Below are 69981 nucleotides of genomic sequence, written 5' to 3'. Positions count from 1 at the left end.
ACTAGGAAACCTCTAAACCACTTTACGTAATATAAAAGTAACAGTGTTAACATCTCTACTTCACCAAATGTGCTGCTCTATACTTCCCTGGGGCCTTTCAGAATTAAAGAGAGGATTCCTGGGACTTCCCTGGTGGCGCAGTGGTTAAGAATCCGCCTGCCAATGCAGGGGACACGGGTTCGATCCCTAGTCCGGGAAGATCCCACATGCTGCAGAGTAACTAAGCCCGTGAGCCACAACTACTGAGCCTGCGCTCTAGAGCCCGTGAGCTGCAACTACTGAGCCCGCATGCTGCAACTACTGAAGCCCGTGCGCCTAGAGCCCGTGCTCCGCAACGAGAGAAGCCACTGCAATGAGAAGCCCGAGCACTGCAACTAGAGAAAGCCCGTGCGCAGCAACAAAGACCTAATGCAGCCCAAAATAAATAAATAAAGGTGTCTACTCTTTAAAAAAAAAAGAAAGAAAGAAAGAAAGAAAGGATTTCTGACTTTATATCCTCTATTCTACATTTATCAAACTACTGTAGAGCTACACTTCAGCTGAGAGGGAGGGAGGGAGGAAGAGAATATGGTGGGGGGAAGAGGGTGGTTTTAAAGTTATTGTGAAGGGAAAATCATGATCATCAAATTGACCCTGGCAATCCATAAGAGGAACAATAGATTGTAGTGGCCCAACAAAGCGTTTCCCCTCCATCACTAGAGCAGACTGCTGTTTCTTCAGCTGTGTACGACATGAAGAAGTTCTCATGAAAGCAGGGCCCATGTTGTACAAAAGGCACTTAGCTACAACTGGCACAAGAAGATGCTCACACAGTGAGACACACGGGAACGAGACCAGCTAAGAGACTACCGGTTCTCATCTGCCAGCTCCAGCTCTTTCTAGGCAACTCCCTTGAATGGAATGGAAGACTACTAACCTCCACTGCCCATCTGGTTAAATGTTCATAAGAGGAGTGAGTGTATGCAGCCACTCCAACGTATGCAAATTTAAAATGTAAAGGGCTTACTTTGCTGGCACTCCATTTCTGGTTTACTGTCAGGGCAGCCTGTGGGATGCTGGGTGAGAGGAAAGATCTGGCAGCCAAGGGCTACTCTTTGAGGCCCTGCAATCCTGGCCAAGGCAGGAGGAAGTCACCTGTCACAACACAAGCATCCTGAGGATTCCAGTGGGTTTTCCACAGTTCCACCCCTCTAAGATCTATGAGGAAATCACACACTGCAGAAGCAAAGGAGGTGGGAAGCTGCTGTCACCAAGTGTTGAAAGCAGTGACCACAAAAAACTAAGTTCAGCCCTTACAGGAACTCAAAGGCTTCACAGCTGTTTCCTGGCAACCAGGGGCACAGATTAATCAAGAGGTTTGTTCTAAACCTAAGGAAGGCCTCAGGGCCCCTGACCACACCTGAAAGACTTCTCAGGGTTAGAAAGCAGAGAGGCCTGTACACTCATTTTAGTTTAACCCAAATATGATCTTTCTGCTCCCTCCCTTAGCACTCTGCACTCTTCTTACTGCCTGGGAGCAATGGTCAGATCTTGTCATTCCTCTCTTTTTAAGACTCTCATTCATTCATTCAACAAACATTTACCGAACGTTTACTTCAGACCAGGTACTTGTTCAATGGCTTTCTTCCACACTGAATAAAATCCAAACTCATCTCTCTCTCCAACTCATCTCTTTAACAAGCCTCCCTTGCACACGGAGGCCTTTAGCTTGTTCTTTCAACATGCCAAGCTCAGTCCTGCCACAGGGCCTTTCCACTCAGCCTCCCCGTCCCCTGCCTGTGACGCACACTGTTGGCTCCTTCCATCATTTGTCTCAGTTCAAATACCCCCCCTTGGAGAAGCCTTCCTTGACCACCTCTCCAGATACTACATCACACAATTTCCTTCATAGCGTTTACTGTTATCTGAAATCTTAATTATTTACTCCTTTAATGGGCTTCTGACTTGAATAGAAGCTCCTCAAGGACAGGGGCTATGTCCATCTTGTTCACTATTCACAATGGGACACAGCAAATTCTTAATAAATACCTGCTGAATAAACAGACAAAGGAGTTCTGGGAAGCCCCTTTTTTATTTATTTATTTATTTGCAGTACGCGGGCCTCTCACTGTTGTGGCGTCTCCCGTTGCGGAGCACAGGCTCCGGACGCGCAGGCCCAGTGGCCATGGCTCACGGGCCCAGCCGCTCCGCGGCATACGGGATCCTCCCAGACCGGGACACGAACCCGTGCCCCCTGCATCGGCAGGCAGACTCTCAACCACTGCACCACCAGGGAAGCCCCTGGGAAGCCCATTTTAAGGCACCTCAAAACCTCTTCCATGTTATCTAAACCATGCCAAGTGCTCTTGTATGCCACTAGACAGCAGCTGACGATGGTTTATCTGACCACCACAGCATTTATGAAGCACTCTTCAACTGGCAGGGCTTCAAGAAGTTAGAATTAAGGAGCTGTTAAACCGGATTACAGGTAGCCAATCTCAAGTGATTGCCAAGGGGCTGAGCTGCAAAGCCATCACAACGCTGGCTGCTGCAGGCACAGTGTACCCCCAGTTCAGAGCAACCTGGCAGGGGTGTTAGTCTCATGAGACGTTTCCCACAGCAGTCTGGCCTGACTCAGCCTCTCTCTTCTGAGAATGTCTGTAGCAGTCTCTTTGTAAATGAACTGACTCAGCACTGTTCCAACTGAAACCAAACCTAGGAAAAAGATGTGTGGTTTCCTCATCCTCCAGGAAGACCCCACTGCTTTAAGTGTAAAAGGCAGCTTGGGGTAGGTGACCTAAGTCAGATCCCCTACTTCCAATTCCTTCTATTCCCACTCTAACAATCAAACAAAGATGGCCCCTTGGGATACTAGAGGAGTAACATCCTGGAAAGACAGACTCCCCTCACCCTGCTCGCTTTGGGTCACCAACCCTCTCCTAACAGTGCTGCTGCGGCCTTAAACAGCTGGAGGATTTCAGTACCCAGGCAGGTGGGCCTGTTCATTTCCTCCATCAGCCGTCACCCACTGTCACCTCTTCTGGGAGGACTTCACTGGCCAATTTCACTGCCAGGCACCTCAGGGGACACCCTCCTCACCAAAAGGGGGACACTCTGTTACTCCCAAATTCTGCACTTTCAGAGTCCGACTCTCTTGCCTCATCAGCCCCTCTGCGGGACCTTCCCCACGCAATCATCACCCTGCCTCTTCCAGAAGGCCACCTGAGTCCATCCCCTGATGCCCAGCTGTGAGTGTTAGCTCTGAAACAGACCCTTCAGGATTTGATCCTCTGGTGCATCTCAGGAACACTGAGCAGTGAATCCAGTCTCAAAATCCAGTCTCAAAATCAATGCTCCTTCCCTTTACCTACCAGGGCCTGGAAGAACTCCCCCTGGCCCACAGCGCAGCCCCCTCCTTCCCTCTTGTACCTCAGCTTTCTTCTCCAGTCACCCAAAACTTCCCATTTTATTTGTTCCTCTCCCCATAACCCATCCAGCCACTGGGGAACTGCTGAGCTGCACTCCCATATGTTACCAACACCCGAAAGAGTGGGAGAGAGACAGTCTCCATAAAACAGACACTCCTAGGGTACGCTTTCCTCACCCAACAAAGGAGATTTTTCTTCTCTAAAGAGAACATCTCTGAAACCTGACCTTTTCCCACTCTCACCCACTGCATGGGGCTCCCTTCCCCAGACAGACACCTCCAGGGCTCCCAACTCATCTGTTCTTCACCCAATGTCGCAAGCTTCCACTAACCGCCCTGCTCGGAGCTTGCCTCCTAAAACCTAACATCTACCTCCAAAACTAGGGGCCTGGTAACGATGGGGTCATTTCACTTTCAGCTGCTCCAACCAAATCCCTCTGGAATCTGAAAAATCCCTTTCCTCTTCTCACGTATCCTATGGAGATGCCCTTCATCCCCCCCAAAGTAGCCACCCCAAGACTCCCCCTTTCTAATCAACATAAAAATTTCCTCAGCTAACCCAATCCCCCAAACGAACACTGGAGCCCTGCCCTTTACCAATGGGGGATCCTCTCAGTCACCCCTCAGGATGCTGTTTTCTTCCCTCATCCATCCTGAGGGGCTTCTCCGAAGTCCCCGCCAAAAGGACATCCCAAGGCTCCTCCCCCCACCCGGACACCCAGCACCCAAATAAAGGACTTCCATCCATTTTGGGGCGCCTCCTCGTTCTCAAGGGGACCCCTCGATCTCCCCTAAAGAGCCGCCAGCCCCGATCTCCTCGGCAGTGCCTCTGGGCTCGCCCCTCACCCGCTCTGGCCGCTCCGCTGCGCCGCGAGACCCGGCCCTTCCTCTCAGCAGGGCCCTCACGCCGCCCGGGGGAGCCTCTGGGCCTCGCCGCGCCGCCCACAGGCCCCACAGGCCCCTCAGGCCCCCGCCCGTGCTTCCGGCCACCGCCTGCTCCTCCTCCCCACTCAGGCCGCCTGGGTCGCCGCCACGGTGCCCAGGGGACAGAGGCATCGCAGAGGCCCTGGCCCCGCAGCAAGGGCCTTCGCGGGTCCCCGGCCCCCGGCCCGAGCCCATGCCCCCTCGGCCGGCCGGGTCCGGCGCCCCCGCTCACCCGAGCCCGTGGTGGCTGCCATCTTGCGTCGCTGTCGCTCAAAGGCCGGCCCCTTCTTCACCCCCCACCCGTTCTCCGGGCTCTTCTGCGCATGCGTGTGCGCACACGCAGACGCCTCCGCTGACGCCCGCTCCGCGGACTGCGCGACCAGTTGCCGGGAAGGTATTTTTTCCTGCCCTTTTAGAGAGAGGAAATGTTTGCGTGCGTGAGGGCCCAGCAACCTGCAAGGCCCTCCAGGCTCTGGTGCGAGGGAGGTATTGAGGTGCTTGGTGGGGAGGGCAAGGGGGATCAGACTTGGAAGGGTGTGACTGTGAAAGAAAAAGAAAAGAAAGCTTTTAAAAAGCGCCTATTGTCACAACCTATAATGGAATATAATCTGCAAAAAAACCCCCACCAAAACCCAAAAACCTGAATCACTATGCTGTACACCTGAAACTAACACAATATTGTAAGTCAACTATACTTCAATAAATATAAATAAATAAATAGATGCAAGTTTATAATATTTTTAAAAATCACCTATTTTGGGCTTCCGTGGTGGCGCAGTGGTTGAGAATCCGCCTGCCGATGCAAGGGACACGGGTTCGTGCCCCGGTCTGGAAGATCCCACATGCCGCGGAGCGGCTGGGCCCGTGAGCCATGGCCGCTGAGCCTGCGCGTCCGGAGCCTGTGCTCCGCAACAGGAGAGGCCACAATAGTGAGAGGCCCGCTACTGCAAAAATAAATAAATAAAAAGAATAAAAAGCACCTATTTTGCCTGGGGCATTTTCCTATCTAGTTGGATCCTCACAACAACATCTCTACCAGGTCGGGCTTAAAGTGAAACATGAAGGCGAGAGGGGTTAAGCCATTTATCTAAACTCAGCTGTTAAATGACTGAGTCAGAATTTGAACCCACGCCAGATGTCTTGCTTCCATGATCGATGCTCCCAGGCCAGAAGGGGCTTGTAGAAGGGCAGCTAAATGATTTGGGGCATTAAGGTGGCAGGGAAAGCATTCACTCATTCATTCATTCGTTCACTCTTTCACTCAATCCATTCATTCCATCGAACAAATATTTACTAAGCATCTACTATGTGCCAGATGCTGTCATAGGTGCTGGGGATGGATATACATCCCTGAAGAAGCAAGCTCCTGCTCTCATGGGCTTAGATTTTAGTCGGAGATAGGAAGCAAATAAACAAATAGGGAAAAACATAACTATAATAGGATAGAGAGTAAACCAGAGAAGAAGTGGTCAGGGAGGGCCTCCTATGGAAGTCATATTTCAACAGCGACCTGAATGATGAGAAGGAGGTAGAAGGAATGGCATGTGCAAAGGCCCTGGAAACATATACTTGCAAATGTTAAATCCAAGAAGTGACTCCTCTATGACAAATGGTCTGAGAAGCTCTTATATGGATATGGAAACAGGCTGAGAGAGGTGAAAGGATTGCCTCAAGGCAACACAGCTGAACACTGGCTGAGAAATGACCAGGACTTTCAATACAGAGGAACAAGGAAGCTGGAAGCCTTCACCCAGTGCATCCAATTCATCACCTTGTTCTGACAGAATGCCTCCTAAGCATCTCTCTACTCCATCCACTTGTCTCCCACTTGGATGATCCCAGCAGCCTCCATTCTTGCCCCCATGTTCCATTCACCTAAACCTTTCAGTAGCTCCCCATTCCCATGGGATAAAATACAGACTCTACAAATTGAGTGACCAAAGAATTATCATCCAACAAGACAATCAGCAGATTGAAAGGGGGCCTAGTATGACCTTACTGGGACAACAACCAGGAATCTCCAGGGCAAACCAGGATGGTTAACCACCCTACCCACAATGCCCTGCACCTAGGCCAGGACTAGGATGGAGTCAGTGAGGGGTCTAGGGCGCCAAATTTAAGGAGGCTTTCACTCTCCGATCCAGGCTCTGCACTTGCACCACCCTTCAAATGCGAGCCTCCCTAAAATCTGCACCCTGGGTGCCTCACTTTCCCCCTACCCTGGCACTGCCTGCACCTCTGAGACTTGCTGTACCTCTCCAGTTACACTGGCCCTTTTCAAGGCCTCTGGAACACATGTCCTCTCCCTCCTCACGGCCATTGCCTGTGCTGTTCCCAGTCATTGCCCGCTCAGGGAAACTTTCCTTGATTTCTCCCACCAAATTCAGCCATAATTGACGCTCCAAGTGCCACGTGCATCTTCTTCCCAGCACTGGCCACATGGAATCATCTTGACATTATTCCGTGTATCACGTGATTCAAGTTTACCTTGAAGAGCACAGAAGATATTTGCCCTGGACTTTGGGTCACTGTAAAAAGTCATACAGCAAGTGGGAAGCATTTGGGCTCCTAAGGTGGACTCACCTCTGGCGTGAAATTTTCTGGGTTCGAGTCCTCCTTCACCACTCACTTTGCTGTGTGACTTGAGGCAAGGGACTTGAGCCTCTCCTGGCATCGATTTCCCCTTCTGAAAAGGGGGATGACGGTATCAACCTCATAGGGTTGCTGTGGGGATAAAATGCGTTGATAAACGCTTTGGCACCGAGAGAGAAGGGGACACTAGAAGAGCTGACATTTACCAAGCTGTCATATCCACCTTTTAATCCTCACAACTCTGTGCCACAACTCCTAGGAATATCCCCAATTTAGAGGTGAGAAAACAGACTCAGAGATAACAGGTGGAGAAGTGACGATTAAAACACAAGCCTCTTGTCCATGATGCTCATAAATGTTTACTTGCGTAGATTCTTTGGTTCCCGTGGGGAATTTCTGTCAAGCAAATTGACGATAAAGCGAATTTCTACACAGAGCGCCTCGCAGGAAGACTAGATTAAGCACGGCAGCCCGAGGCATGCTGGTAATTATAGTCCAGCGGGGTCGCGGAGCCTGCTGGGAGTTGTAGTCCTCCCCGTACTAAAGCGCTCTCGGAGAGGCTCCGCCCCCTCCCCGGCGGTCGCCGCCAGTCCCCAGAGCGGGATTCTTCTGGCCCCTGCGCCCCAGTCCCTCTCTGCCCTTGAGCTGGTAGCTTCAGCTGTCGCGGATGTGAGTCCTGTTTTATCGGATTCGTGGGAAGATTAAAATGGCTAATAGAACTAAAGAATTTAGAAAATGGCTTGACAGAGCGAGTGCTATATATTAGCTGCTGCCATTATTACTACAATATTATTATTATTATTTCCTCAATGACCCTTGCAAAGTAGCTGTTGTTATCTCCACATTTGTCGGATGTGGAAACTGAGACTCGGTGGAGTAAGATGGCCTTCCTAGGGTCACACAAGAAAGGAGTAAATTCAGGTTTGTAATCCAGTTCTTTTAACTCTGGGGCACTTGATGTTTCCTGTGTGGTGAGGGAGCTGAAGCCTGGAAAGTTTGAAGCAAAACGTAGGCGGGTTTGCATTTTTACAAAGTGCAGCCTGGCTGCCTCAAGGAAATTGAATTGGGCGGCAGCAAGACTGGAGGTGAGGGGTCCAGAGAGGAGGTGTGTTGGACACTGCCGACTGCCAGTCCAGTCATGACCTTCCGTGCTCACAGAAGCCTGATTTTGCTTAGGAGGCTGAACTTCCAGGTGTGAATCCAAGCCAATCACAGGCACTGCCATTTCCTTTTGCCAGTGGTTGGTCCAGGAGTGTGCCTGTGATCTAGTTCTTTCTGGTCAGTGGAGTTGGGGAGGAGGTGTTTGGAAAGTTTCCCTCTTCTGAAAATAGCTGGGGAGAAAGCCTTTTTTGTCCCCTTTCCTCCTTCCTATATATGAGGTTATGATGGTTGGAGCTGTGGCAATCATATAGATACCATGAGGCACAAGCCTGAGGCTGAAAAGCCAACACAACAAAGAGGACAGCACAGAAAGATGGCAAGAGCTAGATAGGACCTGGATGATGTAGTTGAGCAGTTGAACAAATCCCAGGGCTGCCTACCTATAAGCTTCTTAAGACGTGATAATAAATGTCATTACTGCTTAAACTGCTCTTAAAAGTAAGTTGTTATCTACAGCCAAGGAAGCTGGCACAGTGTTCCAGGAAAGAGATATATGGACTTGGACTGTTCCACAGCATTCACTCAAGAACACTGTTCTCGGGCTTCCCTGGTGGCGCAGTGGTTGGGAGTCCGCCTGCCAGTGCAGGGGACACGGGTTCGGGCCCTGGTCCGGGAGGATTCCACGTGCCGCGGGGCGGCTGAGCCCGTGAGCCACGACTACTGAGCCTACACGCCACAACTGCTGAAGCCCGCGTGCCTGGAGCCTGTGCTCCGCAGCGGGAGAAGCCACCGCAATGAGAAGCCCGCGTGCAGCAACAAAGACCCAATGCAGCCAAAAATAAATAAATAAATTTATAAAAAAAAAAAAAAAAAAAAAAAAAGAACACTGTTCTCAACAGGTGGGAAAACATCCGGGGAGTTCTGGAATCTCTGAGATGTGAAAGGCATGAATAGCTTGAAAAAGTATATTGAAAATGTAAAAAATGCAATATACTTTACAGGACCTACAATATCATTTTTTAGAGCAATACTTCTCAAACTCTAATGTGCAGGTAAATCACTAGCAGTTTTGTTTAAATGCAGATTCTGATTCTGTAGGGGTGAGCGGTGCTTGAGATCCTGCATTTCCCACAGCCTCCTAGGGGATGCCGATGCCGAGGCACAGACCACACTTTGAGTAGCGAGGTTGTGGATAACATTATAAAGTTTTATGTTTATATTTCCAATTCATAGTTAAGAAAAAACCCCAAATTCATGCTATAGTTTTTATAATACAAACTACAGAAAGTAAAGCTGAGGAACCATTGACGGGAAGGGTCATGGGCACCCAGAAGACAGAGAATCCCTGGGGAGGGTCTGTGGTGGATGGGATGTGCGACACATTTGTTCGTGGCATTTCATGGCACATACATGGAGTTATGCCCCCCTGGGGTGTGTCTGAAGTATAGCATTAAGATATTTAATGTTTGATGTAGTTGCTAAAATACACAACCAAAAAGGGACAGGAGTGGGTAGGTAGGGGGTAATGGTACAATTAATTTATTCCTATATTGATGGACATCTGGGTCATTTCCATTGGCTTCTTCCTATACAATTTATTTCTATAATGTCTGAATTTTGTATCATCTGTTTTGTGGTCAATGAAAAAGGAGTAAAAACCAGGGGTCTGGGATGGGGGGAAAACCAAAAGGATGTTTCCTTAATTTACAAAGAGCCCTTGCAACTCATTAAGAAAAAGAGATCCCAAAGGAAAGATGATAATCATAGCAAACGTGTATGGAGCATTTAGTATGTTCCAGGAACATAGTGTTTTGCATATATCAATTCATTTAATCTTCACAATGACCCTATGAGTTAGGTTCCCATCTCACGGATGAGGAAACTGAGACACAGAAAGATTAAGTAACTTGCCCAAAGTCATGCTTTTAAGTGGCAGAGCTGGGATTTGAACCCTAAGCTCTTAACCATTACTGTCCTGCCTCCCCCCAAAAATCAGAAAAGAACATGTGCAGAGAAAGGAAATGTGATAAGATACCCAATCTCACTCAACATATTGTATTTCAGTGATTCTAAGATGCAAATTTTTATATTCAAACATCTCTGAAATCAGGATGGATGGTACAATCAATGATATCTCAGATTCAATGAAATACAGTAAGAGAAATGCAAATTAAAACCACCTATCAGATTGGCAAAGAACAAAACACTCGATAACACTCTTTGTTGGCAAGGGTGTGAGGCAACTGGCACTCTCAAAAGTTCTGAGAGTTTAAATGGGCATGGCCTTGGTGGAAGGCAATTTTGGCATGAGCTATCAAAATGCAGCACACAGACATCCCTGACCTAGCAATTCGATCCCCAGAAATTGACCCCTCAGGTCTACTGGCCCTTATGAGCAGACTTAAGTTCTCTGATGCACACAACAGCAGTTTGTATTACCCCAAAATGAAAATTATCTCAAAATTCAACGAGCGATGAGTTAAAAAAGAAAGGTCCATCCTGAAGTTGGAATGTTATACAGCTGTATAAAGGAATAAGAAGCATTGATATATACTATCCCCAAAACATATTAAATGAAAAAAGGCAAGGTGCAGAACTGTGTATATAATATTCTACCTATTGTGTGAAAAGAGGGGGGACAGACATGACTCTGTGCCTGTGTAAGCGACTTGCAAGGGTCTTATCAAAATGATGGGCTCTGGGGAAGAGAAATGAGGGCTTGGGGGAACATGAATGGGGAGCACTCTAGACCTGGAGTTGGTAAATTTTTTTCTGTAAAGGGCCAGATAGTAAATATTTTAGGTTTTGTGGGTCGTTTGGTCTCTTGACTCTGCTGCTGTATTGAAAAAGCAGCCATAGACAATATGCAAATGAATAGCTGTGTGTCAGTAAAACTTTACAATTGACACTGAATTTGAATGTCGTGTGTTAGGAAATATTCTTTATTCCCCCCACTATTAAAAAGAAAATGCTAATGGGGGACAGCAGAAAAACAGGTGGGACAGATCTGGTCTACTGGCCAGTCAGCTGACCCCTGTATTGTTTATTATTCCTTACCTTATGCATGCATTACCTATTACAAAATCATGTTTAAAAGGTTAGCTTGAAATTTTTAGATTTATCAAAAGGGGGTGGGGTTAACGTTGGGAGCAGGCGCCCTGCCCAGACCCCCTCTAAGGACAAGTCAGCAAAGGGGGGGCGATGCGTGACGTTTCCCAGTGGAGCTAGAAACCCATGTATTTGCTCTGCACTGCCACCTGCCCCGCTCCACCACCAGATAGCAGCACAAATCCACCCAAAATCAGGCCGTCCCTGCACCAGCTGGTAAGTTACAGGCAGAAATTGGCCTATATACCTGTTCTATTTTGCCCACCGTATGTATAAAGAATGGAGTCAGCATTTAAAAAATACGGATTTTCTGGCTCTTTACTCAACTGATATGAGTAGCAGCTGCCCTCTGGGGCCTGATGTCTCCAGGGCATCTCAGTCCTCAGTGTTAGCTGCTGTTTCTCACCCTGATGTGTTGTTGCTTTCTCATAGGAGACACGTTTCTCACTGGCCACCTGCCTCCTCACCTCCCTCCCTCCACGGGGGCTCCGGGTGCGTGTGAAAGCTGCTAGAGCTCAGCGTTAGATCAGGGCTCAGATTCCAGCCCTGCTACCTACCATCTGTGTGACGTTTGGTATGTTATTTGACCTCTGTGCCTGTTCCCTCATTTGGAAAAAATGGGGCTAGGTGTACTCACCTCTCAGAGCTGCAGGGACTGCTTGAGGGGACCCACGCACGGAGCTCTCCGCATCTGGCCTGTAGTAAGTGTTCAGTAGGTGTTCGCATTTCCTGCTCCCCGGCCCTCAATAGGGACTTTTTGGAATCTTCCCATCTCACAAATGACCCCAACTTTCCCAGACCTGACCCAAAACATGTCCCTCTGGTTTTGAAAAGTATTTCTCCAGTCCTTGGGATTCAGGAGCAGCAAGATGGTCTGAGTGTGAGGGCTGGCTCTGCCTCACTAGCTGTGTGGTCTTGGACAAGTCACTTCACCTCTCTGGACTCACGCTGTTTGTTCTTGCTGGCTTCTGGGGGAACTAAAACATTGGTAGGGCCTAGAAATATACCCCCAGCAGAGCCTGGGAATAGGAAAGCAACCCCTGCAGCCCCAAGGCTGCTTACCTGGTGCTGATTTTGGCTGTCTGCCCCACCCACTGCACCTTAAGTTTTCTTTTGGGAACCATCCCTCCCTCCTCTCATCCTGTGACTTGGGAAGTGTTGATCCCACTTCTGCAACTTCAGGTGGATATTTCAGCCCTGGCCAATCAGAACACTTCACTACCACCACAAAGAGTTGGTTCAGGGACAGGCACGTGACCCAATCCAGGCCAATAAGAGCCTGCCCTGGGGCTTTTGCTGCAGCTGCTGGGAAGGGAGACTTTTTCTACTGAGGAGTTGAGCTGGTCCAATGTCAAGTCTCAACTCAGAGAAAAACAGAGCTAGACAGAGAGACTAAGTTCTGATGAATCATGTGAGCCCCTGAGTCCTGCCAAACCTTGTCAGAAACACCTCTGACCTTTTCAGTTATATGAGTTAATAAAATTACTTTAGCTATTAATTTTTGCTTAAGTTATGGTTTCTGTCACTTAGAGTTGAAGAATTCTAATACCCCTTCCTTTTGTGGTCCCCTCAGACAGTTAAAAATCAAGTCTAGTGGCGAGCAAACTTTAAAATGAAGTTATGGGTCACATTAAAAAAACTTTATCTGTGACTGCTCTAAAGAGTCTTTTATCATTTCTCTGTCCCCAACAAGATTTTGTTTTTCCTGGTTACTATTACAGCAACTATCTAGCCCAGACTAGATATTGATTGTAAATCTGTTGTGTTCACTACTGAATCCCAGTGCCTGGCACATAGGAAATGCCTCATATTTGTTCAATGAATAAATGAACAAGATACTTGTTTAAAATGTCCAGTCTCCCGACTTGCCTGTGAGGTTCCATACAACTAGTTCCTATTTTTCAAACCTCATCTTCCACTTTCCCCTTGCTCACTCCCATCCAGCCACACTCTCTTAAAAACCCCAGGTTTGTTCCTGCCTCAGGGCCTTTGCACTTCTCCAGCCAGGAAGGCTTTCCCTCCAGTTCTTTCCCCATTTGGTTCTATCTCCTCCTCCAGGTCTCAGCTCAGATGTCATCTCCTCAGAGAGGCCCTCCCTGACCACCCTGCCAAAGCAGCCTCACCCTGCCTTTCTGATGTAATCCCGAGATGTTTGATTTTCTTTACAGATCACCGTCTGAATGTCCATGTGTGTTTATTTAAGTTTATTGTCTCTCTCCCCAGGAGGTCAGCTCCATCGGGGTAAATCCTTGTTTGTTTGTTCACTTCCATGCCCCGGTGTCCAGGCCAGAGCCTGGCACACATTAGGTGCCGACAAACATTTGCCAAAGGAATTCACCCATAAGGATCAGCCTTTGTTACTCTATCACCATGATTTTCTGCATGAAGACCATTCCTCACCAAATCACGGGTCCCTTCCAAAAGTGTTTGGAGCAGATGTCGACATTGATTCACTGTCTTAGATGACAAAGACCTCATCCTTAGCCCAGCGTTGTGAGGGAAGCTGGGAATAGGGTAGGGGTGGGGCCTCACCCTCCAGGCTCCTTACTTCCCTTCCCCCAGGCAACCAGGAAATACGAGGCAGCGAGGTTAAGTAGACTCTTGCTGCTTTGTTATAAATATATTATGTACATCCAAAACATGACATTAAAATATTACTCCGTGTTACAGAAAAGATATTAAGGCTTTCTATTATTTACATTAAACAAGCAAGCACCGTTAAAAAAAAAAATAACTGAAACAAAAAAGCCCCACTCTTCCTTCTCTGACATACCCCCGGCCAGAGGGGACACTGTGTCCCCTTCCAAATGACAAAGACCCTTTGCAGGGGCTGTGCCCTTTGAAGACATCCTCTGATTAGACACATCAGCTCTGGCTGAAATCACATTGGCAGATGGGGGAGGGGTGGGGAAGAAGGGGGATCCAGACTTGATCAGGAAATTCCAGCCTCGTCTGGCCAGCTGCCCCCAGACCCTTGCTGCACTTTGCCATCCTTGGGTGGACAAGCTAGGCTGAAGGTGGTGACTGGGGCTGTCTATCCACCCAGGCCTTGGGGGTCAGTCTGCAGGTCCATGGCAGGGTAATGCTCCAGGGACAGTTAGGTGTGCCTGGGGGCTCCTAGACCACTGAGGGCAAAGAGGAACAGACGACTCAGTGCCCCAATACCAGCCACACTGAAGGGCTGCCCAGTGGGGCAAGGGGTGGTGGGAGTGTGGGGAGTTGGTGAACTTCTCCTCAACCCAAGGGATGGCTGGCAGGGTGGGGCTCTTTTTTTTTCTTTTTTTTTGCAGAGTCAGGTTTGGCAGACAGAGCAGTTCAGGTGGCTGGGGAGGGGTCAAGGAAAGAAAACGAAAAAAAGGAAATGAAAAAAATCAGTGGCTCAAGTATTCTGTGTCACAAGGGGTGGGCTGGGGGTGCCCGGGCCCAGCCCAGGAGGTGTCCTCTCCACCTGGATGGCCCAGCGCAAGGAGGCTGGAATTTGGCAGATGGCTTCGGTTTGGGGGAGCTGGGTAAGGTTGGCAACGAGGTGGTGGCCCGGAGGAGTTATTTGACCTTCTGTGCCCATTTCATGTCGTCTGCCCGAGGCTTCTCGCCTGTCAGGCCCTGGATAATGTCCTCTAGGCGTCTCCAGAAGCCCATCTTCTCGAGAGGGTAGTTGAGCCAGCCTGCAGTGGAAACAGGGCAGGGGGGTGTGCGGAGGGGTTGAATGGGAGAGCAGCAGTGAGAGGACGTAGAGAGAGAGCTGGCCCTGCCTCGGGCAGGGGAGGAACAGAGTTAAGTCTGCAGGAGGCAGGGGACAAGGACTGACCGAGGAATTTTGGGACAGGGGCTTCCCACCAATGGGTTTAGAGGCTGCTCAGATATGCCTTCATCCCCTCATTCACCTTCTTATTGAGTGCTTACTATATGCCAGGCATGGAGGCAATGTTTCTTATCATTTGGCTCTAATGCTACCTCTTCCAGGAAGCCTTCCCTGACTACCGCTTAGCAGTGCTCCTGTCCTGTCACGTCACCCTTTCTTATTTCTTTACAGCTTTTATGATAACCTGTAACCAATCTCATTAATTTGTCACCTCCCTGTTTTGTGTTGGTTTTTATCCCCAACTCCCAACTAGAATGTCAGCTCCAAAGAGTAGAACCTCATGTTGTTTCACTGTTGTCCCACTGCCTAGGATGATGCCTGGCATATGGTAGGTGCTCAATGAACAGTGCTCATAATCTTATTTAATCTGTATTACAGTCTACCACCTGAACCTTGAAGTACATACTATTATTAGTCCCACTTTCCACATGAGAAGACTGAGTCTTGGGGACTTCCCTGGTGGCGCAGTGGTTAGGAATCCGCCTGCCAATGCACGGGACACAGGTTCGAGCCCTGGTCTGGGAAGATGAACATGCCGTGGAGCAACTAAGCCCGTGCGCCACAACTACTGAGCCTGCACTCTAGAGCCCACGAGCCACAACTACTGAAGCCCGCGCACCTACAGCCTGTGCTCCGCAACAAGAGAAGCCTGCGCACCACAACAGAGTAACCCCCCGCTTGCCCGCAACTAGAGAAAGCCCACACGAAGCAACGAAGACCCAACACGGCCAAAATTAAAATTAATTAATTAATTTAAAAAAAAAAAAAGAAGACTGAGCCTTGGAGGAGAGTTTCCCAATTAGTATATGGCCAAACCAAGACTGATCCCAGTTCTGGTTGAGCAGTTAAATGATCTCCACAACAGCCTAAATTCTAACCCCTCCAACTGCTCCTAGAAAGCATGACTTTAGGGTGTACAAAAAATGTTTTTTTGTGGCTCTCAGTTCTGCTTCCAGAAAGGCAAAAATCCCCAAGAAACAAAAACAAAACAAAACCCCCCCAAAACCAAACCAAACACCCCAACCCCTGCCCCCAAACCAGTAGCTTACTGAGTACCTACTATGTGCCAAGCACTTTGCATCTGCCACCTTACCACTCACACCCCAGCCCTGGGAGCTGGTATGCGAAGGAGGTAGCTGTAGCCCCATCTTGTGAATGAGAAAAACGATAACCAGGGAGGCTTGTGAGCCTCCGCAAGTCACATGTGGAGGAGCTGAAGGCTACGCCCAAGTTGGTCTGACTTAACAGCACGTGTGGTATACTTAACCTTAAAAAGATACCCAGCTGCCCCTGGAAAACCTGGTCGCCTCACCTCATCTCACCTCTTTGGCACTGGCCCATTAACTACCAACAGCATGTGGGCCTCCTTACTACTCCTGGGTCACCTGTTCCTGCCGCAGGGCCTCTGTGTACTTGCTGTTCCCTCTGCCTGGACTGATCTGTCCCTATCTATCTGCAGGGAACCCCCCTTTTCCCAGATTTCCGATCTCCTTTATCAACAGCTACGCCCCCTTCCCCCATGACTCTCTGCCCTTCATCCTGCTTTGTTTGCCCTCACAGCATTTCTCACACCTGGACTCTGCCATCTCTCCGACCCTTCTACCCCTCACGTCTCTCACTGAAGCCACACTAGCCGCCTTGCTGCTCCTCAAACAAACCAGGCATGTGGTTCCTGCCTCCAAGGCCCTTCACCTACTGCTCCTGCTGCCTGGAGAGCTCTTCCTCCAGATCTGCATGACTTTCTTCCTCAGTTCAAATGTCACCTTCTCAGCGAGGCCTTCCCTGACCACCCTATTTAAAGGGTGAAGCTCCCCATTTCCCTCTCCTACCCTCCGCATTATTTTCCTCCATAGCAGTTAGGACAATCAGATATAGCACTTGTTTTTTAGTGCTTGGAATGTCCCCTCTTAGAATGTGAATGCTATAAAGGTAGGGATTTTTGCCTGTTTTGTTCAGTGCTATGGCACATAGTAGGTGCTCAATAAATATCTGCTGGATGGATGGGTGGTTGGAATCACAACTCCATGAAGGGGGTATGTGTGTGTGTGTGTCTGTCTTGTTTACTGCTGTGTCCTTGGCACCTAGAAGAGTGCCTGGCACGTAGTAGATGCTCAAGAAACGTGTGTTCTGAGAGAATGTTCCTGCAGGACTGCACCACCTCCCACTGTGACCTGTGCCCCTTGATCCTAAGGATGGAGCTGCAGTCAGAGTGGGGGCAGCCCATTCCACGCTACCCTATAGCCGCACCTGTGGTGATGCAGAAGTAGGTCTCGTGGGGTGAGACGTGGTGGATGCGATGGTGTTTACGAGGCAGGATGACATGCCAGTCCTGCAGGAGGACGACCCAGCGCGGCAGCCCAAAGTACGTGTGTGACCACTTGTGGATCTGGTTGGTGAAGGTACCGAAGATGATCAGGCAGAAGACGAAGCATTCCCAGGGGTACAGCTGCTCCAGGACTTCTGCAGCGTGGGTAGAGGGGGGGGTGACCATAGGCCCCATACAGCTGTCCACAGGGTGGGGGCCCACTGCCAGCCTGGCCCAGCTCCCTTCCCAGGATAGCACCCAGGCCTCTTTCCAACCTCCCAAGTGGACTTGGGCAAGCTCAGACTCCCCTCTGGGCCTCAGTCTCCTCTTCTGCTCAGTGGGCAGAATGGAATAAGCATAGGTAATAGTTAAGAATGTGGGCTCTGGAATGAGGCAGAGCTGGGTGCAGATCCCTACTCTGACATTTCTTTTTCTTTTTCGGTCATGCCACGCAGCTTGTGGGATCTTAGTTCCCCGACCAGGGATTGAACCTGGGCCCTCGGCAGTGAAAGCGCGGAGTCCTAACCCCTGGACCACCAGGGAATTCCCCCCTGCTCTGACATTTCTTAACTGTATGAACTTGGGTCAACGACTCTACCTCTTTGAGTCTCAAGCTCCTCAACAACGAAATGAGAGTAAGTCTTTGTCCAGATTCCCTAGAAGCAGAGCCTGAGACAAGGATTCATGTGCCCATGAGTTATCTGACTGGTGGGGGTGGGGGGGGCGGGAAATCCTCTCTTCTGGAAAAACATCTGAGGGAGTGAGGAAAGCAGGACAGGGCAGGGGAAGAGTTAAGCAAAGATGGGGTGGGGGGAGTCTTGTCTCAGCCTGATCCTGGTGGGGGTGGGGGTCTGAAATGTTAATGACTCCATAGAGTTGGTCCCACTCAGAGGCCAGGGGGCTCGCTTTTGCAGGCTTTTTTTTTTTGTCACTGGCTTCAGGCTTATCCCAAGGGAAGAGGCGGGACCTGCCCTGGCAGTTCTCAGAAGGGGCAGCTGGATGCTCACAGCAGCTGGGGGACGGGTGTCCCCACTGGGGAAGAGGAGGTGGGCGGGGCAGCACCCCCAACACCACAGACATTCATCACATCTCCCCGCAGCGGGGCTGCTCTAAAGACCAGCACCGTGTCACACTGTTAGGACAGGATCTGGCACGGGGAAGGACTCATCCCCCACCTGACAGACGAGGTCGCTGAGCTTCAGAGAGGTGAAGTGACTTGCTTTGGCACAAGCTTCCTCCCCCAGATAGTAGTCAGGGCAGAGGTCTGAACTCAGGACTGGGTTGGCAGGCTACATATGCTCTTTCCACTAAGCCCAGACAGCAAAACCAGAAGCCCTCAGGGCCAGGGAGGTAATTCAAATGAGCAAGGCAGGCCAGGCATTGGACAGCAGGGAGTAGTGGGGACTGTGGCAAAGTGGAAAGCGTGCATCTCTGTCTAAGGGGGTGCCCCTGTGGCTCAGCTCTGGCCCAGTACAGCCAAGTGGGAACAAAGACCCAGGGTGGCCAGATCGGATTGTTCAAGAGGAGCTGGAAACACAGATCTTTATGTCAAATATCCCAATTTTACATGAGGGAAACTAAAAATTTTTCTAATACAGTGAGCGGCAAACACACACACAAGCTACAGGAGACTCATGGGAGGGGTGCGTGTGTGCCTGTCCCCAATGGCTCCCTGAAGGCCCACCAGGGGGCACTCTTACCTGGGCTCTGGGTGCGGAACTTGTAGGCCATGTTTAACAGCGGTAGCAGCGTCACCAGGCAGTTGTCCCCATTGGTCTCAATGAAGTCGTGCCGCGTAATGGCTGTCGGGTCAATGTGATGCTCCCGGAATGGCCGGATGAAAGCCTGGGTGGGGTAGGGGGGGGGGAGAGGGGATCCATCCGACCAGTCAGCCTATGGTGGTCAGCCACTCTCCCCGACTTCCTGCACACACTCCGCGCCGGCTCACCTCCTTGCCTTTGAGATGCTGTCCCACCACGTCACTGCTGCAGATCCCACCCAGCCTTCAGGGTCTGGGTCTAACAGCTTTAGTGCAAGATGGGTCGAAATGACCTGGTGGGGACCTTGGGCTGGTACTGCCCCCCTGTGGGCCTCAGTCTCCTGACCTGGGCTATGCGGGGGTTTGGAGACAATCTCCACCCTCCTTTCCTACCCTAAGACAATTGAGGAGGCCCCTCCCAGTGACAGGCAGGACCCTTTCTTTCCGACGTCCAGGCCCCTCCTTCTGGTAACAGCCTCCCCTTCTTTTAGTACCAGTTGTTCCAATGGGCTGACTCCTCCGCCCCTAGTTAAGAGTAAGCACGGGACCCTGGCCTGGCCAATCAGAGCACCCCATCCCTCTGGGCACCGTGACTGGATGAAGGATGGGTGTGTGATCCAAGCTGGGCCAATGGGAATGAGCCATGGGACTCTGGCTGAAACTATGGGAAAGGGGAGTTCTTCTACTGGGGGCACTGAGCTGGGAGGATGGAAGTCTAGGCAGCTGTGAGCCATCCTGGCCACCTTTCCCCACCTTCTCGTGTAGGGGAAAGCCTACACGAGAGTGGAGCCAGCAGAGACAGACATGGAGAGGGACTGAGTCCAAAGAATATGGTCTGTCCGTCTCACTGGACCCAGCCATGCCCTAATTTGGCTCTACTTCTAAAATTTTCATTACATAAGTCAGTACCTTTCTTTGGTTAAGTTTGTACCAGATTTTCTACCACAATCAAAAAAGTCAGACTGACTCAAGATAAAGTTCAATGGAAACAGTGAGGTGTGGCAGGGAAGGCAAAGGAGAATAAGATGTGGCGTGGTCCCCAAACTCAAGGGGTTCCGGTGAGGTGGACATGTATCAAAGCTCTCTGTCCCACGCCTGATGCTTCCAGAAAACCCCAGGGGATTCTTGTTCTAGTCTTGGAGGAGGGGCATGGGGGTCAGGCTGGAACCACAGTTCCCATCTTTCAGATAGGGAAACAGGCTCAGAGAGGAAAGGGGACTCACCCAAGGTCAGACAGCCCGACCTCCTCCTGGAGGACATGGGCTGGGCTTCGGGGCTGGGTCAACATACGCACCTTCCCCACGATGGGCAGCTCCACGGAGCCCCAGGTGTCGGCTCCCCAGTGCACCACGCCAGACAAGAAGTCAGCAATGAGAGCCCCTGCAACTGTGGACAAGAAGAGCATGAGCTGGGGGGGTGGGGGGGCGGTGGACAAGAGGGAGATCCCTGCCCACTCCCCACCCCAAATCAGGAAGTCACTCACTTGCTCGCTCACTCATTCACTCATTTGTTGGGGCAGAAGGTGTCCCTTCTCTGCTTGGGACACTTTGTTCCCTGTGAATGGAGTCTCAGGAATAACATTCCTGGCCTCAATCTGTCCCTTTACTTGCTCTTCCCCAGGGAGATGTGGGGCCTCATTTGCTTGGTGAGTCTGGAGAGAGTAAACCGGGCATGCTCATATCAGCCCAACCTTTCCCTATTAGGAGCCAACTGTCCCTTTCTCTCTGACCCCCAATCGCCCCATGTAGGGAAGCCCACTCTGCCCCAGTGCTGCTGGTAACCGGATGAAAATGTCCTTCTGGGGTTTGGTGTCGGGAAGTACCTTAGGTCCACGTGGAAGCCACGTTCCCCGCAACCTAATTTTTATCAACAGTAAGTGTGATAATTTGACCTCCAGCAGCCTTTTCCTTGTCTTCGTTCTGAATTTGTTCAGAACTGGAGTGAAGTCCCCTCAGAGACCCCCAAACCATTCGCTCACTTGAGGGTTCAGTATAATACAGAGGTTACGTGCTGTTACATCTGGACTCACATTCCAGCTGTCACTCACTAGCTGTGTGACACTGGGCATGTTACTCAACCTCTCTGTGCCCCAGTTTCCTCTAGATGGATACGAATGATGATGATTAAAAAAACCACAGCAGCTACCATTTATTGAGCGCTTTCTCAGTGCCAGACACAAGTGCTTTACATGCTTGATCTTAACGAATTCTCACAATCTGTTAGAAGTTGGTACCATTTTTACTCTTACTTTATAGGGGCGGAAACTGAGGCTTGGAGAACAGAAATAACTAGACTGAGGTCGCATAGATGGCAAGTGGCAGAGCTGGGCTCTTAACCTGCCTTGGGGTCCAAATATAACACAGAAGGATGCACCACGATACTGTCCACATGCGGAAACCGAGGTGGAGTGGCCAGCAAGCTGCCCAAGGTAACACACCAGTGCCACCCCCATCACGCTCCCCTCCCTCTGTGTCTCAGCCCTACTGGCATGTTCCCCTTCCCTTACACCCCCCTACATGCCTCTGGGTCTCTGCATTTGCTCTTCACTCTGCTGGAACATTCTTTCCCAAGAGGTAACACAGCTCACTCCCTCACTTCCTTTAGATCTTTGCCTCAAAGGTCTTCCAGGGACACCTGATCTAAAATTGTAACCATTCCCATCTTCCAGCATTTCCTAGCACCTATCTTCTTTTCCGAGCACCTATCACCTTGGACTTCATTTCTGTTTGTTTACTGTCTCCCCTACAAGAATATCAGCTCCACAAAGACAGGGATTTTAGTCTTGCGTTTACATTGGCTACATTCCAATTCCTCGCACATAATATGGTTCAGTAAATAAACATTTGTTGAATGAATCAATGTAAAGCATTAAGTACAGTGTGGGGCACATAGTGAGCCCTCAATACATATTATTATTGTTGTTATTCAGTCATTCAGTCTATCAAGCGACATTCTGTGAGGACCTACTGTGTGCCAAGCTCTAGAGCCAGAGGTGCATCAGACATTGAGCTCATGTCGTTGGGACAGAGATATGGGGGTGGGGGTGGGGGGAGGAAGTTGTAAACAAATACACAAAACAAATGCACTTTTAAGTGCTGGTAAATGCAGCCCACTGGGTCACGTGACTTCAGGCAACCCCTCCTCCCCTCCCAGACTGTTTCTCGGTGTGAACTGGTTGTCCAAGGGCCAGCTGGGCCATTTAAAGGTTATTCGAATTCTGCTAGGTCCCATAGCCCCTTGGTGACAGGGGACCAGGGCCCTGAGGTACTATGAAGGCTGAGAAAATCCCCTAGATGCCTCCCTGGAGAGCAGGACTCATGAGCGAGGGAGCAAGAGTGAGTGTGTGGGTCACTGTGGACGTGCAGCTCTGGTGTGTGGGCCCGAGTCATGGGTGGCTGTGAATGAAGGCTTTCCAGAGGCCCTGAAGCATCCACCCCACATATGCCAAACATGGGAGGGATGGCGGGGGGCAGGGGAGATACAGCTGCATACATTGCAAGTTCCTGGTGACAAGTGGGCCGCCAGGTGGAGACATACAGCACCTCCTGGCATGCAGAAGCCAAAGGACAGGGCGGGGAAGGGGGTGACACTGCATGGGTGGCTGGGCTGGGGAGAGGGGAGGGCTTGGCAGGGCTCAAAGGCCAGTGCACACAAGGCCCTGCCCAGGGCTAGGGAGTCATGCTCCTTAGTGACGGTGCTGGGAGGGTGGACCTGGGCTGGGGAAGGGGCTGGGGAATCTGGTGAAGCCTAGGGCGTTTGCACTTGCTGTTCCTCTACCTGGCACCCCACCCTCTCCCTGAAGATCCCCGAGTGGCTGGCTCCGCTTCAGCCTTCTAGCTCAGAGCAAACATCATCAACCCCCTGGCGAAGCCCTCCTCCCAGGCAGGTGCTCTCGGTCACATCTCCCTGCTTTACTTCTTTCACAGCACTTGTCACCATCTGAGGTGACAGCCTCATTTATTTTCCCCACTTCTCTGATGAGGAAAGGGGTTCAGGGAGGTTGAAGCATCACCCCTGGTCCCATGGCTTGGAAGTGGCAGCCATGGGATGGGAAGAGGTGAGTCTACCAGCCTCCAAAACCAGCATGCTTTCACGCCCTTAATCTGTACCTCAGTAGGTCCAGGGGCATTAATAGAGCTCCTACTGCAAGCTACACAGGATGCTGTGGACACACTGCCTTGCGTCTACCAGGAGGGACTAGAGGCACTGTGGCCAAGAGCTAAGGGGGAGCTAGATCAAGGGTCGGGGGCCTCATCTCTTGCTACCATATTGCTGTATGACCCTGGGCAAGCCCTTTGCCCCCTCTGGGCCTCAGCATCTTCACTTGCACAGCGAAGGGTCAGCTAAGGTGCCTCTTGAGCCCCTGTCCCAACAGCTTGGACTAATCCTGCCCCTAAATGCTGCCTTCAGGAGAACGCAGCCCCCCAGCAGTCCCCCTAGTGCCTCCCCACCCCTGTTCCATGAAACCACCGATCCGCTTCCCATAATTATACTTTGGTTTGGCCAATTCTAGAACTTTATACAAATTGATTCTTATGGTATGTGCTTTTTTGGGTCTAGCTTCCTTCACTAGCATAATGCTTCTAGAGTCATCCATGTGGTTGTGTGTATCAGGAGTTCATCCTTTTTACTGCTGAGTAGCATTCCACCATCTGGATGTACCACAGTACATTTATCTGTTTTGCTCTTGGACGACTAGGTTGTTTCCAGGTTGGGGCTGGTATGACTCAGGCTCCTGTGAACATGCATTCACAAGACTGTGTGAAGATCTATGCCCTCATCTTCTTAGGGTAAAGATGTCAGCTACCTATCTATCTATCCATCCATCCATCCATTTATTTATTTATTTACCTTTACTGGACATTTATTGAGCATTTATAGTTACCAGGCTCTGTGCCAGAACCTTAAACGTTTTATCTCTCTTAATCCCTAAACTGTACCAAGGCCAGTCCTAAGCTGGTTATACATCTCATCTCCTTAATCGTCCTAAGCATTTAATCCTTACACATGATAACAACGATAATAAAAACAATATTAGAAAAACGTTTTGTGATCACGGTTAACATTGGGGTGCTTCCTGTGTGCTGGGTGCTTTGTCAAAGGTGTTAAAAAGTGCATCATCAGGTGTATAACTCCCCACAGATTAAATATGGGCTGTACACAGTGACTTCTCTCCAAGGGGAATACAGTACAGAAGCGGGGCGGGGGTGCGGGGGGAAGAGAGTAACTTTACAGTGGAGAAACCTGACAAATACCACTTGGGCCAGGTGGTCAAGGTCAACATCATGGGGATAAGTCATGCTGACGGTACATACCCTTGCTACGAGGTGATGAAAATGGCACTTGACCTCTGAGCGCTTCCTCCCCAAGACACATAACCCACTAAGAAAAACACCAGACGAGTTCCAGCAGATGGGCATCCTACGAGCACTCCTCCAAACTGTTCAGATCACTGAAAACAGGGAAAACCTGAGAAACTCTCACAGCTAAGGAGCCTCAAGAGACGTGACAACTAAACGTGATGTGGAATCCTGCATGGGATCCTGGAACAGAAAAAGGACATTAGCTAAAAACTAAGGACATCTGAATAAACTATGGACTTTAGTTCATAATAATGTATCCATATTGGTGTATTAACTGTAACAAACGTATGATAGTAAGATAAGATGTTAATAATAAGGGAAATTGGGGGCAGGGCATATATGGGAACTCGATGTACTATCTGTTCATCTTCCGTAAATCTAAAGCTGTCCTAAAAAATAAAGTCCATTTAAAAAAACGTGTATTGGGACTTCCCCGGCGGTCCAGTGGTTAGGACTGCGTGCCCCCGCTGCAGGGAGCACGTGTTTGATCCCTGGTCGGGGAACTAGGATCCCGCGTGCCACTAGATGTGGCAAAAAAACAAAAAAACGTGTATTATCTCACATCACGTCCATTGTGATAGGCCCCACCACACCCCACGTGCCAGAGGAGGAAAGGAGACCTGAAGGGTGAGGGCTGCCCTGAGGTGGTCAGGGCTGCTGGCGAGTGGCCAGAGACCAAGGCGAGGGCCATTCATGACGATGCTGAGCCTTCACGTCCACGTCTGGGAAATGGGGACATTAATGGTACTTACTTAACTACAGTCAGTTAATAACAGTGGGCTAATCCTTGGGACATAGCAAGTGCTCCCCGAATGTAGCTACAGTTAGTAGTTAAATATTATTCCTCTCTCTGAGCCTCAAGCCCCTGGCCTTGTCAGGCTGCTGAGCAGGGAGGGATGTGGGCTTTAGGCAGACGTCAGGAATTTTTATTGGAGGGACAGAGCCCACCCCCCAACCCCCCACCCCAAGGGAGGAAACGGCTCTGTGATCTATGGGCGGTGGCTGTTTCTAGAGGAGCAACTCCAGGCCTTCAGGCCTGCTGCCCAAGTCCTCTTTAATGGGGGTAGAGGTGGCGGAGGCGGGCACACAGAAGCTTCTTTGTCCCAATGCTGGTGTCAGCGCCTGGTGGCTGGCTCACTCTGGGGGCAGCTTGGGCCTAGTTACCACCCTGCCTGCAGGACACTGGGACAGCATAGGAGATGATGATTCACTCCAGGCTACCCTGACTCACCAGGTGACCTTGAGACAGTCCCTGGGCCCCTTGGGGCCTCCATCTCCCCACAGGTCACCTGGCTGGGACTTCTTCATGCCCTGCCCACCTCAAGGCCTGGTGTGGAGGCAGAGGGGCTGAGACAGAGGCAGACACTGCTGAAGGCTGGTCCCTACAGTCCTGGGGCCAAAGCCTGTCTTTACCACCTTTCAGCTCGGATCCCGTGGAGACTTCGCACCTGACCTACAAGGCTGGCCGTGACCTGGGGCCCTGCGAGTGCTGACCTTTGCATTCACTGTGCCCCCTGCCTGGAACCCCTGCCCCCCCGCCCACTTGTCTGCCAGAAACTCCCACTCACTCCTTCAGGCACTGGCTCAGAGCCCTCACACTTTCCCTCCAGTTTCCCCAAGTGCGGCAAATAGCTCGGGGCTCCCGGGGCCACTCATTTATTACTCATTCACACTGTCCTTGTCAAGGTCACTAATGACCGCCACGGGGCCAAATCCGGTGGTCCCCTCGCTGCCCCATCTTGCTGCTCTGCTCAGCTGGCTGCTCCCAGTTGATCCCCGAGTCTTCTGGAAACACATTCTCCTCTCAGCCTGTGCAAGCCTGCCCAGCTCCCCTTTCTCCCCCTTGGCTGGCTCTTCCTCCTCTCCCCGTCCCAAGCACGGGAGGCCTCGGGGGCCTCTCCTGTGCTCGTACACAGTCCCTCCGCCCCACCCCGGGGCCCTCTGCCAGCATCTGGGCTTCAAACACCATCTCTACTCTCAGGACACCCAGATTTCCGGATTTCCAATTTCCTGCTCAACACCTTCCCTTGGCCCTCAGGCAGGCATCCCAAGCATCTCCCCTCACGCGGGTCCTCTAACCTCCTCCCGGTCCCTTCTTCCATAGTTCAGGCCACTGACCCCTCCCCCCTCCCCTCCACAGCCAACCTGACAGCACATTCTGGTGCCCATCTTTCACAGCTCACCCAGAATCTGACGACTTTTCACCACCTCCACTGCCCTACAGGGTTCCGGGCCACCACCTTCACCTCCTCTCTGGCCCTCCCTGCCCCCATCCATCCTCCCTGCAGCATGAGATGATGTCAGCTCCCTGTGGGAAAATCGCCAGTGGCTTCTCACGGCCTGTAGAATAAAACCCCCAATCCAGACCATGGCCTTCAAGGCCCTACACGACCTGCCCCCACTGCCCCCAGCTGTCCCTCAGCTGCCACCAACTACTTTTCCTTTGGTTAGTTTTCTCAGGCCACACGGGCCTCCTCTCTATCCTCCAAATGCTCAGGGCTCACCCCAGCCTCAAGGCCTTTGCAGCACTTGCTGTTCCCTCTGCCTGGGACACCCCAGGGACAACTGTTTGCCTCCCCTCCCTCACCTCCTTCAGGTCTCTGTGCAAATGTCACTTTTCCAGAGAGCCTTCCCTGACCTCTTACCTCTCCTCTTCGCCGCCAGCTCCCCTATCTTGACTCTGCTACCCAGGATTGCGTCATCTGTCTGTATTTATTAACTGGGCACCTTTTCAGGGCTTCTGGTTCCCTTGGTTTCTGGGGCCTGTCAGGGGCACCAGAACCTCTTGGGAGACAGCAGCAGGTGGGCTGTATAGGCTGGCACGGTGCCCTTACTTCCGGCATGTCAACACACAAATCAGGGCAGCTACTTAAATCCATTAGGAACTGTGCAAACACTACTATCAGGGGATTGTCTGCCCTTATCAGCCCAGAGGCAAAGGTGCTGGGTGGAAGGGCTGCTATCACAGGCAGGAGCGAAGTCTCTTGGGTCTGGTCCCAACCGACCAGGGAGGCAGCGACCTGCCTGGGATGCCCACCCTCCCAGTTCACACAACATACACCTGGGGCTCTGGTGCTACTGATCCTCTGCCCAGACTGGGCCCACTGCCTAGAACACCCTTTCCTCCTAGTGCCAACTGGAGGCTGCGTAGTCCCCGGCCAGGTCTGGATATGAAATCCCAGACTCTGCTGCTGCCCGGGTTAGGGTCGATGGGCAAGTCACCTGGCCTCTCAGAGCACAGGGATCAGACCCTCCTCACTCAGTTGCCACCAAGAGTTAAGAGCCCAGCGTGGGTCTTGCACACGGTAGGCTTGGGAAATATCCACCGTTAAACTGACCATTGAGGCAGAAGGTCTGAGCCCTGGGGAGTGAATGTTGGGCGGTGTCCCCTCCTCACCTCTACTCAGTTGCTGCCCTCTCAGCAGTTATGCACACCTGCATTTTGCCCTCACAAAGGCCCTAGGAGGCAGGGGCTGTGAGCCGTCTCACTTTCCAGATGTGGAAGACAAGGCTCAGAGGTGCACTGACACTTGCCCAAGGCCACACAGCCAGGAAGTGGCAGAGCTGGGACTTGAACCCAGGACAGTAGGGGCCTGCTCATGACCACCCCCAGATGGGGCGTCGGGGCTCACACTGTCTACATCCCTGCCCTTGAATGTGCTGCTCCAAGGCAGAGAGGCTGGAGGTACAGGTCCTTCTCACCCCTGGGCAGAGGGGACATGTCTGGCTCCTGTGGGCGGGGCCCAGGCTCCCTGGCACTAGATGGCTTAACCTCCTTCCCCTTCAGCTGGTCCGCCCCCAGCACATGCTTATCCCCACCCCAGACCCAGATGGCTCAATTAGCTGGCCTGAGCGCTACTGGCTTAGGCGACCAGAATGCTTTTAATGCGACTGTGGAAGCTGAACACTTGGGGCTGGCTAGGCGGACCAAGGGCACAGCCGCTGCCCTGTCAGCCTGGGAGCCCAGGGTGGGGGAAGGGATGAACACCTGAATTAGAGGGAAGAGGGGAGGGGCGGTGTGCGGAGAGGAAGGAACTGAGTCACTCCAGGAGCTGGGAGTGGAGACAGTGAATTAAGAACTATGTTGTACTCTCTGTTTTGAGGTGTGACTCTGGCCGGTCCCTTCTCTGAGGTTCGGTCTCCTCGTCTGGAAAATGATGACAACTGCAGCCTCCACCCCCCCCAGTCTGTGGATGGGTGAGGACTGACCGATGGAAAACACTCAACAGGTACTAATACACTGCAGCTCATTCATTCACTGATTCAATTAATATTTACCGAGCACCTACTGTGTGAGGCTTTGTGCTTGGGGCTGGGGACACAGCAGCAGACAAAAATCCCTACTCTCAGGGAGCTGATATTTGAGTGGGGGAGACAGGTAATAAACAAAGAAACAGACTGTATAACAGAGTGGGGTGAAGGATGGTGTATGGCAGGGCTACTATTGTTGAGGGAGAGCCTCCCCGAGGAGGTGACCTAGACGAGGCAGGGAACCACGCAGGTACCTGCTGGAAGAGAGTTCCAGGCACAGGAACAGCATGTGCAAAGGCCCTGAGCTGGGGTGTGCCTGACAGCACCTGGTGGAGGCACAGCAAGAGGCCACTGTGGCGGCAGCAGGGTGAGCCAGAGGAGAGGAAGGAAATGATGTGAGGCGGGGCTGGGGCCAGGCCGTGCTGAGGAGTTGGTGTTTTATTCTAAGTATACAGGGGACAACAGGCCAGTGGAGTGACCTCACGGAGGATCCAACGGGATTCTCCCAGCTGCCTGTGGAGAATGGACAGTGCGGGGCAGAGGTGGAGGCGGGGAGACCAGGGAGGAGGCTTCCACCATAGTCCAGGCTGGAGGGTGGTGCTGGACCAGGGAGGGGATGTAGAGGTGGACAGCAATGGATGCTGGATGCATCTCGAAAGGACAGCCAAGAGCATTTGCTGATGCTCTGGAGTGGAATGTGAGAGAAAGGAACTGAGGATGACACCCAGGTTTTTGGCCCAAGTGACAGGAAGGACACAGGTGCCACCGACTGAGATGGGAGCCAGGGTTCCCACAACCTGTACCCCATTCGTGTGCACACAAGCGCGCGCACACCCCCCCCCCACGTGTAAGTCGCCATCAGAGTGGAGCAGACACTAGGTAGGTCCCTGGCCCCTGGGGAAACCGAGGCAGGCAGCAGGGCTGCGGGCACTCACCGACTCCCAGCATTACAAGAGGTGTGTGCTCCCAGTGAGCCAGCAGCAGGAGGTGGACCGTGTTGTGGGCGATGAGGCTGAAGCACAGCACCACACAGCACCACTCCTGGAAGCGCTTGCCTGCAGGGAGAGGAGGCGAGAGGTGAGTGCAGGGCGGGTGGCAAAGGCCCAGGGAGCAAGGATCAAAGCCAGGCAGAGCTGGGCCCATGGGGGCTCTTCGACTGTGTTCTGAGAGTCTGCAGTGCTGACTACAGGCTGAACACAGGGATTGCCTGCCCATTTCACAGATGATGTCACCGAGGCCTGGAGAAGGGGTGGGGCCTGCTGAAGGTCAGACACTCAGGGCCGGGTGTGTTAAACCAAGCCCTTCTGAGCGCAGGCCCCCTGTGCGCAGGTCTGATGCCCGTGAAGCTGGCCTTGCACATGCTGATTCTTTGGCAGACAGGACCAGAATACTGGTCTCTTGGGCCCCTTTGGGCTCTCTCTGGAGACATGTGAAGGAATTTTAATGAGCTTCTTTTTTTAACTGTCATCATCCCATCACCTGTCCCCTTTTGTAGGTAATTATTTGGAGGCAGAGGCTACAAACAGCTTTTAATCATGGAGGTTCAGACCCCGCCCAACCTCCATCAAGCAGGGCTCCAGGCAATGAGTCAGGAATTCAGGAGAAATAAGGCCTTGGTTATCCCCTCTAGGGCTCCAGCCACAGGGAGAAGAGGCAGTGCCGATGAAGGGTCTCAAACTCCAGGGGCCAGGCAGGTGATTTGAAGGAGTGAGGTGGGCTGGGTGGGGACAGTGGAACACCACAGCACATGTGCCCTTTCTAAAGCAGTAGCCACTAACTGGCTGACTATTGCCAAGGGGGAGTGTGGGCCCAGGGAGGCCAGACCTTCTAATTCTCAAGAGAAGCCAGCAATCAGGATGTGGGTGTGAAATCGTCTCTTTAAATCTTGGCACCTGTTTTAATAGCATGTGAGCTCAGACAAGCTGATTCACTCACTGCAGCTTTGTTGCAGGTATAGAAATTTGGAAAATAACCTTTGTGTCCATTGCCGGGGGACTCAGACAAATTAATTTGGTTTATGGCATCTCTGTAGCTAGGAAAAAAGCCTGGGTGACTGTTAATGTGTGGCTATGGAGGGACATCCAGGACAAACTGGTAAGTGCAAACAGCAAAGTGCTAAACAGCCATTTATGTGAAAAAAGGGAAAAAAACCTATACGGTCGAGACTTTTTCACGTACTCCCTTTTGAACTTAAAATTTGTGAATGCAGGACTTCCCTGGTGGCGCGGTGGTTAAGAATCCACCTGCCAATGCAGGGGACACAGGTTCGATCCCTGGTCCAGGAAGATCCCACATGCCACGGAGCAACTAAGCCCGTGAGCCATAACTGCTGAGCCCGTGTGCCACGACTACTAAAGCCTGCGTGCCTAGAGCCCGTGCTCTGCAGCAAGAGAATCCACCGCAATGAGAAGCCCACGCACCGCAATGAAGAGTAGCCCTCGCTCGCCGTAACTAGAGAAAGCCCGCGTGCAGCAACGAAGACTCAACATAGCCAAAAATAAATAAATAAATAAGTAAATAAAAGACTATTAAAGCAAAAGGAAATAAAAAGACCACGTGGGTGATACCACGTGTGACAGGGCCCCTGGGAATACTGTTTTCTCAGGCAGCTGGTCCCAAGGACAAATCTGCTCTTACATATCTCTACCTGGAACCTCCACCTCCAGGAAGCCATCCATGATGCCTCCTTTAACCCCCAGGCTCTCCCAACATGGGACCCATATCATGAGGGACTGTCACTGCCTGTCTAACATCTGTCTTCCCCTCCCTAAATGTAAACTCAGGAGGCCTAGGGCCATGCCTGGCTTGCTCACCAGGGTCCTGGCACACAGTTGTTGCTTAATAAATGCTTGTGGAATGAACAAATTCGCAACCACGACCCTAGAGAAAGACTGCCAGGCTTTGTCTCTGGGCACCCCTCACTGAAGCACTGTGAGAAGGAAGTATGAGGCGTCCCACTGTTCCTGACAGGAAACAGGCTCAGAGAGAGAAAGGGCCTTGTCCGGGCTGTAGAGCAGCAGACTGCGCCCTGAGCCAGAATCCGAACAGCGGCCCTGTGAAAAGACCAAGGCTCAGAGAGGGAAAGGACATGCCCAGGGTCACATCCCTCAGCCCCTCTCATACAGATGAGGACCCCGAGGCCCAGAAAGGGCTAGGATCCCAACAGCATCACACAGCAGCAGATGCAGAAGCCCCTTGCTGCTTTCTTCGTAGTCAGGGGCTGTTTCCCTTGGGCCACGGGGCTATGCTACCCCAGGGGCCCCCACCTGGGGTCACCATGACCAGGCCCAGAAGGGCCTTCCCTTTTGCAGCTCCTGTTTGTGGCCAGGACCTGGGGCTCAGAAGCAGGAAGCCAGGAGGGGTGGTGGTAAGGGACAGGTGATTCTTCAGTACCGATCTGCTGCCACCCAGCCTGTAGGGACAGCAACAACAACAATGGCTAACACCCACTGAGGCCTATTATGGGCTGGGGTACAGGGTGCAGCCCGCATCAGAGATGCTGCAGACCCACTCCCTCTGTCATATTTTGCTCTTAGTTTTGAAAAAATCAGCTACACTTAAAAAAAAAAAAAAATCACATGAAACTACCTCCTTTGAGAACATAGGGCTCTGGCCAGCCCAAGCCTGCCTCCATCAGATGGAGCAAGAGCTCCTTGTGGACCCCAGTCCGCTCCCCTCCCTGCAGCCTCATACTGGGTGCCTTCCCTGGGTGGCGGTCCTGGCCAAGTCCCTGAGGTTTCAAGCCCAAGGCATAGTCTCTCAGTCTCTCATTCAAGTCTCAGTCCCTCCAGGGAGCTACTGTGTGATCCCAATTTCCTAGATGAGGAAACTGAGGCTCTGCGGGTAAAAATGAAAACTGGGTTTGGATCCTGAGCTCGTTAGCCTGGATGTTCGGGGCTGTCCTGATTCCAAAGATAGCCCAGCTCTCTCCCCTTGCCACAAAGAATGTCCCCAAATCCGAATATTTTCCCATCTAAACTCTCTCTCTGGCCTCGGTATCCTTCTGCAGAACAAGTGCCTCAACTATGACCCATAAAAACTACATCTATTATAACAAGCGACCTTCACGGAGCACCTGTTACATACCAGGGCCAGTGTCAAGGACGATCCCAACAAGCCCTTGCCTGCCGCACGCCATGGGCTGGGGGCTATTTGCCCCATCCTTCAGAAGGAGAAAGTAGGCCCGGAGAGATGAAGTGTGCTGTCCAAAGTCCCTCGAGAATCCCCAGAGTCACAGCATGGACAGTCTGCTTGGCAGGGACCGCGTGGTCAGGTGGTCTAAATGGTGTCGCTTCACAGATGTGCAGACTGAGGCCCAGGGAGGGGAAGGACTTTCCTCAGGACAGAAGGGCTCAGGCCACCTCTGGCAGAGTGCTGAGCCTTGTTTCCCTGAGCCAGCCCCTGGCCTGGCCAGGGTCCACGATCTGGGCTGAGTGACAGTAGTGACTGCCTGTTGGCCTGGGGAGGGGGCCAGGCTTGTGTGTGGAGGGCTGGGAGGGCTGGGAGGTGCAGGGCAGGCCATCTCTGCTTGCCTGGGGACAGGCCACAGCCAAAGGCTTGGTATCAGGCCCGACTCTTCTGGTTTCAGTCAGACAAACCCTGGAACCTGCACTTCTGATGGTCCTTGGCCACCACTAGGAGACACTCGGCCTCAGGGAGGTGGGGGGACAGGAGGTAGAGAGACCAGAGAGACACAGAGGAAGAGAGAGAGAGAGGGGACAGAACAGGAATCAGAGACACAGAAAGATGAGAAACAGCGGGGTGGTGGTGGTGGGAGGAATTGGGCGATTGGGATTGACATATATACACTAATATGTATAAAATAGATCACTAAAAAGAACCTGCTGTATAAAAAATAAATAAAGAAAATAAAAATTAAAAAAAAAATCGATGAGAAACAGAGAGAAGAGGAAGACAGAGACAGGGAGTGATTATAAGGTGACAAAGAGAACATGAGTATGGCCAGAGAGAAGGAGAGACAAAGAAATGGAAAATGAACAAGACTTACTGAGGGAGACAGAGGGAAAGCTGGGCCAGGAGCATGACAGGGACCAGGCCTGGACAGGGAAGGGGCCTCAGGGAGGCCTGTCTTGGGGGACAGAATCCAGGCTCAGCTCTGGGACTATAGGCCAGGAGCCCCACCCAGCACTCCTGACACCCTCCACCTTCCCCCCACCACACGCTAAGAGTCCCTGTGTCCCACAGGGCAGGGGCATCCGTAGTTAGCCAGGGTGGGTGAACAGGGGCTCTGGTGACCCCCCAAGATCCACCCCTGGAGCCTAGGTACCTGAGAAGTGGGACCCACATATCCAGAGGTCAGTTGGCGCCTGCCGGGAAGCTGGACACCTGCCTTGCCTCCAGGCTTGCCCGTGAGACTGGGGTAGACCTGCCAAGTCCACCCACCCTTCACAAACGTCGGCACCTGGCAGAGGGTGGGGTGGTGCTGCAAACCCCTAACCTGGACCCTCTGTGGCTCCCTGGACCTGGGGGAGTGCTTGGGTCAGACACTCCTTGGCCAGACACTCAGGGTCCATGGGATCAGGCTGAGGCTGCCCTGACCAGACAACTCACAGCTCTCGGCCGACGCTAGGCCCACTGTCTCTGCCGCCAGCCCTGCACGCGTGCTGCTCTGCTGACCTGGAACACTGGTGCCCCTCCTGCACACGCACTTGGGCTGGCTCACTTCCACAGCAAAGATTCGGAACACAGAACCTAGAACGCCCCGACCAGTGTTCTCATTCTGGTCCTGCTAACTGTCTGTGTGACTGTGGGCAGGTCACCACTCTTTGCTAAGCCCCAGGGAAAGTCTTAAAGATGGACAGGGTGCAGGCACTTCAGGCAAGCCAAAGAGATGCCGCCCCTGGCCTTGCTCACCTTCCCCTCTGGTGGGGGCAGACACAAGCCTAATCCCAGGCACGACAAACGTTAGGAAGAACACATGTCGGGGGTGGGCTACGAGGAGGCTACGGGGGTCTCGGTTTCCTCCCCTGTAAAATGGAGTTAATACCAGGATGCCCCTGAGACAACTGTAGTGAGGATGAAATGAGAGCACATAAGGGAAGTGCCCAGCACATAGTCAGTGCTCAATAAATGTCAACTCTGTTAACTGCCGTATTATTGCTGCCAGTTGTCATGGTGCCAACCCATCACTGGCCCCAGGAATCTCAAGAATTCAGTCCTGGAACCCAGAAACTTTCCCTACTCTCCCCCAGCTCACTCTGTTCCAGCCCACAGGCCTCTTTGGTGTCCTGCAAATACTTCAGGCTTGCTCCCACCGTAGGGCCTTTGCACTTGCTGTGTCCCTGGTCTGGACCAATCCTTCCTCAAATATCTTCAGGAGTCCCTCCCTTCTGGTCTCTGTTCAATTGTCACCTGCTCAGTGAGGCCTTAACTGCCCCCTCTCTAAAATGTCACTGTCCCCAACATTTCACTTCTCCCTTTTCTGCTGTATGTCTGTTCCACAGCACTTGCCACCACTGGGCAAGTAAGATATTTCCCTTATTTACTGGGTTTACTAAAAAGGCCACCTCCATTTTTCCTGTTTTGTTCACCTAGAACAGGGCATGGGACGAGGGTGTTCAATATGTATTCAGCCTGGCCCCTTATTTTATAGGTCAGGCCCAGAGACTGAGGTTCTTCCTCAAGGCCAAGCGACACAGACGGGCAGAGGGAGGTCTGTGGAATTTGGAGAAACTAGTCTCTTCCTCCTTCACTCCCCCTCTCCAGGCACTCCCCCTGCCCTGCCCCAGCTCTAGGGTAAGAGGAGATAAGGCCTCTGATTGCAGGCTTGGGGCACCAGGAGACTGTCTGCAGCCTTAAATCCCTGCAGTGGCTGCTCTTCAGAGAGTGAGGGGCACTTGGGGATACCAGAATTGGGCAAAGATGCAATCATGGTGGAATGAGAAGATGGCAGTCCATTGAGGAAGCTCAGAATGCCCAGGTATGATTTGGTTGAAGGTGGGTAGGGTTCACTTGAGTGGGCATAGCTGGACACCAAAGGAGGCAGGCTTTGAATCCTTACCCTTGATTCCCAGGTGGTGAGTCTGAGAAGCAGAGAGGTGAGAGAGCTTACCCCAAGACTCACAGGGAGGGTCAGACTATTGGATTAATAATAGGGATTGCCTACTGTATGACAGGCACTGCACCAAGGTAGACGATCTCATTTCCTCCTCCCAGCGACACTAAGGAACTGATAAACTTTATCTTGTATCCATTTTAGAGGTGAGGAAACTGAGGCTCAGAAAGGGAAAGTGCCTTGGCCCAGGTTACACAGCTAAGAAGAAGAGTCAGGATGCCAAGTCCAGCCTGCCCCAGGGAGCACAGGATGTTTTAAGTCCACAAGCTGGGTGTTGGGGGAACAGGCTGAAGAAACCATGGTATCCTGGGCCAGGTGCCCAAGTCAAGTATGAAAAAAGTCACACCCAGAACATGGCATTGCAAGTCCAGAAAGGCCTCTGGTGATCTAGGACTCAACAAGAAAGCAAATGGCCCAAGGTCACACAGATAGTTATGGCAGAGATGGTATGCAAACCCAGGCCAGTTAGGGAAAAAAGCCAAAGGTGGTCGTGGACCCATGCCCACCCCAGGCAAAGGCTGTGCATGGTGGTTGCCTCCTAGCAAAAGGAAAGATGTCAGAATGTTTGACAAACAAAGCTTGATGTGATGGCAACACCCAGGCAGAGGGGCCTCCCAGTCACTCGACTCTGGAGTTCTCAAAGGCACTTCCCTTAACCCCTGGGGACACTCTGCCCTGCTGGGGTCTGGCAATGAGATTCTTGAGGCTCAAGTGGAAGTCAGAGAAGGGGGTGGAGGCTGGTGCTTGCTGAAAAAGACATGGTAGGCCCAGCAGGAAGAAACCAGAGACCTTGTCCTGGGGCAGAACCAGAGCAAGGGTCTCTGAGTTGTGGTCCAGTCTGGGGACTCCCAAGTCCCAATGGAGGGGGCTAATATATCTACATGGGGGAAGGAAATGCCTGGAATTGGGGCTTGTATATGAGAGGAGCTTAAACTGGAAGATTTGCAGTGCCCTCACCACCGGGGATTCCAAAATATAGGATGAGAGTTAATGCAGTGGGGGAATGGTGGTCTGTAGACTGAAACTGTAAATCTAAGATGGGGCTTTGGAGGAAGTGCCTCTGGGGCACTCTAGCTGGGGGCCCCTGAGTTGGGGTTCCCAGAGCAGGGGGCCTGACACGCCCAGATCTGAGGTCACTACCTCTGGGTCCTGGCTGGGGTGCAGATGGGGCCCTAGAGTGCGAATTTTGGATCTGGGGAACCCGGGATAGGGTGTGACTTTTAGGGGTCAGTGCATGTGGCTGAGGGGCTGCCTTCGGCTTGGACAGGGTCCTGGGGTGGGGGGTCCCTAAGGCTAGGGGCGCTCTTTGCAGCCGCAGGTACCCTGAGCTAGGATCCGGACCTGGCTGTGTGATGTGAGCTGTCCAGAAAGCCCCGGGGCTGGGATTCTGCCTTGGGCTTGGAAGGGGCGCTGGGGTGGGGTCCCCGGACTTAGGGGAGCTATTTGCAAATTAGAAGCCGCAGATGGAGTTCTGCATCGGGGCCGGAGGCTGGGGCTCCGATATTGGGGACCCGGGGTTGCTGTCCGCAGCCCAGGCTGATGACTGCAGGCCCGGAGGGGAGCCCGGAGGTCCTACCTGGTGAGTAGAGCGCGGCCAGCTCGCGGGCCCCGGCATGCTGCGCGCCCCAGCGCCGGCTATACGCCGCCTCGTCCTCGTCGACCTCCGGCTGCTGGCCCGGCCCGTCTTCGGCGCCCGCCATAGCCACTCGCCCGGCCAGCCCGCTGCGCTCTGCTGGCGGCGGCGGCGGCGGCAGCTGTGGGGCCGCGGAATCGCGGCGATATCACGCCGCCCAATGACCGCCCAGTCCAGGCGCGGCTGCGGCGGCGGCGGGGGCCTCGCCCGGCCGCGCGTCACAGCCAATCGGGGCCCGCGCCGGGGCCACGTCAGCCAATCAGCGACTTCCGAGCCGCAACCAACCGCGGCGCGCGGGGGTCAGGTCCGCAGCTGGCGCAGCTGGGTGCGGAAGTTGTGGGGTGGTGGCGCCTCAGTGCCAGTCACGCTCTGCCTCCGCCTCCGCCTCCGGCCTGGTCGTCAGCCGCACGGAAACTCGGGCAGCGTCGTCGCCCACCTCGGGCTCGGTTTACTCACCGGTGCAAAGGGCCGAGGTCTTGCGCCGGCGGACCCAGAAGCGGGCGTCTCTTCAGCACGCACAGCCAAGCGCCTATTGTGTGCAAGGAACTCGAGTGGAGGGCGCCTGGGCGGGGCGGGGGAGCCAGGGCTTGGTGGGCACTTTGAACAGTGTCCCTGGCTGGGGCCGATTCACACTGGACCGACTTCTGAGCCCTACCGCGTGCAGAGGTTACGAGGACCGAGCGTACCCCTACTGTGTGACAGCTCGTGCTGTGTGCCCGGGAGCGCCTGTTCTCTTGAGGGAGAGGACAGTAGACTGATGAGAGTCACTGTAAGATTTGGTGAGCGCTTAATATGTTAGGCGCCCTGCCAAGCTAGACCGCAGCATATTTTCACTCATGATAACGAGTGGTGTTGCCTCCTCAGAGGCCCCCCCCTCACCACGTCGCTGAGAGGTGCCCACTCCTCCAGTCACTGCGACATCACCCCGTCTTCTCAGTGCTTGTCGTAGGCAGTGAACTTACTGTTCGTGTCTCCGCCACCGGAAAACAAGCTCCTGAGGGCTGGGACTTGCTTGCTTCACAGCTGAACCTCCATGTCTGGATCAGCGTAGGGCTCAGTAAATGCCTGATGAATGAATTAAGTCTCAGCCAAATGACTTGACTTCCTCAGCAGGTAAATGACCGGTCAAGCTGACTACAAGGTACACAGTAATTGCTCACATAAATTCCGTCTGGTGTCACCAAATGGGAGCTGTTTTAGAGGTCGTGGAAGGACCCAAGAGGTGCCCAGGGGGAGCAGGGTGGGGAGGTGAGAACCCTTCTAGAATGTCTTTCGGAGGCTCCACCCTTGTTCTGGTTCTCTGAGGTTTTCAGCCCTGGATTCTTCTGCTGCTAGGAAAAGCCGGTCATCCCAGGTGTGTTTCCTGGGTGTTCATGCCCTGGGAGGCCACCATCCCCAGCCAGGCCCATGCTCCTTCCCTGTTTCCTTCTATACCTTCAGGAAAGAAAAGTGTGCTTCCATGGCAGGGACAGGTTGCAGCCCAAATCCTGGTGAATTCTGGCAAAACTGGCTGGCCTTGCCTTATTTTTAGCTTAGTTCAGTTTTTCAATCCAGGAGATTAAGGTGGCTTGCCTTGGTGAGGGCTGCATTTCAGATTTCAGGGAGACACCTTTCTAAGCTCTCTGCATGTGTCCCAGACCTCCAAGCAGGCTGAGATGGGCTGGTTACTGCTGGTGTCTGAAGATCCCCTAGTGGCCAGCGCAAGATGGGTGATGGACAAACAGGTCATTCATTCATTGAACACATTTATTAAGCACCAATCTGGCCCAGGTTGTTCTAGGGAAACAGCAGGGAACATGACAGAGTCTCCTGGGAGGTGAGGGTGTGAGTCAGGGGAGGCCTGTTCAAGAAAGTGACATTTGAGCCAAGACCTAAAGGAGATGGAGCCAGCTATGCAAATATCTGGGGGCAAATTGTTCCAAGCCAAGGGAACAGCAAGTGCAAAGGTCCTGAGGCAGGAACATGCTTGCCATGTCCAGGAACAGCACGTTGGCCAGTGAGACATGAAGTAGGTGAGAGAGGGGGAGATGAGAGGTGAGATCAGAGAGGGAGGGAGCGGGGCAGATAGGGTAGGGTCTTGAAAGGATATAGAGGGTTTTGGTTTTTACTTAAAATGAACTGAGAAATCTCTTCTCTCTAAGGTTTGTTTGTGGTTTTTTTCGGCCATGCTGCACAGCATGCGGGATCTTAGTTCCCCGACCAGGGATCGAACCCATGCCCTTTGCAGTGGAAGCACAGAGCCCTAACCACTGGACCGCCAGGGAATTCCCTTTTAATTTTTGTTTTTGGCCGCACTGAGCAGCTTGCAGGATCCTAGTTCCCCGACCAAGGATCAAACCCGCGCCCTCAGTAGTGAAAGCATGGAGTCCTAACCACTGGACTGCCGGGGAATTCTAAGGTTTTGAATAGAGGAATTACATAACCTGATTTATATTTAAGAAAATAATTTTATTTTTAATAGGTAGGACATTCACATGCTTTGAAAGTAAAAAAATATATATATTCATATAATATAATGGAATCATATAATATAATGGAATCATACAATATGTGGCCTTTTTTGGTCTTTTTTCACTGCATAATTTTTTCAAGGTTCATTCATTTTGTAGGACTTCATTCCTTTTTATGGCCATCAACGTTCCATTGGATGAATAGTCTTCATTTTGTTTACACATTCAGTTGATGAACATTTGGGTTGTTTCCACCTTTGGCTGTTATAATAAATAGTGCTGCCATGAACATTCATGTACAGATTTTTGTGTGGACATATGTTTTTATTTCTCTTGGGTATATGCCTAGAAGTGGAATTGCTGGGTCAAATGGTAACTTTAACTTTTTGAGGAATGCCAAACTGTTCTCCATGGCAGGTGTACTAGTCTACATCCCCACCAGCAATGTGTGAGTGGTCCAGTTGTTCTACCTCCTCGCCAACATTTGTTATTTTCTGTTTTTGGTTGTAACCATCCTAATGGATATGAACTGGTATCTCACTGTGGTTTTGATTTACATTTCCCTAATGACTAGTGATGTTGAGCATCTTTTCATGTGCTTATTGGCCATTTGTATATATCTTCGGAGAAATAAATCCAAATTTATTCAAATCCTTTGCCCATTTAACAATTGGGTTGTCTTTTTATTGTTGAATTGTAAAAGTTCTTGATATATTCTGGACACTAGACCCTTATCAGAGACATAGTTTGCAAATATTTTCTCTCATTCTGTTGGTTGTCTTCACTTTCTTGATAGTGTCCTTTGATGCACAAAAATGTTTTTACTTTTGATGAAGTCTAATTTATTTTTTTCTTTGTGCTTTAGGGGGTCATTATTTCCTCATTCATTTTTTATAACTTCATTGTATTCCATTGTGTGGCTGGACCATAATTCATTTAACTAGCTGTTTATTGATGGACACTTGGGTCATTTCCTATCTTTGGATGTTATAGATGGTTTACTTAATGTCATTTTTGCATGTGAAGGTAGATGTGTTGGACTCCTGAAGTGGGGTTGTTTTGACAAATGTTAACTGCTTTTCATTTTGCTAGATATAGATAAACCTATCGGTCGGTAGGTAGCCATTAGAATCATATTCTAATTTATACTCCCACCATCATCTGTGTTCAAGAGTGCCTGTTTCCCACAGTCTTGCCAACAGAGGGTAGCTAATAAAGTAAGTAAAATTAACATTTCGGTCTTTCAGTTATACTCTGCACATTTCAAGTGCTCAATAGTCACATGTGGCTGGTGGGTAATGAATTAGTGCAGATTTAGAACATTTCTACCTTCGCAGAAAGTTCTATTGGGCAATTCTGGTAAAGAATTGTACAGTGACCTTGACTTTATATCTTAATAGGATCCTCGGGCTGCATGTGAGAGGTGGACTCAGAGACCGTCCAGAAGCAGGAGACCAGAGAGGAGGTGACTGCAATAGTCCAGGTAGGAGGGGATGGAGGGTCAGACCAGGGTGATTGTGGAGGTGGGAGAAGTGGTGGATTCTGGTTGCATTTTGAGGGTGGCATGGCCAGGACTTGCTGGTTGATGGCATGTGGGGTGAGGGAGAGAGAAGTCGAGGATGACTCTCAGGTTTCTAGCCTGAACCACTGGAAGGATGGAGGCGCCATTGACTGAGTTGGTGAAGAAGGTGGGAGCAGGTTTGGGGAGCGGGGGAGACCAGGAGTTCTGTTTTGGGCATGCTGCGTGTAAGGTGCAGGTTGGACGTCCCAAGCTGAGATGTCCAATGGCTTCAAGTAGTTTTTCTGGCCTAGAGAATGACATATAATTTTGGTCATCAAGTTAGAGCAAAGTCAGAAGAGAGGGAAGAGGCAGAATTACACACCTAAGATGGGGACAAAGGCCAAGGGCAGCAATAGGCAGTGGAAGGAGCCCGGCCTTTGAAGCTTGGAGTCTCACAGCTGTTTCTGAGCCTCTGTGGGCCTATTTTCCTTCCGTGAAATGGAAAGAACAGCACTGCATAGGCTTGTTGTAAGGTTCACAGTGAGCACAGTGAGAGGTGGGGTACCTGCCAGGCAGGATACCCTGCAGAAACGTTTGTTACACTTGACTATGGGGGCGATGGGGTGAGATCCACACCCTCACCTGACAGTCGAGGCCTTGCTGACTCTCCAGCCTTGTCTCCTGACATCTCACGCTGTCATCCACAGCTGGGCCTTTGCCATCACTGTACCTGCTTCCTGGTGCATGAGCTCCCCAGAGAGTCAGGTGGCTGGCCCCTGACTCTCCTTCAGGTCTCTGTTCTCCAGTTCCTGCTAGCTCTGAGACGCAGGCTGCAAAGCTGCCCGACCTGGACACCCCAAGGTGTCACAGTGTTGGGGGATGGAGCCCCCCATGACTTGCCTCAAATCATGTTGATCAGGATTGCTCCATTCACATATTCACCAAATCTTTACTGAGACCTGCTGTGGGCCGGATGCTGTGTAAGATGCTGGCCATACAGCAGTGGTCCCTACCCTCCCAGTTGCAAGAGAGACAGACAATAAACAGGTAAAAAGATAATCTAATGTCAGGTAGGGACAGGTGATGTGGAGAAATGAAGCAGGGTGAGAGATGGGTGGAGGATGATAGGGAGAGCTTCATTAGGTGGAGGAAAACAGAGGGGGTGATCGGCATGGGGATGAGAACAGTAATACGTGGTCAGCAATAATGACCAGCATCTGTTTGAGCACTTTCTGTGTCATGTCATAACCTCACCGAATCTTCACATCATCCCCAAACAGTTGCTTAAAACCGTGTTGATTATTACTCCTTACAACTCTGTGGATTGGCTAGTGGTTCCACTGCTGGTTTCACCTGGTCTCACTCTTGCAGCTTCATTCAGCTTCCAGCTGTGCTCATTCATACATCCAGCAGTGTGTGCTGGTTGTTGGCTGGGGCATCTCAGTTCTGTTTGTGGCCTCTCATCTTTCAGAAGGCTAGATGGGCTTCTTCACATGGTGTTATCAGGGCAGCATCCAAGAGTGCTAGGGTCAGATGTCTGATAAGTCACTTCGTTCATTTTATTCATCAAAACAAGTAAAAAAGCAGCCTGGAGGCTCCTTGTTCCTCATTGGCTCCCTTGCATCACATGCCCGTTCCCGGACCAGTCACTAGCAGGGGGAAAAGATTCCCTTTAGACCCCTCAGGCCCTTCTAAGGATCTGGGGATGGGGTCACTTTCCTGAGCTAACTGGGCTCCTGGGGGAGGCGTGGACATTTGAACAAAACTGGGGCTAGGTAGGGGCCATTACTAACCACTGTTAATGCTGGGTGGAACTTCTTTCTGGGCATTTTACAGACCCAAATAAAAGCAAAGAGAACCCTTTCTGGGAGATTCTTGGGACTATGACCTGAATGGGTCCCAGCTCCTGGGCACAATCATGCACTTTTTTCTTGGGAGCAGGGGGAATAACAGATGAAAACCATGTTTTAAAAACTAGATGGTGATTTCTAAAAACCCTTTTAAAATAATAATTTCTAAAAAATAATTTCAAATTTACAGAAAAGTTGCAAGAATAGTACAGCAACTTTCCATATATCTCCTTCACTCAGATCCCCCAGTGGTCAACATTTTGCTACATTTGATTTATCATTCTTTTTCTCTGTGTGTGTAATTTTTCGGAACCATTTGAGAGTCAGTTACACAAAAAAAGATACAATGTCCTTTGACTCCTAATTACTTTAGTGTGCATCTCCTAAAAACAAGGACATTCTCTTACATGACCACTGTATAGTTTTCAAAACCAGGAAATTCAATGCTGATACAATGTTATAATATCATTCTTATTCCCCATATTCAAATCCCACTAATTATCCGAATAATAACCTGAAATCCTTATTCTTTTTTTAATAATCTTTTTTTAACTTAATTATTTTTGTTATTAATTAATTTATTTTTGGCTGCGTTGGGTCTTCGTTGCTGTGCGTGGGCTTTCTTTAGTTGCGGCGAGCGGGGGCTACTCTTCATTGTGGTGCGCAGGCTTCTCATTGCTGTGGCTTTTCTTGTTGTAGAGCATGGGCTCTAGGCATGCGGGCTCAGTAGTTGTGGCTCGCAGGCTCAGTAGTTGTGGCTTGTGGGCTCTAGAGTGCAGGCTAAGTAGTTGTGGCACACGGCTTAGTTGCTCCGCGGCATGTGGGGTCTTACTGGACCAGGGCTTGAACCCATGTCCCCTGTATTGGCAGGAGGATTCTTAACCACTGTGCCACCAGGGAAGTCCCTGAAATCTTTATTCTTAAACCAGTGACTACCAAAGTCACGGACCCCTTCCAAAGAGATAAAACGCATGCACCTGTCCGAAGAGAAGAAAATCAATAACATCTATAAATCTGCTTAAAGAATCTGTGCTTATAAACCCTGCCACGGGCTCTGTGCATTGAGAGCAGTGATTCTCAACTGGGAATGATTTTGCCCCCCAGGGGCATTTGGCAATGTCTAGAGGCATTTGTGGTTGTCACAACTGGGGGTGGTGATATGCTACTGGCATCTTGTGGGTAGATGCCAGGAAGGCTGCCAAACATCCTACCAGGCACAGAATAGCCCCCGCCAGCAGAGAATTCTCTGCCCCAAAATGTCAGTAGTGCTGAGGTTGAAAAACTGTGACCTATAAGTAAATTGGGGAGAGACGCCTCCCTCTGTTGCAGTTGGAGCACTCCCTGGATCCACAATTCACCCCAGCGATTCTTTTTCCCCAGCTACCCCGGAAAACCCTGCTCCTATAGGCATAGGGAGGCCCAGCCAAGTCTGTTTACGATGGCTCCAAAGTGGAACCGACCCCCATGCCCAATTAGGAGGAGACTGATAAAATAAAACAGTGTAGTCGTGCTGTGCTCGCAGCGCTTCCTTTGGCTCTGTTTGCTCCTCTGTAAAATGGGGTTGGGGAGATGGGCTTGGAAGGATGCCAAGAATCCTGGGCCCAGCTGCTACTTTATGACTTATGGGCATAACTGCTCTGACTCATGCATGATTGATGCATTGGGATTATGCACAGACATGTCTCTGAGCTTTTATCGACAGAAGGCTGCCCTGGAATGTCTTTCCACTGGAATCGAGGGCAGGGCCTCTGCTGAGTCACCTCTGGCCCTTGGGAGTGTGGCTCAGGGTATGGCTCATTTTAAAAGCAGCTGCCATTTCTTTTCTTTTTTTAAAATTATTTATTTGTTTATTTATTTATTTTTGCCTGCGTTGGGTCTTCATTGCTGTGCACGGGCCTTCTCTAGTTGTAGCGAGCGGGGGCTACTCTTCATTGCAGCACACGGGTTTCTCGTTGTGGTGGCTTCTCTTGTTGTGGAGCACGGGCTCTAGGCATGCGGGCTTCAGTAGTTGTGGCATGCGGGCTCAGTAGTTGTGGCTCGTGAGCTCTAGAGCACAGGCTCAGTAGTTGTGGCACATGGGCTTAGTTGCTCCGCGGCATGTGGGATCTTCCTGGACCAGGGCTCGAACCCGTGTCCCCTACATTGGCAGGCAGATTCTTAACCACTGGACCACCAGGGAAGTCCCTTTTGTCTCCATTTTTTAAATGAGGAAACTGAGGCTCAGAGAGATCATGACACACAGCTGGGAAAGGCAAAATTGGGATTCAAACCCAAGACTAGTCAAATTCCAAAGTTTGTGCTATTTCCAGTCTGCTGCACCTTCTCCCACACATAGTAGGTGCCCAGAAAATGTATGAGCGTCAGAAACTGGACAGTATATTCATTGGTAATAGATCACCGAGTTTTAGAAGAAAATATGATGGCTGCCCAGCTATGTTACCTAATGACTACTGTTCCCAGCCTCCCTTGCAGCAATATAGGACATATGACTAATTCCAGCCAATAGGCTGAGAGTGGAAGTGGCACAAAACATCTGGTTTGTGCCCTTAAAGAAGTTGACTTCTACTTCCTTTTCTCTACTACCCACTGGCAGGAATGTAGATGTGATGGCAATGCTAGAGCAGCCATCTTGGACCATGAGATGGAAACTGCTGGTTGAAGATGGAAGAGCTATAAGACAGAAAAGAGTCTGGGTCCCTGATACCATAAAGCCACCATCCAAGTCTGCTTTCATTCAGATTGATGTGAGAGAGGAAAGTAAACTATTTTCTTGTCTTGTAGGCATTTGTTATTTGAGCCATTCTTACAGCATTGAGCCTGTATCTCACCAATGCACTTGTTAAATGAACAAGTAGGTGATTGAATGACAGAAGGAGTAATCAGATCCAGCCCCACAAATGTGTAAAAAATGCGCAAAGACGGCACTTCAGCCTAGGTGGAAGTATCTTCCAAGTGCATGGAAAAATTCATGGCCAGTGGAGCCAGTTTCAAACCTGGCCTTGTACTAGCTTGCTGTATGCCCCTGGGTAAGCCACGTGCCCTCTCTGGGCCCCACACTCCTGGGTTGTAAACCAGGCTAGCAAGTTCATGGAATCTATGCAATTTAAAGATGTTCATTGCTCTCTGGAATTCCATTTCTAGGAATCCATTCCCAGAGAAATTCGCACCCCATAGCTCATGAACACAGGTGCAAGGATGTAGCTTCAGACTGGTTTGTGGAGCAAAAACTTGGAAATATCCTTAAAGGTGATTGAATAAACTCTGGCAGGTTCATGCTCTGGAGTGCTGGACAGCTGATTGTGGCTATGAGGAATTCTCTGGTGACACCTGCTGGCACAAAATGATACTGCAGCCCAGCTCAGTGAGGAATTGGAATTTCCAGAACAAGAGGTTCAGGGTAGCTGTGAGGGTCATTTGGGAAGCCACAGAGCAGGGAGAGATTTAGAAGGAAGGCCAAGGCAAGGAGATGGGCCTGGGTGTGGAGGTTGAGAATACAGACCTGGGTTCAAATTCCAGCTTCACTATCTACTAGCTGGGTGAGCTTGGGACTTTCTCTGAGGCTTAGTTTCTTTAATAAAATGATGATCCCAGGGCCCTCATCATACAGATGCCTGGTGAGGATTTGACGAGAGCATTCATTTGTTTAATTATTTTTTTTCATTTGATTATTTATTGAACTAACATTAAGCACCTATAATGAATCTCATCGCGGCACTAGGGATACACCAAGACCTGAGTCCTGCCCTCATAGAGTCTCGTTGAGGGAAGACTGTAAAAAAATAAACACACATATAAGATATTTTCAGGTACTGATAACTCTGTAAAGGGAAATAAAGCAGGAGATGGATCTGTGTGGGTGGAGGCACTGTTACAAATAAGGGGCTCGGGGAGCGGGGGCGTCCCTGAGGAGGTTTGAGCAGAGGCTTGAAGAAGAGGCATCTTGTGTATTTAGAAAACATACCAAATGCCAATGGAAGAGCCTGGTCCATAATACATGCTCAATACATGGTGGATCACTGTCTTATGACACAAAGGAAAAGAATTAAAGGGAAGACTGGAATCCATTTCCCAGGGTCTGAGGAAATCACAGAGAGTGAGAGAAGATTTTTTGGGGCCTGACAGGTGAAGAGCCTGGCCCTGAGTTGACCCAGCTCTGGGTGGCCTTGGGCAAATCACTGTCTGGGCCTCCATTTCCTCATTTGGAAAACAGGGCTGATAATGTCCACGTTGTGAGATTGGGGGTTATCATGGGCTGAATTGTGCTCACCCCCTCCAGTCATATGCTGAAGTCTTGGCCCCCAGCATCTCAAAGTGTGACTGTATTTGGAGATGAGTCTTCAAAGCGATGATTAAATTAAAACAAGGTCACTAGGGTGGGTCCTAATCCAATATGACTGGTGTCCTTATAAGAAGAGGGGATTAGGACACACAGATGCACAGAGCAAAGAGGGTATGAGGACACAGGGAGAAGACGGCCATCTCTGAGCTGAGAGAGAGGCCTCGGAAGAAAACAACCCTGCGGACACCTTGATCTCAGACTTCCAGCCTCCAGAACTGTGAGAAAATAAATGTCTGTGGTTTAAGCCCCCCAGTCTGTGGTACTTAGTTATGGCAGCCCTGGAAAACTAACATGGGGTGATGTATGAATACAGACAGGCACACCGGAGGCCCTTAATAGAAGCTGATTTCCTTGGCCAGAACCACATGGAGCCTCTCAGCTGTGCCTGGGTCCTGATTTGGGAATCCCCAGCATCTGTGTAGACCCAGAGTCAGCCTTGGGATTGCTGTGGTTCCTCTGCAGCTTGGTCCACACTGTGCCTGGGATCGGCCCTGCCCTGGGGACTCAGCACACCTAATTTCTGCCCTCCCCTCTGGTTCTTTACTCAGTCAGTCCACAAACTTAGCATGTAGCACTGTGGCCATTCTCTGAATTACGGCATGGCTGTATTAGTGAGGATCCAGTCTGGAAAATGGAGACCACTCTAGGCATTTCAGACAGAAGATGAAATACAAGGAATTGCTTATACAGATGATGGAAGAGCTGAGATGCCAAAAGGGCAGGAGGAGGCACCCCAGGATGAGCTACAGCGGGAGGTCAGAGGGACAGGAGGATGTGGTATCACTAGATCCAAGAAGCCAGGGCTGGAACCATGGTGGGGACTGCCTGGTGGGAACTGGGACCAGGAAGGGAGGTCCTCTTGGGGAGGGACTGGTCCTCCTTGCCCTCAGATGCTTGTTCTGCCCTTCCCTAGTTCTGTTCTGAGTTGCAGAGGGGCTGGCCTCTGCAGGCTGCATTTCCCAGGCTCCAGGTCAGCTGACTTCCATCGGCCAGTGAGAGATCCTGGTGGGAGACTGGAGGTTTGAGGAAGGGAGAAGTATTTTTCCCTGTCTCCTTACACCTTGGGCTGCATCTCCATCAGCAAATGAGTCTTCTCCACGGCTCCAGCTCCCACAGGACAGTCCACTGTGTTTGCCGCTTTGCTGAGTGACCACAGGCCCCGGGCTACTGTACTGTTGCTTCCTCCCTCAGGCCCTCCAGCTTAGCAGTGGCAGTGACTCTGCTGCTGCGGATTCTGAGATTCTTCACAATTGCTTGGTTGGCTTCTGGGCTCCTGCATCATCTTTGTAACCAATTCCCTGTTGGAAAGTCTCTCTGTTTAAATGCTCAGTGGTTTCCTTTCCTGATATGAGTGCTTTCCCTTCCTGATATGCAAGCAAACTGGCAAGTGGCCAGCCCAGCAGGCCTTTCCAGCCCTTTCCCCCTTCTTACAGATAAGAGCCTGGCAGACTGCAAATGGGAGAGGCAGCTGGGTGCTGGGGATCAAAGGGCAGCCCTAGAGTCAGATACGCCTTGCTTCGTCCTAGTTCTGCCATTTGTCAGCTCTGTAAACTTCATCAAGTCACTTTGCCTCCCTGAGGCCTCGGTTTCCTCACCTGTCCTGTGAGGATAAGGATTGTACCCCTTGACACGGGGCTGTTTTGAGGATTTGATGAGAATGTGGCGTGGAAAGAACTTAGCCACAGCCTTAGAAAAGAGGAGTAAAGAGGGGGCTTCCCCATCAGCAGTTGAAAGACGTATGCCATTATAGTAGAAGCTGTGTGGGTGCTGGTGCAAAGACAGACAGACCAGCGAGGCAGAGCAGTGACGGTGGAGTAGTCCGTGGATACCTGAGAAGTAACAACACAAGAACGGCAGCCCCGCCGCCCAGGAGAGACTGTTCAGAAGATGGTGTTGGGAAAGTGGCCCCAAATAAACTGGATCTTTAATTCATACTGAATTTTTGGGAGGGACTGGTCCTCCTTGCCCTCAGATGCTTGTTCTGCCCTTCCCTGATTCTGTTCTGAGTTACAGAGGCGCTCTAGAGCCCGTGAGCCACAACTACTGAGCCCGCACACTACAACTACTGAGGCTGCGCACCTAGAGCCCATGCTCCACAGCAAGAGAAGCCGCCTCAGTGGGAAGCTCGCGCACCGCAACAGAGTAGCCCCCGCTCGCCACAACTAGAGAAAGCCTGTGCACAGCAACGAAGACCCAATGCAGCCCAAAATAAATAAATAAATAAATTTAGAAAAAAAGAAATGAAATTTTGACATGTGCTACAATATGGATGGACCTTGAAAATACTATGCTAAGGGGAATAAGCCAGTCACAAAAGGAAAAATATTCTATGATTTCACTTATACCTGAGCAAATTCATAGAGATAGAAAGCAAATTAGAGGTTTCCAGAGGCTGTGGGGAAGAGGATGGAAGGAGGATTACTGTTTAATGGGAACAGGGTTTCTGTTTGGGATGATGAAAAATTTCTGGATGTGGACAGTGGTGATGGTTGCACAACATGGTGAATGTATTTAACACCACTGAATTGTACCCTTAAAGTAACTAAAATGGTAAATTTTATGTTATCTATTTTTTACCACAATAAAAAAGCACAAATGTATAAAAAGCAAAAAAAAAAAAAACCATTTTGATTATATCAAAATGAAGGAATTCTGACCAAATGACCCTATAGACAAAGTTAATAGGCAGATGTTAAGTGTGAAGACATTGCAGTGTCTAAGACTGCAGTGCTTAGAATATATGAGAAACTCCTGCAAACAACAGAAAAGACAGCAGCCCCAATGGAAAATGGGCAATGGACGTGAAGAGCAATTTACAGAAGAGGAAACCACAAGCATGGGAGGAAGGCTCAAACTCACTAGTAATAGGAAATGCGAATGCAAACAACCAGGGGCTATCACTTTACACCTATTAGATTGGTAACGATTAATGTTGGACAGCACCCAGATTTTCGCCACTGAAAGGAACGAGGGCTGGGGTAAGAAAAGTAGAAGTTGAGCCTGGAACATCTTGTTGTGTCAGAAAATAAGGACATGCTCCAAGAATGATGGGGACGTGATAAAAGGACACGGGAGCCAGCTGAAAGGGGTGACACTAGCCAAATCAGGGCCAATCTGAGCATCAAAACAAATAATGGTAATGATGGATTTATAACCCCTGGAATAAAGTAAAATCCAGGAGTCCATACTGATATAAGTGAGTATTCTTTTGTGTCTGTGCTTTTCACTTGCACAAGATTTTAGAGGTAACCAGGTCGCTGCACCTATGAATGGTTGTCACGCCTATGGTTAAAGTCAATTGCTTGAGGGGGAAGCAACTTTTGAAGTTGAGGAGGAGGGGGTTGGGCAATAAGGATGGGAAATTTCTCTTCAAAGCTGGGCCTGGAGCTTCCTGCCCTGGGGTGTCTGACCTCTCAAGTTCACCACCTACACCTGCTTTCTCTACTCATAGCAGCTGCAGAGGTTGGAGGTTGGGCTCTGTCGTCACCTGTCGGTGACTCTAGACAAGTGCAACCAGAGACGCCAGCATCGCGCCCAGCCGGGTGGGGAGACTGTGGGTCAGGCTAGTGTGTATTTTCCTGGGTTGTGCCCCCAAATCACTGAGCACCTCCTCAGCACCTGCATGAGTCCTCTGTGTGTGTGTGTAAAGAGATGACCTATATTGGGCTGACCTTGAGGGGCTCCAAGGAGAGGGAGATTACACAAAACTAACTCCAGCCGGGGCAGAATAAGATCCTAGGGTCACCAGGTGTAGGGAGCACAGAGGAAGTGGAGAGTAATTTGACTTGGGCATTCAGGGAAAGTTTCTCAGGGCGTTTCTCAGCTGGAGGTGGGAGGGAAGGGTGTAGAGGCAGAGGGGACAGCAGGAGCAAAGGCGTGGAGGCAGGACCATGCCATGCATGGCGTTCTAAGCTCCAACAAATGGTAATAAGGTAATACATACCCATGGTGAACATTTTAAAGTTAGAAAAGGAGGTGGGTCTCCTCCTGCAGTGGACTTCTTCTAGGGGCTTCCAGTGAACCAGCCTCCTGGTAGGCATGCCCTTGTGCAGTCCCCAGCCCTTGCATCTGGCCTTTCCAGTAGAACATGACAGAAATGGTGGCGAGCCAGTTTGGGGCTTCAGCCTAAGAAGGCCTAGCAGCTTTCACTTCTGTGCCATGGGGGAAGCCGGCTGCTGTGTAAGGAGTGCAGCTACTGTGATGGGGAGACCATGAGGAGAGGCCGCCTGGTGGGGCCACAGGAGAGAACTCCAGCAGAGACAGCTTGGACCACATGCAGGGACCACATGACAATAACACACACGCAGAGGCCACACGTGAAGGGAGAAACTACATAATGGAGAACGGGGGAACGAAGAACTCACTGGCAGACGTGCTCCAGCAACCATCAGCTCTTCAGGCCAGCCTAGCTGAGGTGCCGCACATGGGAATGGAGAAGTCACCTTGGATGTTCCAGCCTGCAGCCAGCCCTGGAGCAGAGACAAGCTGTCCCCTCGTGCCCTGTCCCAATTCCTGACTCGCAGGATCATGAGCAAACAAAATGGGGGTTGTTGTTAGCCGCTAAGTTTTGGGGTGTGTTATTACACAACGTTCCGAGCACCCTGAACTCTACGCTGCCAGAGCTGCCAGTTTCTTATGGCTCTTGCAGTAGGAGACTACATCCTCATAAAACACACGAGGACATTTCCGTATCTCCCCTCATTTATGTGGGGTTTGCACACCACACATCCTGGCCTGCACTTGGCCTTTTCCTCTTAACGATAGACCTTGGAGATGGTCCCAGATGTGTGCGGTTCAATACAGTCATCACTAGCCACAGGAGGCTACTTAAATTTAATTGAAATTGAATGAAGTAAACAATTCAGTTCCTGAGTCACATGAGCCACATCTCAAGTGCTCAGTGGCCTCATGTGGCTGGCAGCTCCCACATGGCACAGCACAGATGTGGAATATGCTGGTCATCCCAGAAAGTCCTGCGGGACAGTGCTGGTCTGGATCCTCTCCCGTAGAGCTGCCCCATTCTTTTTAAATATTTATATATTTATTTGGCTGCCCTGGGTCTTAGTTGCGGCATGTGGGATTTTTAGTTGCGGCACGCGGGCTCTTAGTTGCGGCATGCGGGCTCTAGTTCCCTGACCAGGGATCGAACCCGGGTCCCCTGCATCGGGAGTGTGGAGTCTTAACTGCTGGACCACCAGGGAAGCCCCTGCCCCATTCTTTTTGGCAGCTGGAGAGTAGTTCCTGGAAACAACAGCCCCTGATGTTATGTCACAAGATTTGCTATTGCAGTGTTCATTGTGCTTGTGCAGGTGTGAGTGTCTTTGTAGTATAAGTGCCCAGCATTTCTGGCCCAATGATGTTTCCCATTTTGATAGCTGTGGTCAAAGTACGAGAGGTTGAACCACTTTGCAAAGCCACTAAAAGTGTGTAAGTGTGCTAGCTTCCCCGAACCTTCATCAACACTGTGTGAATTCACAATTAAAACTTTTTTTAGCTAATGGCGAAGGTTTTCAAGACAAACATGATTCTATCAGGATACTGCTCTGCCATGCCTTTCTTTGACCTCACAATGCCACTGGGCATCTCTCCATGCTGACATATGAAGATCTACCTTGTCCTTTAAAAAAAAATTGTGGTAAAATTCACATAGCATAAAATTTACCAGTGAAAAAAATTGAAGTATATATATATATTTTTAAGATGACGTTATTCTTTTTAAAAATTAATTTATTATTATTATTTTTTGGCTGTGTTGGTCTTCGTTGCTGCGCGCGGGCTTTCTCTAGTTGTGGTGAGCGGGGGCTACTCTTCTCATTGTGGCGGCTTCTCTTATTGCAGAGCATGGGCTCTAGGTGCACAGGCTTCAGTAGATGTGACGTGTGGGCTCAGTAGATGTGACGTGTGGGCTCAGTAGTTTTGGCTTGTGGGCTCTAGGGTGCGTGGGCTTCAGTAGTTGCGGCGCATGGGTTCTAGAGCGCAGGCTCAGTAGTTGTGGCGCACTGGCTTAGTTGCTCCGGACCAGTTCCTGGACCAGGGATTGAACCTGTGTCCCCTGCATTGGCAGGTGGATTCTTAACCACTGCACTACCAGGGAAGTCCCTGAAGTATAGTTGATTTACTATATTGTGTTAGTTTCAGGTATACAGTGAAGAAAGTGATTCAGTTTTATATATACATATATATATTTTTTCAGGTTATTTTCCATTATAGGTTATTACAAGATGTTGAATATAGTTCCCTGTGCTGTACAGTAAATCCTGTTGCTTATCTATTTTATGTATAGTAGTTTGTATCTGTCAATCCCATACTCCTAACTTATCCTTCTCCCCCTCTCTTTCCCCTTTGGTAACCATAAGTTTGTTTTCTATGTCTGTGAGTCTGTTTCTGTTTTGTATATAGATTTATTTATATTATTTTTTAGATTCCACATATAAGTGATATCATATAGTATTTGTCTTTCTCTGTCTGACTTACTTCACTAAGTATAATATTCTCTAGGTCCATCCATGTTGCTGCAAATGGCATTATTTCATTCTTTTGTTTTCTGACTAATATTCATATATATATATATATGCCACATCTTCTTTATCCATTCATCTATCGATAGATATTTAGGTTGCTTCCATATCTTGGCTATTGTAAATAGTGCTGCTGTGAACATTGGGGTGCATGTATCTTTTTGAATTGAGTTTTTGTCTTTTCCAGATACAAGTCCAGGAGTGAGATTGCTGGATCATATAGTAGCTCTGTAAAACTTACCATCTTATAATCCAATAGTTTTCATAAATGTATCATGTTTATGTAAGATGCTATTATTAGAGGAGGCTGCACAAAGACTTTATGGGAATGCTGTATTGTCTTTACAACTCTTCTGTAACCTAAAAATGTTACTAAGTAAACAGTTAAAATCAATCGGCAATTAAAAAAAGTTCAAAAAAATTTACCATCTTAACTACAGTTCACTGACATTAAGTATTATGTATTCACACCGTTGTGCAACCATCACCACCATCCATCTCTAGGACTTTTCATCTTCCCAAATTGAAACTCTGTACCCATTAAACAACTGCCCTTTCCCCTCTCCCCAGCCCCTGGAAACCACCATTCTACTTTCCATCTCTGTGAGTTTAACTGCTCTAGGTACCTCGTATAAGTAGAATCAGACAATATTTGTCCTTTTGTGTCTGGTTTATTTCACTTAGCATAATGTCCTCAAGGTTCATCCATGTTGTAGCCTGTGTCAGAACTTCTTTCCTTTTAAAGGCTGAATAACATTCCCTTGTATGTATAGACCACATTTTGTTTATCCATTCATACATCAGTGGACACGTGTTGTTTCCACCTTTTAGCTATTGTGAATAATTGCTGCTATGAACATAGTTGTACAAATGTATTTTCAAAACTCTGCTTTCAGTTCTTTTGGGTATATGCCTAGAAGTGGAATTGCTGGATTGTATGGTAATTCTATTTTTAATTTTTTGAGGAACCGCCTTAGTGTTTCTCACAGTGGTTGTACCATTTGACATTCCCACCAACAATGCAAAAGGGTTCCAATTTCTCCATGTCATCACCAACACTTGTTATTTTGTTTCTGTTTTTCTTTTTTTTGACGGTAGCCATCCTTGTGGGTATGAGGTAGTCTATCATTGTGGTTTTGTGCATTTCCGTAATAATTAGTGATTGTGAACATCTTTTCGTGTGCTTATTGGCCATTCATGTATCTTCTTTGGAGAAATGTCTACTTCTAAGCCTTTGCCCAATTTTAATTGAGTCGTTTTTCTGTTGTGTTTTTTTCCTGATAAACTTATTTATTTATTTTTGGCAGTGTTGTGTCTTTGTTGCTGCGTGCAGGCTTTCTTTAGTTGCGGTGAGCAGGGGCTACTCTTCATTGCAGTGTGCAGGCTTCTCACTGAGGTGGCTTCTCTTGTTGTGCAGCACGGGCTCTATGCACGCGGGCTTCAGTAGTTGTGGCTCGTGGGCTCTAGAGCACAGGCTCAGTAGCTGTGGCACACGGCTTAGTTGCTCTGCGGCATGTGGGATCTTCCCAGACCAGGGATCGAACCCGTGTCCCCTGCATTGGCAGGCGGATTCTTAACCACTGCGCCACTACGGAAGCCCTTTCTGTTGTTGAGTTGTAGGAGTTCTTTATATTTTCTGGATATTAACCTCTTATTAGATATGTGACTTGCAAATATTTTCCCCTATCTTGTAGGCTGTCTTTCCACTCTGTTGATTTTGTCCTTTACTGCCCAGAAGTTTTTAATTTTGAATGTATCAAATATATCTCCTTTTTTCCTGTTGGTTGCTAGTACTTTTTGTGTCATATACCTTGTCACTTTAAATGGCTATAGAGTGGTCCATTGTGTGGTTGTTCTGTAACTGGATCTATCAGCAAATCCTGAAGGTTCTACTTTTAAAATTTTAAAAATATTTATTTAATTTGGCTGTTGGCTGCGCCGGGTCTTAGTTGCAGTACGTGGGATCTTCGTTGCCACGTGCAGTATCTTCGTTGCAACATGCGGGATCCTTAGTTGTGGCATACGGGATCTAGTTCCCTGATCAGGAATCAAAACCCGGCCCCCTGCATTGGGAGCGTGTTGTCTTAACCACTGGACCACCAGGAAAGTCCCAGGTTCTACTTTTAAGATAGATTCAGACTATTTCTCACCACCTCCATGGCTTGGTGGAGTCCCCTGTCATCTGCTTTCATGACTCCAGTTACCTTCTCACTGGGATCCCTGCTTCTGCCCTTGCCTCCAGGACAGTCCATCCGTCATAGGCAGCCAGAGGGATTCCATTAGAACCGAAGTCAGATACTGTCCCTCCTCTGCTCAGAACTCTCCATGGCTCCCACTAACCCAAAGTAAAAGCCCCAGTCTTTACAGTGGCCCACAAACCCTTGTGTGATATGGCCTCCACTATTTCTGTGAGATAATTTCCCGCTACTTCCCCTGTACTCCACCCACAGCGACTACATGGGCCAGGCATGCTTCTACCTCAGGGCTCCTGCACTTGCTCTTCTTGCTGCTGCTATCTGCATGGCCCACTCCCTCACTGCATTCATGTTTTTGCTCGCCTGTCACTTCAATGAGGCCTCCCTGGACCAGTCTAAAGTTAAAATAAAATCCCCCAGCACTCCCCATGCTCCTCCTCTGCTGTGTTTCTCTCCATGGTGCTTACCAGAATACAACACTTTTCATAGTTGACTCATTTATCTTGGTTATTGTTTGTCTTCCCCAAGAGGAATATCAACTTCATGAGAACAGGAATCACTTCTGTCTTGTTCATGAATATGTGTCTAGGGCATGAGCCACAGTAAGTGCCAAAAATGTTTTTTTTACACACATTTATGAATGTTTATTTAGGCAAATTTTCCAGAAATGGAATTGTGAGTCAAAGAGAATGCATCTTTTAAATATTTTTAACCACGTTGCTCAGGTGCCAAAAAATATTTGATGAATGACTAAATTAAAGTGAGTACCTTTCGTCTGTTTGTTGGACATTTTTATTTCTTTCAGCGATGGCTTGCTCTTATCCTGTGAGCATCTATTATATCCATAGTGCTGACCTCTATATCCCATAAGCAAAGTACCCAGTAGGTCCTCCATCAAAAAAATTCATTTAAATCACTCCTGCATTCCCAGAGCTTGCCACGTGGTGGCAGCATATGCTCAGGCAAGTTTCACTAGCCAGCACCAAGGGTATCCCAGGATTCCAAAATTCCGGATCCCAGGACACTGGACCTGGCAGCCCTCGGGGATCTAACCTAGGTACCATTCGGCAGACGGGGAAAGTGAGGTCTCAAAGAGGAGGCATGGTGGGAAAAATCTCGGACATAGGAATCAGGGGAAATCTGGCTTTTAAGTTTGGCTCTTCTACCAGTTCACTGTGATCCTGGGTGGGGGAAGTCCTAACCCACTCTGGGCCTGTTTCCCACCTGCCTGATTTGTGAGGTTATCATGACTTGCGAGGTCAGGCCCTCTGTGGGGCTAAGGGGAGGTAATTCACTCTCATGTGTTGAGGTGGGTCAGTGTGAGGGGGAACAGTAGGCCCAGACGCCCAAGAGAGAGGGGATATAATTACCCGCATTTAATAGACCAGGGATTGAGGTCTAGAGGGTGCCACAGCCAGGAGGGTACAGAGCAGAAACAAAAGTCCTCCTTGCAACCCCCAACTCCAAATCCACTAGAGACAATCTCCATGGACCATCTCTGCTGGTTCCCCCTTCAGCCTTATTTTTCGACCTGCTGGCTGATTTCTAAGCCCTTTCACCTCTCTCTGTCAAGGAAGCAACAATGGCACTCCCTTTGGGCAAGGTGCCTTGGTTTCCTCCTGCAAATGGGGCTAAAGAAAAGCTGCAGAGACTGGGAGAAAGAATTCTTAAAGCAGTTTGGGGGCAGAGGAGGGGCATGTATCTGGGTAGGAAGTGCCTGTTCTTCCACAGTCCCCGCCAGGCTCCTGCCCACCACTCCTAGCCATGTGGTCCCGGCCCACGGCTTCCGGTCTTACAAGAGAAGCTGGAAGTTTGAATTTTGATGTGAAGTGTCTTGCTTTTTAAATGTTGGCAATACATTCATTAAAGAACAAAACAAACAAAAAATCTGGAGCAAAACACTATGGGGTCAAGCTGAACACGTCTCTGGGTTGGATAGGGCTGCTGGCTGCCATTTTGAGACCCTTCCCCGCCCCAGGTTCCTACAGACACCTATGCCAGACGGTAACTGGGAGAAGTCACTGTGGGTGGTGTCAGGTGGATCCTGGTTTCTCGGCCCTTGCTGCCTGCAGGCCCGCTGGGGCGTGTTCCAGGCCTCTGGGCCATAGTGGTTCAGCTCACATCACCGCCCTCCTCGGGGAAAGGCTGGGCATTAATGGTGGGGCAGCAGGCAGGGCCTGTTGAGCAACGAGCCTTGTGAAAACAAGGGCTTACGTCACCCGTGCACGCAGCCTCCCTGCAGGACACCTAGGGTGGCACTGGGGTGGGAACGGCCACTGATTTCACTGTCAGGCCAGGGCAGAGTGGGAAGCAAAAGGCTCAGTATTTGTTAGGTGAGGTCAGAAGGGCAAGACCCCAATGGGACTGAGTCGGGTCCTTGGGGGCTAGTTCCCAGGGTCTGGGTTGCCCCTTGACTTGCTGTGTGACCCCAACTGCCCTTATCTGAGCCTCAGCTTTTCCATTTAGAAAATGGGGCTCCTGCGGCCAGACCCGTTATGATTTGTTACAAACTCAAAGCGGGAGGTCGGGCTGGAAAGACTTTAATCCTTCCCACCCCTTGAATGTGACCTGGGACACACTTAGCTCTGCTGGGCCTCAGTTTCCTCATTCGTAAAGCGGAGATAATAATAGTACCTGCTTCCTACCAATTATCGGGAGGATTAAATGAGTTAATACATGTAAAGAGCTTAAAATATGGCTCAGAGAGGGTGAAAGATTGTGTGAGGACACACACAAATTAGCTGCAGACTCCCCAGGTCTCACAGCATCTCCCCAGAGTCCTGAGAGGTGGGGGTGGGTGCTGAAGCTCAGAGAGGGGAGCCATCTTGTCTGAGGTCACACAGCCCAGCTAATGGTGGGGGGAACCTCACCTTCTTCTCAGCCTCCTCCATTTATTGAGCACCTCCTGTGTACCAAGCACTGTTCTAGGCACTGGGGGAACCGCAGTGAATAAAACAAACAAAAATCCTGGCCCTGATGGAGCTGACAATGGGAGAGGGCAGTGGGAACAGAAATCAAGATGCGTAGGTGAGATAATGTTGATTGTAATTGAGAATGGTGAAGGAGATGAAGCAGGGGGATGCGAAAGGAGTGATCAAGGGCCTAGGACTTTCGATGGGGAGGTCAGGGAGGCCTTCTCAGAGGAGGTAACCTTTGGGCTGAGCCCTGAGGAGCTGCCTTGGGCAGAGCTGGGGAAACAGCGGTCTTGGTCCAGAGGTGACAGCAAATGCATTCGTCCCCTGGTACATTTTGAGCATGCCTGATCCAGGAGTTCCCATATTTGAGGGCTGGCACTCATGGAGGGGTTAGTCTGGAGTGGGACTGAGGCAGACAAAACAACTAGGATAACGGTGGCTGGAGATAAGGGCTGGGAAGGAAGTTCACCAGCAGGTAGGGCAGGGAGGGCCTCCTGGAGGCAGTGGCCCTCAAGCTCAGCCCTGAGTGTCCCATTTTGCAGCTTGGGAGGCCTGGCTGGGTGGCCCTGGGGCCTTGGATCCCTCCCTGGCCCAGAGGCTGCTGGGAAGGCCTAGAAAGCCAGCAGGCTGGGCCAGTGTTTCATCCTGTTCCTCCCTGCCCCCCACCCCCCAAGGGCACTCAAGAGATGTCATTTCTCCAGCTCTCCAGGGCAGAGGTCACCCCAGCTCAGCAGATAATGCTGAAGGTTGAGCAATGTCCACCTGCCCGCCAGGGCCAGGGCTGGGGTCAGTGGGCTGGGGGTCAGCAACCAGGCAGGCTGGGAGCTCCTGCCTGGGCGGCCTGGGCCGGGGGTGGCAGAGGGGTAGGCCCAGGAGCTGCCCAAATGGCCTCGGAATGGCTCAGGAGAGGGTAAGGGGCCGCTGGAGCCCACTCTGCAGGGAGGGCCTCAGGCCTAAATTCAGATCCAGGTGGGCCATCTTGTTTCCCCATCTGTGAACCAGGGGGGCAGCAAGGGCATGCTTCTGGCAGGGTGAAAAAGCAAACTCTGGGTCCAGGCCCACCCTCACCGCCCAGTAGGGACCTGGTCTCTCCTGCATGGCCCCTCCTGAGCCTGGCTGGTCCCCCACCCCACCAGCCTCAGAAACAGGTGTTTTGGCCTCGGGTGCAAATAGGTCTGAGGGTGCCTGGACAAGGGCTTTCCTTCTGAGAACAGTGGGGGACATGAGGCCATGTGATCTTGGGTATGCTGTGGGCCTCTGGGCCTCTTTGTACCCTGGGAGAAGGCCCTTCTTTACGATGTGCGTCCCAGAGCCGTAAGCCTTATGTTTGGGAGTCTGTGGTGGAGACAGTAATACAACTAATAATAATAACAGTAACGACACCTTCACGGACTGAAGCTTGGAGAAGTGAAGTGACTTGCCCAAGGTCACACAGTGTGTTGGAGACAAGCACCCCTGTCCCCTTCCACCCTCCCGGGGCCCATGTCGGGCTGTGGTGGGGCTGGAGATGACCCGGGTGTGGTCTGAGGGGCGGGCAGGTGCGGTGGGCGGGGCTAGGGGAGGGGCGCGGTCGACCTTGGCACAGGCCCAAGTGGAGCTCGCCCCTGACCAGCAGGCCCCCAAACCCAGGTCTTCGTATTTAAGACAGGAAGTCGCCACAGGTGTGAAATTCCCTCCTTCCAAGATCTGGGGATGGGGGCAAGTTTAGGGGCGAGGCTGGACCCAGGGAAGGGCCGTGGAGATGGGTCACCTCTCCGGGAGCCAGAGCTGGGGTCTCCAGCATCCCGCCTGGAGCGCGTCCCTTCGGTGGGGAGTCGGGACTGGTTGCAGCCGATCCTGAAGCCAGCGCCTCCTCCAGCAGGGGGCGGGCCGCGGCCGTGTTTGGGGTGGGAGAAGAAGATCACGTTGCCCCCTCCCCGGATTCTCCCCTCCCTTCTAGTATAGCCTCCAGCCCAGAGGGGGCGGTCCGGGGGCGGGTTAGCGCCTTCTCTCGCTCCCAATCCCGGGGCCGCCGGGTGGGAGTGGGCAGGGGGCGATGCCGCCCCCCACCAGGTCGAGGGACCCCCGAGGGCGCGCTCTGGGTCTCCAGTCTGGCCACTACGCCCCACCGCCGCCCTCCCGGGGGTCTCGGGCGGCCACAGCGTGTCCTCTGCGTGCCTGGGGAGGGGCTGGGGCGGCCTCCAGTTGTGACGCAGCCGTTGCCATGGCCCGCCTTATAAATAACCGGGCTCAGGAGAAACTTTAGCGAGTCAGAGCCGCGCACGGGACCGGGAAGGGGACTCACCCGAGGGGCCAGCCGCCAGCCGCCAGCCCCCGCACTAATAGCGGCCACGCCGGAGGGAGCGGCAACAGCATCAGGGACACAGCAGCGACAGTTCGGAGCTGGGAGGCCGCGCCACCTGCGGGCCGGCCGGAGCGGGCAGCCCCAGGCCCCCTCCCCGGGCACCCGCGTTCATGCAACGCCTGGTGGCCTGGGACCCAGCATGTCTCCCCCTGCCGCCGCCGCCTGCCTTTAAATCCATGGAAGTGGCCAACTTCTACTACGAGGCGGACTGCTTGGCTGCTGCGTACGGCGGCAAGGCGGCCCCCGCGGCGCCCCCCGCGGCCAGACCCGGGCCGCGCCCCCCCGCCGGCGAGCTGGGTAGCATCGGTGACCACGAGCGCGCCATCGACTTCAGTCCATACCTGGAGCCGCTGGGCGCGCCGCAGGCCCCGGCGCCGGCCACGGACACCTTTGAGGCGGCTCCGCCCGCGCCCGCCCCCGCTCCCGCCTCCTCCGGGCAGCACCACGACTTCCTCTCCGACCTCTTCTCTGACGACTACGGGGGCAAGAACTGCAAGAAGGCGGCCGAATACGGCTACGTGAGCCTGGGTCGTCTGGGGGCCGCCAAGGGCGCGCTGCACCCGGGCTGCTTCGCGCCCTTACACCCGCCGCCCCCGCCGCCACCGCAGCCGGCCGAGCTCAAGGCGGAGCCGGGCTTCGAGCCCGCGGACTGCAAGCGGAAGGAGGAGGCCGGAGCGCCGGGCGGCGGCGCCGCAGGCATGGCGGCTGGTTTCCCGTACGCGCTGCGCGCCTACCTCGGCTACCAGGCGGTGCCGAGCGGCAGCAGCGGGAGCCTCTCCACGTCCTCGTCGTCCAGCCCGCCCGGCACGCCAAGCCCAGCAGACGCCAAGGCGCCCCCGGCCGCCTGCTATGTGGGGGCGGCGCCGGCGCCCTCGCAGGTCAAGAGCAAGGCCAAGAAGACCGTGGACAAGCACAGCGACGAGTACAAGATCCGGCGTGAGCGCAACAACATCGCGGTGCGCAAGAGCCGCGACAAGGCCAAGATGCGCAACCTGGAGACGCAGCACAAGGTCCTGGAGCTCACGGCCGAGAACGAGCGGCTCCAGAAGAAGGTGGAACAGCTGTCGCGCGAGCTCAGCACCCTGCGGAACTTGTTCAAGCAGCTGCCAGAACCCCTGCTCACCTCCTCCGGCCACTGCTAGCGCGGCCCCCGCGCGCGTCCCCCTGCCGGCCGGCCTCCGCGCTGCCGGGCGCGCCGCGGCCACCGAGACTCCGGGAAGCGCCCGCGCTCCCGCCCCCGCCCCTGGTGGCGCCGGCAAAACTTTGGCACTGGGGCACTTGGCAGCGCGGGGAGCTCGTCGGTAATTTTAATATTTTATTAAATATATATATCTATATTTTTGTCCACACCAACCGCACATGCAGATGGGCCGCCCGCCCGTGGTGTTATTTAAAGAAGAGATGTCTATGTGTACAGATGAATGATAAACTCTGCCTCTCCTTCTGACCCCTCTCCAGGCGCCGGCGGGCGGGCCGGTTTCGAAGTTGATGCAATCGGTTTAAACATGGCTGAACGCGTGTGTACACGGGACTGACGCAACCCACGTGTAACTGTCAGCCGGGCCCTGAGTAATCGCTTAAAGATGTTCCTACGGGGTTGTTGCTGTTGCTGTTGTTTTTGTTTTTGTTGTTGTTTTTTTGGTCTTTTTTTTTGTATTATAAAAAAATAATCTATTTCTATGAGAAAAGAGGCATCTGTATATTTGGGAATCTTTTCCGTTCAAGCATTAAGAACACTTTTAATAAACTTTTTTTTTTTGTTTTTTGAGAATGGTTAAAGAGCCTTTTGGGGGCAGTAGTTGGCTTTGATTTTTTTTTCCCCTTTATTTTGGATTTATGATTTTATATTTGTTTTTCTGGCGTGTGTGGGGTTGTTGTGTGTGTGTGAGCTGCTATTATTTTTGGCTCTTTAGGTGGTTGGGTGGGGGGGGTTGCAGCTGCTTTTTCTCCTCTGCTACTCCCCCAGGGCCTGTGCTTGGAGATGGGGGTACCAGGCTGGGGCGGGGGAGGGGCAGAGGAGTGCTGGGCCAGGCTTTCAGGGTGACTCAGTGCCGCTGGGTGCTGGGGAGGAGTGACTCGGAACCTTGCTTGGGGAGGGCCTTCAGGGACTCCGGCTGGTCCTGAGTGCGAGGCTTGGGTCTAGACGGGCCTGGAGGGCTCTGACCTCTGCGCAGTGCTTGGGGACCCAGCCAGCAGAACTGTGACTCTGGAAGGGGAGGGGATACAGGTCTTGGTCCTGCTGAGCCCAAAATGGGGCAGATTCTTTTGGAAAGTGAAGTGGGGCCGGCTGTTTAGAAAATAGCGTGTGTGTGTATGTGTATTTTTAAGAGAGTGGCCTGGGTGGCAAGCTTGGGTTTGTGTCCCTGGCCAGCGGGAGGGGAGAATCCGGGCCAGGTAGGGGAAGTGGGGGGAAGGGTTCCTGTACTTCCACTCCTTTTCCTAGGAGTGGGAGATGTGCCATTTGTCCTCTTTGCCCAGTTGTGGACACTGAGGCCCAACCTCACCTGCTCAAGGCGGCTGAGCCCAGGTGTGAACCCAGGGCTGCAGTCCCTGATTCCCTGGGACAGAAATGGCCCCAGGCGAGGCTTCTTCCCCACCCCTTGATACCCTCCCACCCACCTGTTCGCACTGCACCTCCACCCCTATTCCAGCCCTGGACAGCATTCCTGAGAGTTGAGGATGTAGACGGAGGGGTTGGTGGATACACGTACAGTGTCCCACGGTGCCTGGCACGCAGGAGGTGTTATATAAGCATTTGCTCTTGTTATTATTTTTCTCTGGGAGGCTCCTGGCATTTGGCACTTGAGTCTAAAGCGCAGCGCGAGCATGGCCAGCGCTTGCCAGGGGCCAGTGTCCAGTAAACCCTGGACCTGCCCCATCTCATTTAAACCTCACAGCAACCTTTGGAGAGGTTGCTACCATTACAAGGCCTGCTTTTAGAGCTGTGGAACAGCCTTTTGGCTGTCAAATCCAAAAGGGTGAGAAACTGGTTTGGGGGCCCCCTGCTCTAGGAATTTGGGGCTGGAGGGAGAGTGGAGTGGGGGGCTTCATAGCTTAAGTTTGCTGAGGGCCTGGGGCAGCCTGGGATCTTGGGAGCAGCTGCTGATTTTGTGGTTTGAGAAGGGGAAATGCTTTTGCCCTCCCTTTCCCTTTGGAGGCCTGGATGTTCCTTCCCTGTGGGAGGCCAGGATATGGGAAACAGAGACACTCAGCCCCCACCATTATGGAGCTGAGGATCAAGGCAAACACCATCCCTCTAACCCTAGTGTCTCCTGCTCGTGGCCTGAGGGCTGTACAGAGCGCTGGGCACAAATAACCTCACTTTGGTCCTGGGCCTCCAGTGTGGCCCCGGACAGGTCTTATCCTGGGCTGCCTGATGACTGATGGGAACCTGGAACCTCCAAGTCAGTCCAGTGTCAGCACGAGCACATCGGCTCAACTGCCTCTAGGATTTACCTGCTGAAGGGCAGAGCCTGGGGGCTGGACCTAGGGAAGGAGGTAGCTCAGTCTTTTGGTGGGGGGCGAGTTGCCATTTAGGAACGAACCTCTCTAATCCCTACTCCTTTGGTCATGGAGAGCTGGCTGATGCGTGCTGCTCACCCATTTTTGTCACCAGAGGACGCAGAGGTGGTGAGAGGGGAGCAGCCTGGTCAAAGGGTGACCCCCAGACTCCCCCTTCCTGAGTGCTGCCTGAGAACGAGTGTTGAGGGCAGCTCTTTACACACTCACACCCTCCCTATAATCTGAATAAGCACCCAGGGAAGGTGCTACACTGGTTTTACAAAAGTAAACTGAGGCCCACAGTAGCGGGGTTAGTGCTCAGTGGGGTTAGAGCAAGAGTGGAGCCAGTTAGGAAGCTAAGTCCGACTCCCAAGTCTCTGGGGAAAGCTTAGGGCTGAGAGCCTGGTTGGTCATCCCAGCCCCCACCCCAAATCTTGGGCCCTTCCTGGAGGGCTTCTTGCCCCACCCCGGGCTTAGGCACCCCAAGTGCCAGAGTTAAGTGACTTGCTTATGGTTTCACAGTTTGGAAGCAACATTAAGGGAGTTTGAACCCAATCCCATCTGACTACCCCTGAGGAGGGCTTGGAGAAATAGTTAACAGGTTGAGGGCTCTGATGGTGGTCCTGGTGGCCTGTGGGAGCACTGTGGCCAGAGCTGTGCCCAAAGGACTTGAGGAAATATCATAAATGGGGGGACACCTACCCTATGGATCACTAGGCTAGGAGAGCTACAGGCTTGCAGGGAGGAGGGGCCAGTCCGTTCAAAAGCTGGGAAACAAGAAAGAGAGCTGGATGGGGTGAAGCACGAGGAGGCCAGGGACGTGCCTTGAGGAACAGGAATAATAGTGGATGCAAGTTCAGTGTTTATGATGTGCAAAATAGCACGCCTAGACCTTGGCATAGATGGATTTGCTGGTTTCTTCCAACTGCCCGGGAAGGCTGGTCATGTTAACCACAGACCCATTTAGTGGGGTTGACCACTGAGGCTAGCTGGGAAGCCCAACCAATGTTTGCTCAGGACAGGAGAGTTGACAACACATTTACACCTCATAATCTTGTGTAGTTGCCCCACAGCCTGGTGATCTTACCAAGGATAGAAGTGGGTGTCAGAAATGAAAGCTGGAGACACTGCCGGGTACCGGGGCCGTGTGCTCTTGGAGGCCATGGCTTTTGTTGCTGGCATTTTCCTGCCAAGCCAGCAGGCTCAGAGAGGGGAAGTGACCTATGTAAGGTTGCACAGCTAAGAATGGTGGAATTTGTGGGTAGGAAAGAGAAGCGGGACTTCCCCGTCTAAATACCTAAAGAGTGTGTCCTCCTCCACCCAAACCATGTCTAGACCTCCCTGGGACTGTTTTGTCCTTGTTTCTGAGATATTTATTTGTCCAGTTTTTTTTTTTTTTTTTTTTACTTATTCAGTAAACATTTATTGAGCACCTGCTCTGTGTCAGGCCCTATGCTGGGTGCTAGGGACATGTGGTGACCAAGATGGAGGTGACAATTTATGGGGAGAGACAAGACAGTATCTAGTAAGTAGAACAAGGTAATGACAGGTGGGGACGAGCGCTCTGAGGGAAGGAAAGTAGGGCAGGGAGGGGTGGGGAGGTCCAAGAAGGCCTCTCCTAGTGGGTGGCGTCTGAGCAGAGGCCTGAGCCAGGTGAGGTGTGAGGGGGGAAGAGCCTCGGTTTCCTGAGCACACACTCTACGCCAGGTGTTACCGTGTGTGCCTTACGTGCCTTTTATCCTTGTGATAATCCAATGACTTGGGCGCTGTTTATCATCCCCCTTCCCTAGTTGGGGAAACTGAGGCACAGAGAGATGAAGGCACTGGCCCAACGACTGGTGAGTGACTAGCACGAGGCCTTCTCCTCCTGCCTCCCCCTCCATGGCCCCAAACCTCTCATCTGCTCTGCTTTCCTCTCCTGCCCCCCACCCCCTTAGTCCTTTCTCGGCCTGGCTGACCACCTGGGTGACTAGTGATGGAGCCCCAGAGGCCCCAGCTGGCTGGCCGGCTGGCCACCCCTCCTTGGGGGTTTTCAACCTTGTATTGGCCATAGCCATGTGCAGGGGGTGAGGCAGGCCAGGGTGGGCTGGGGAATTGGGGGTTGGAGTTTGAGCCCCTCCCAGGTGCCCTCTGAGAACAAGAAGTAGGAGTCCCATTTCAAAGAGTGGAGACCTGAGGCTCTGAGAAGGGACATCACTTTCCCAGAAAGCAGAAAAGTTGGGATTTGAATCCATGTCTGTCTGAGACCCAGGCGAAGCCACTTTCCTGTCGGCTAGTTACTGCATGTGGGGGAACAGGTGGGCAAACCTCAATTTTGCACTCTTTGGCCCATCTTTGAGTAAGAGGCAGGGGAAAAAAACACCTCTGAGTTTTGCCCCTTATTTGCTGGGTGACCTCCAGCAAGATTCTTGACAAATTTGGGCCTGGGCTTCCTCACCCATGAACAAAGAGCAGTACCAGCTTCCATTTACATATTCAGCTAGTGTCACGTGAGCCCAAGACAGTCCCTGTATCCCTGGGGCTGACATCCTGCTGGGGGAGATGGACGATGGATTAGCAGGCTAATTTCAGACTGTATTAAGGCCTTGGAGAAAGTGGTAGAGGGTGACTGGGGAGAGTGTTTAGAGAGCATTCCAGGCAGAAGGAGCAGCAGGTGCAAAGGCCCTGAGACAGGACCAAGCTCAGTGTGTCAGGGAAAGAGTGAGGAGCCAGTATGGCTAGAGTAGAGGCAGCCAGGGGTCGAGTGGGGAAAGGAGGACAGAGGGGTGCAGGGTCTTTCTTGCAGGGCCATGGAGGCCAGGGTGAGGCCCAGAGAGGTTGTTATGAGGATGAATGAGCAGGTGTCCCTGCCAGGGCTTGGCACCCAGAAAGCCCTTGACAAGTTTATCGATGGGATGAAACATGTCCTTCGGCCTCTGGATTAGGCAAAGTGCAGTGGGTGAAGAGCGGAAGGAGCCTGCCTGCCTGGGCCCAGGAGACCTTGTGGGTGAGGATCCTCTGACCCAGGGCCTGGAGCCATAGGGAGCTGTTCACCAGGCAGGAATGAGGGGAAGGGCATGCCAGGATACGGGTAAGGGAGGAGCAAAGGCTGGGAGCCAAGAGAGGGAGAGTTCTTTGGGAAGCAGGGACTGCAGGGGAGAGGGCACTGAGGAGGGGAGAGGGGAGGCTGGGGAGGGAGGCGGGGCCAGGCCTCCCTGAGGCCTCTGGGTGGGGTAGTAGGTGACTAGGGGGAAGGCAGGAGGCTGGACTCCAGGAGGGGTGTTTTCTTTTTATTTGATTTCCTAAGTAGTGTATGATCATGGTGGGATGGTTAGATAATACAGAGTATTAATAAAAGAAGGGAATAAAAAGCACCCATAATTCTACTACCCAGAAATAAACCCTGTTAACACTTGCTGTGTGGCCTTGGGCAAGTCAGTTCACCTTTCTGTGCCTTAATGTCCTTGTTTCTAAAATGGAATAATAATCGTACCTGCCTCATAAAGTTGTTGTGAGGATTAAATGAGTTAATCCATGCAACATATTTCGAGCAGTGCCAGCACACAGTAAGAATTAGCCATCATCATTGTTATTAATAACATCATTAGCATCTTGGTGGGTTGAGAGCCCAGATGCTAGAAGAATTGGCTGCCTGTATTCTAGTTCTGAAGTTACCATTTCCTGGCTGTGTGGTTCGGGGCAAGTGACTGTATCTCGCTGTGTCTCAGTTTCCCCATCTGTAACAAGAAGAGAGTAAAATTCTTCATAGTGTTTGGTAGAGTTTTGACAGGTTAATTCATGCAGGGTGATTGTAGAGAGAGAGGGACCTCTGTATGCAGCAGTTATTTCCTTCCAGAATTTTTGTTCTATGTGTACTTTTTCTTCAGGGTAGCTAACGTCTGTTTGATACTCACACACCATCCCCCTTTCCTCCTTAACAATGGGACCTCTCTACTGTTGGGGGCAAGTGCCCTACTAAGACTACATTTCCCAGCTTCTCTTGCAGCTAGGGGTGACCAATAAGATATAAATAGAGGTTGTAGGTGAGGTTTCCAGGAACGTTCCTTAAAATGGGCTGACTCAGCTGTGAGATACGTTCCCTTTTGCCTCCTTCCTCTGCAATCCCCCCAGTCCCCACTCTTTCTGCTTCCTGCCTGGAATGTGATGGCTGGAGCTTCAAGGACCATTTTGAACATTAGGCAGACATTGAAACATGGAGAGAGTGGTGAAACCAAAAGGTAAGAGGCATTTGGGTTCTTGATGGTGATGGAACAGCAATACCATTCCTTGTCTTCCTTGCTCTGGACCTGTTTACATGATAGGAAAATAAATCTGTGCTTATTGAGGTCTCTGACATTTTGGCTTCCTGTTACTGGCAGCTGAATCTATTTCTAACTGATATATTTGCCAAAACAGAATCAACCTATGTGAGCTATTTTGTGACCTGCGTTTCTTAGTGATGCCCCAGTGCTTCCTTGTCTGAGATTGTTCTACTGATACTATTGCACATGAGCTCAAAACGAGGGGCTTGCTCTTTGCTTAGGAAGAATAATTCCCATCAGATGTGGTGGAAGGATTTCTTTCAATTCATTTTAATTACAGAAGTAATGCATGAAGATATCTGTCATGAAAGTTTTCTGCCTGTCCTCAGGTGTCTCCTCTGAGACTGAATCTCAGTGCCTATTAGGGCAGGCTTGAATCAGGCACCTGGAATGGACAGAATCTCTTCTGCTAACCCCAGTGAGCTCAAATCCTGTTCCGCACTTTCCATATGTGATCCACCAAGGAGGCCCTCAGTTTGAAAACAGAGAGGGTCAGCCCCTGCTGCAGCTCACAGAGCGTATTGGCAGCTGTGCTGGGACCAGATACCCCACACCACCCCAGATAACCCTTCTGCTCTGCTGAGCCCTTGGCCTACCGGTGCTTGGGAGGCACTTGGCCAGCCTGCCTGGGGCCTGCCCAGCTGGGATCTCTGCGAGGTGAGTCTGTAGGCCAGAGACTCCTACAGAC

At 51.3% G+C, this 69981-nt stretch overlaps 3 protein-coding genes across 7 annotated transcripts in view; 1 reads left to right on the top strand and 2 right to left on the bottom strand.

Moving 5' to 3' along the window:
- Window positions 1-4798, bottom strand: part of UBE2V1 (ubiquitin conjugating enzyme E2 V1) — a 31497-nt gene extending 26699 nt beyond the window's left edge. The window contains exon 1 of one of the 4 annotated variants that reach the window (XM_027087022.1): window positions 4563-4798. In XM_027087022.1, the coding sequence (XP_026942823.1) occupies window positions 4563-4584 (22 nt within the window). In that variant the 5' untranslated portion in view covers window positions 4585-4798. Of the gene's footprint in view, window positions 1-1006; window positions 1965-4562 lie in introns of those variants that run through there. The other 3 variants (XM_027087019.1, XM_027087023.1, XM_027087021.1) reach the window with 3 other exon arrangements.
- An 8927-nt stretch (window positions 4799-13725) lies between these two features.
- PEDS1 (plasmanylethanolamine desaturase 1) lies at window positions 13726-37556 on the bottom strand. Of its 2 annotated transcripts, XM_027087017.1 has the most exons (6): window positions 37323-37556; window positions 29607-29726; window positions 20352-20443; window positions 18999-19143; window positions 17241-17453; window positions 13726-14796 (listed from the first exon to the last, which is right to left on the bottom strand). In XM_027087017.1, the coding sequence occupies exons 1-6, from the start codon at window positions 37444-37446 to the stop codon at window positions 14675-14677; spliced, it is 816 nt and encodes a 271-aa protein (XP_026942818.1). In that variant the 5' UTR covers window positions 37447-37556; the 3' UTR covers window positions 13726-14674. The 2 variants fall into 2 exon arrangements, with proteins under 2 accessions (XP_026942818.1, XP_026942819.1); XM_027087018.1 differs by lacking the exon at window positions 29607-29726 and having other exon boundaries at window positions 37323-37542.
- A 23821-nt stretch (window positions 37557-61377) lies between these two features.
- Window positions 61378-63270, top strand: CEBPB (CCAAT enhancer binding protein beta). The gene has a single exon (XM_027087016.1). The coding sequence runs from the start codon at window positions 61602-61604 to the stop codon at window positions 62631-62633; it is 1032 nt and encodes a 343-aa protein (XP_026942817.1). The 5' UTR covers window positions 61378-61601; the 3' UTR covers window positions 62634-63270.
- Window positions 63271-69981: the final 6711 nt, after the last annotated feature.

This window comes from Aethalodelphis obliquidens, unplaced genomic scaffold, assembly GCF_003676395.1.
Source record: "Aethalodelphis obliquidens isolate GAN/ISIS:26980383/991018 unplaced genomic scaffold, ASM367639v1 scaffold57, whole genome shotgun sequence".
NCBI classification, from domain to species: domain Eukaryota; kingdom Metazoa; phylum Chordata; class Mammalia; order Artiodactyla; family Delphinidae; genus Aethalodelphis; species Aethalodelphis obliquidens.
Note: the sequence above shows the minus strand (reverse complement) of the source record. Positions and strands in the feature narration are given on the sequence as shown.

Bases quoted from the DNA above. Each gene is read 5' to 3' on its own strand.
- PEDS1 (XM_027087017.1), bottom strand. From the start codon at position 37,446: ATGGCGGGCGCCGAAGACGGGCCGGGCCAGCAGCCGGAGGTCGACGAG. The intron at 20,444-29,606 runs GTGAGTGCCCGC...TCTTGTCCACAG, and splicing joins TCTTGTAATGCTGGGAGTCG to TTGCAGGGGCTCTCATTGCT. The intron at 19,144-20,351 runs GTGCGTATGTTG...TACCCCACCCAG, and splicing joins AGCTGCCCATCGTGGGGAAG to GCTTTCATCCGGCCATTCCG.
- CEBPB (XM_027087016.1), top strand. From the start codon at position 61,602: ATGCAACGCCTGGTGGCCTGGGACCCAGCATGTCTCCCCCTGCCGCCG.